At 36.8% G+C, this 72,089-nt stretch overlaps 1 non-coding gene across 1 annotated transcript; it reads right to left on the bottom strand.

Moving 5' to 3' along the window:
* Positions 1–48,767: 48,767 nt before the first annotated feature.
* On the bottom strand, positions 48,768–48,840 carry TRNAW-CCA (transfer RNA tryptophan (anticodon CCA)). Its single transcript has one exon. It is a non-coding gene; the product is annotated as a tRNA-Trp (tRNA).
* Positions 48,841–72,089: the final 23,249 nt, after the last annotated feature.

Here is a 72,089-nt window from a genome sequence, read left to right as displayed (position 1 = left end):
GACATGAAGTAAAACATATATCCAAAAATAACATGTTAGTCTTGTTTTTCTAGGGAAAATGATACCTAAACTTTAGGATTACACTTTCCTGTACCAAAAAAATGTTTTCTTTTACATTGGGGATATCATAATATAGAGATATTAAATGTTTCAAAACAGCATTTAGCTAAACATACTTTTTAACTTAATTTTCTTCTATTAATGTGAAAAAATATATAATTTTAGTAAATGAAAAACTTCCAATTTAGGCAGAAGGGTCTAGCACTTTATGTTCTTTAATTGTATTCAAAAAATAAATATATTCCTAAAAGCAAATGCACAGCATTTCTTACAGTTTATAGCAATTTAATTACAAACTTATTTGTATTGAATGTATTTTTTTTTCTTTAAGGAAATAAGTTGGATTTCAGGAGATAAAAAAATTTTTAAAAAGTACTTCTATTTTTTAAATTAAAAGATAATTCTCTTTATCCTTTACCTAGAATAATAAGAAAGTACATTTATACCTTTTGATTCCAAAGTTTGAAGTTAAAAAAAAAAAACATTTTTGTAGGTGATCTTGAGATATAAAAAGCATAGGTTTCTAATTTAAGCACTACAAGGAGTCTCATTTTCCTGGAGGTAGCCAAAATTATTTAAGGCTTTTTCTACTCATCACTGAAGCCAAAGGAATTCCTGCATGTGAAAGAAAATAGATAAGAAAAGGTATCTGCTCCATGAAAGAAAAGGTAAAAATAGATTTAGTCCATAAAGAAAGTGCATGGGCAAAGTCCCAACATTAAATAGAATAAAACAGATTTCCATGGGAGGTTTAGGAAAAGGAAAACTCAAGGGTTACATACCAACTATTGCATTAACAGTTTTACATAAGGTTTTTGTCCAACTAATCAAAAGAGAAAAATATGAAGTTACAAAGTAAAGATTTTAATCAAGCCCAGATTCTGGGGTATGTGATTTCTGTCATCACATAGAGCACTATACTTAGATGGGCCTCATGTTGGATTTAACACTATAAGCTTAGCATATAGAACTTTTCAATATTTTATGAAAACAGCATTCTTCTAACTTTTCATTTTCTACTATGATGTTTGTAGCTGGTCCTAATTTCTATCCTTTTGTCAATTATATCACTAACTGTAACTCATATTTTTAGTCTTACTCCTGTGAAGAGATATTTATCATAAAATAGCTTGTGTAAATTAAATTGGGATGAGAGTTTTTCACTTTCAGGTTTATAAACTTTACACTAAATATTCTAAAATTGATTTTTTCTTAGTTTTGTGTGTGTGTGTATGTGTGTGTGTGTTGGTGTGTTGGCTTGCATGTTTCTTCTAACTTTGTATTTTCTCAGGGCAGGGAAGCAACTTCCTGGAAGAATACATAAAAGAGAGAAAATCAATCTGAGAGCAAAGACATCAAATGTGACCTTGAAAGTGGGGCATTTGCTTTAAAGAAAGTGGGGACCTGTCTGAGAGAAAAATAAGAATCAAGGGAAAAAAAAAAAAAGAAACTACCCACAGAACTGGAATCCAATAAAATATCTTTGAATCAACCTGACCTTTTGAGCATTTCAGATACTCAGGGTTGAATTGGATCGTGGGGCTGAAAGAAAAATCAGAGATCAAAAGATTATTCCTAACCCAGGAGAAAAGACTTTTTAATTCTTGGAAAGTGGTACAGATTCTCAGGTGGAGATACTCATAAACTATACTCACTGATTCAGTTACTGAGTTGGTTTGAGGTACTAGTGACATTGTCAGTCTTTGTCTAATTCTCAATGACAGACACAAACTAAAAATGTCCCTTGCTTCTTTCATCACAGTACATTTTTAGTAAAAGCTTCTCATATCAGTAGAGACTGCTCTTTTCAAATAGGATATTACACTTCTATGTCACTTAAAAATTATTACTTCGAAGGCAAAATTATCAGGGAAGTGTGTTTCTGTTTATAGTATTCAATTAAAGCAAGGATATTAGTTTCTGCTGTTAATACAAAACAAAACATACAAACTGGAATAGACATAGGTAATAAAGTTTCAAGATGTACTTTTATGTGTGCTATCGTATGTATATGGTTTGCATATCTATCTAATGGTGCCTATATATGTAATTGCATTTTACATTCAAAAGGCCTTCACTGACTTACCTATGACAGAGTAAAAATGTATTCTAACAATGCAATTAATTATGGAATGTGCACATGAAGTATGCATTTCATTGTAATACACTGACCTTGAAATTTATACTTTGTCAATATATTATTTTATGAAAATACTTATTACAAGAAATTTGCTCAAAAGATTCACACAACTGTGGGGATTAAAAGATTTGTATTTCTTAAATTTAATATGAACTCATGTTATGTAAATGGAGACGTGTACGGCAACCCATTCCAGTATTCTTGCCTGGAGAATTCCTTGGACAGAGGAGCCCGGTGGGGTCACACTCCATGGGGTTGCAAAGAGTCAAACACAACTGAATCAAATTAGCAGGACACATTTATGTAAAAGAGTTTTAACAAAGGATTGGCTTTCACCTATTGCACAATCATAATTAGTTTGTACGAAAAGAAGTTCACTTTCTAAACAGACAAGGATTTCGAGTCCTCTTTAATAAATTAAAAGAGCGTACTGCATCCATGGGGTCGCAGAGTTGAACACGACTGAGCGACTGAACTGAAGAGATAGTTGAAACAAACAGACCAAGAAGGACAGGGTTATCTTCTTTCCTAGAAGATACTTAACCACCAAGAACTTCGAGTGCTTAAAAATATTTCTTGGGGGACTTCCTTGTTAATCCCATGGTTAAGGCTTTGTGCTCACAATGCAGGGGGCATGGGTTTGATCCCTGGTTGGGGAGCTAAGATCCCACGTGGCAAAAATAAATAAATAATTTTGTGGTACTGCATTTTGCAATGCTGTGTTAGGATTAGCAGTTATTTTTATTTTCCATGTGCTATTTCAGTGTTATGTTGTACCTTCCCCCTCACCTAATTCAGAAGCTGATCTTAGGTGTAAGCAGGCAGCAAGGTTAAATCTATTTAAGAAAACATATTTAATATACAGAAACATTTACCTAATTAAACATGCAACCATTTTTAACTTAAAAATACAGAATATTTTATTGATTCCAAAAGGAAATCATGATCATTTTTCAATGTATAGGTCACTAGCATGATAGGTTACTTGTTCAGTTCAGTTCAGTTCAGTAGCTCAGTCGTGTCCAACTCTGCGACCCCATGAATCGCAGTCACTAGCATGATCCAAAATGATAAAAAATTGTAAATCAACTTCTCCAGTTTAAAAACTTGATTTGTTACATTTCACATAAAAAAAAAAACTAATACCCAATATAACTCACTCATGTCTAGTCCCAGTGGAGGTATCAGTTTTCCAGCATAGCTGTGTAATCTTCCAAGATAAACAATAAGAGCCTCCCAAAATCATATATACTCCTGGTCACATGATGTAAGTTACTCATTTTGTAATTTACATGATTAGACAGCTTGTAAAAAAAGTGTTACCATACTTGTTGTTTATAATTTGTAGGAAAGCATGAACTCAAGAAAACCTTAGACACTCTTTATGATATCAACATTGCCAAAACAAAGATGAAGAGGAAGTCTTTGACAGCCAGACATTGTCCCATCAATCAGTTTGCAGTCAGGAGAAAAATTGACTTTGTCATGATATGGTTCTTAAAGGAAAACGTAATAAATTCCATACAAATGGCAAGCTGGCAGTGTGGCTAATTTATTCATTCTCCACCCTAGAAAAATAATTAAGTCATGCTTTCTTTCCCAGTACTTCATTACAGTTTAACATGCCCCCTCCCTCACCTTTTTTTGGATCTTTCAGTAAGAATACTTATTAAAATAAATTAGCTGCAAAACTTTTAACTCTGTCTTAAAGAAAAACTAATCCACTTTTCTAGTGGAAGCAACATTGATTAAATAAACCCAGTTCCATGCAGAGCAGAATAATTCCTTTGGCCACAGTTTCTAACTGTAAATGGTGCTGTATCTGTATTAGTTTGAACAGTGTGTAGTAAGCTGTAAATTTATAATTGCTATTAACCTCTTTTAGTATTTCTTTCTTTGTCTCTTATGGGTGACAGTTTGAGTTCCAAAAAAAGAGCAGATCTGAATGCTAGAAATGTGCATATTTGATATTTTAGTCATGTAAATGAGAAATGTTTATTTAATGAACTTATTCTTTGCACAACCTATGTTGATTAAACATGAAGCTAATAGGTGAAAAATATATTGTTCTTACCAAAAAAGAAATTCAGAAATGTACGGCACTCTATGTTGTAGATCATATGTAAACCAAACTGTCTTAGAAAATCTAACAGGTAACATTTGGTAATAAAACTTGTATGAAATGATAAAGGCATTTTCCTGTGAAACTTGAGATTCTTTAGTTATGTATGTTGATTGCATTGATATCTATCAAAAATATTTTTTTTCATTTTCTCATAATTTTAAAGGGGCAATATGACAGATTATTTCCATATATGGCTGCCTTCAATCTCCTCTATACACATAGGAGGCATTTGCCATCAAAAGATAAAATTTTATTTCTCCACCCTTTGAATATGAGATTTCTGTGTAATTTTATAACAATGGATTCTGTGGAAGTGACACTACGTAGTTTCTAGGCCAAGGAAACTTCTGTTTTTATCCTCTTGGGAACTAGACTTCATGTAGAGAATTTCAAGGTATATTACTGAGTGATTGAGTCCAAGTGCCAACCCTGTGGGGAGAAAAGCTTCCACATGGAAGTCCCCAGCCATTCTCTTTGCTACCATCGAGGGTGAAAGCTCACCAGTGGGTGAAGCCACCCATCCTGTTCAGCCTGAGCTGAGTTCCCAAGTGAAGGAGGCACGTGTGATCTCAACCAACATAATGTGGAACAGAAGAACCTAGCTGAGCACAGTCAACCTACAAAATGTCATGTAACATATCTCACTGCTAATTTGAGTGACAGTTTGTTATAAAGCTACATAAATAATAATGGAAAATTTTTGTTTAAAATATTAAAAATGAGAGAAATGCACTGTTTTGCTATTACTGATAGAGCTAAACTATATTAAGACTTCTATCTTCCAGAATTGTTAGTTCTCTCTCTCTCCCTGCCAACCTCCTACTTTGGATATTAACCTCTTGGCCATCATCTTTCAATAATGTCACTAATCTGTTTTGTAATTAATAGCAGGATTTCAGACATTCATAATTTCTGGTCTCAGAATATATATATACATTATGGGTTGCAGTTCAAATGCTCACTGAATTAAGCCCAAAGTGATACTTTGAAGAGAAAATGTGTTTTATCCTAAGAAGTAACTGGCAATGGAAAGTTACATGTTCATTTATGAAGAGATACAAATGGTTCAAAGTTGTACAATGAAAAGATGCACAAAGCCATCCTTTACTCTGACTCCAGAGTGATGCATATAATTTGCAATTTTAATTATTGCACCTCAGTGCTTAAAACTTTTTAATAACTCACTCTGTCTTTGTGAGAAGACTGCCCTCCACAGTATGACACATAAAGTCTTAATCTGTCCCCTACAGATTTCTCTAGCATAATCTCTTTCCACTCCCTACTTTATATTTCATCAGTTCTCTTCTAAGTATCCCAGACATGTGAGTAAGGCTCTTTTGCTATTGTTTAATTTCTTCTCTCTGGAATGTACTTTCTTTTCTTCTTACCTGCCTACCTTCTACTAATGCCTTAAGACTCAATCTGTCCTTGCCTCTTCCCTGACACCAGTGACTTCAATCTGGCCTTTTTCCTCCTTACAATCAGATAGCATTCAGTGCATACCTCTGCCACTGTGTTTACCACAGTGTCAAAATTATGTGCTCACTTACCATTCTCTCCTGTTTGTAGAAGAAAAATAAATGGCACAACATGTGGGAATTCAGGATAAGGTGGTCCTATAACCAAGTGACAGAAGTCAGGTAATATATTTCCAAAAAGAAGATGTTATCTAATAGGTAGTAATAACTTTCTCCAAATTTTCTATTAGATTTTAAGTAATATAACTACAATGTTGATGACATAAACTTGGCAAATTCCAATTCCTTGTTAATATATTAATGGTTTGTTGTAAATACCAGTCAGTGCTGATATAGTTATTTGGAAAAATAAAAGTGCCTTTCTCTTTTTTCAAAATCTTAGGTTGAGATCAGAATAATATTTGACTTCAGAGGTTATTGAAAAACTGATTCCTAAGGATCTACTTACTAATTTTTACAAGTTTAAATAGCTATGCATCTATTGGTGAGATTTGGTTCTACATTTAAGACTTACTTAGGAGAAAATGAAAGATATGAGCAAATAGGCATCACTTATTCAAGTAGTTTTAATACTACTGTCTGGTCAACTGTAGCATACAACTTGCCACCAATGAATCAAAATATGTCAGTTGTGCTTTTATCATTTGAGAAATTTCAATTCTGAAGTTCTGGTTCAAGATGACAGATTGAATATATATATATATACACACACACATATATATATATACACACACATATCTTTAGTTTAGTTTTGATCTGAAATCCCATAAACAGTACTATCAAATGATTGAGTTAAAATTGTGTGTGTGTGTGTGTGTGTGTGTGTGTGTGTATCATTAGACAGGGGAGAAAAGAAAAAATAGCAAATATTTTTCATTCTGCAAAACAGACAGTTGAATAGGGACTGATTTACTACAGCTAAGAAGGTTAAATCCACACCCAGCACAAAAGAACATTTCTACAGAGTAAATATCCACAAAATGATGAGGAATTCACATACTGTGTGCCTCTGGAAATACAAATGGAGTGGATGGGGTTAAAATAAAGACTGGCTGAAAACTGTTTGAGAAATGCTCAAGTCTCCATACCTCTCCCACAGTCATGGCACCAAGTGACTTCCCTCCTTGCTCCTAGTCTAGGCCTTTACCCCTGAGGCTATAAAATACTCTTTTCTAGGAAACTTTGCATAGAGGTTCTTTTCGGTGCTTGATTTGTCTTTATCATGGGTTGATTAATTATCTGCTGGTTTGGTTTCTCCTGAGAGTTGAGGATGACTCAGGAGGAGGTTAGAGGGCAGAAAACAGAAGCTAGATAATTCCCATGGACCAGACTCCAACTGGTCATCTAGCCCATAATCCACTCTGCAGTCCTGACACATAGGTCAACTGTGATGAGCACTCTCTCTCAAGCAGAAAGGACTCTTATAACCATTTAGGAAACATGGAACTAGCTAGAATAACAAAGACTATACGATTAATTATTTCTAGAAGCCTCACAGGTGGCACTGGTGGTAAAGAACCTGCCTTCCAATGCATTCCTCTTGCCTAGAGAGCCCCACTAACAGAGGAGCCTGGCAGACTGCAGTCCATGGGATCACAAAGAGTCAGACACAAGTGAAGTGACTTAGCACAGAAGCCTCCAACCAATACTGACAATATTAAACTTTCTTTGAATAGGGAGGTACATGCTTGGTATTTAGTTTTACAAAACTGAGCTATGTGTTTTGAGGTATACTTGATGATAGAAATTAAAAGAAAGTCAAAGGCAATGATTAACACAAAAGTTAAGATAGTAGAAATTTAATCATAGAAAAAGTTGCAAAGGAGCTAAAAGTTTTCTACTTTTTTAATCTTGAGACTAAGGATGCAGGCACATTTTATGATTATGATTATTATTGTTTATACTATATATAAATGGTATATACTCTTCTGTATGATATATTTCACAATAAAAGCATAACTTCCATTTCTTGCAGAACAAAAGTGCATTTCTCTTAAACATTATATCTAAACATTATATTATTAATAAGTGATATTATGGTTTCATAAATGATTAAAACATTAATGAAACATTAGATTTCTAACACTGGGATCTGAATTGCATAATAAAAATTATAATATCAAAATTTTCCCTCATGCATTTTGTTTTTGGAAGGCTATTGTAGGCTTCGTTAAAGAGTACATTGTTTGTTAGGAGTTACAGAATAAATCATTCTTAATGCTACATGAATGCCACTTTCAAAAGTTGCTGTAGGTAGGAGGTATGTAAATCAAAACTGATTTGCCATTGAAATAGTTCTATGAAAGGATATTGGACTTTTATTTTTATTTTAATGTAGATTTTAAAATAAACTAACTTTAGTACAGCTTTTGATTTACAGGAAATCTGTGGAAAAGATGGTGCAGAGAATTTCCATAAACCAACACACAGCATATCCTGTTACAAACATCATACTTTCGTATGGTACAGTTGTCATAGTTAATAAACCAATGAACCGATATTGCTAGCTTATTGTAAATTAAATTACATGATTTCTTCAGTTTTTCATCGTTTTTGCCTATTGTCTTTTCATTCCAGAAAACATTACACAGTTATCATGTCTCCTCTTAGCTATAACATATTTTCAGAATTTCTCAGTTTTTAGTGACTTTGACGGTTTTGAGGTGTTTTGGTTAAGCATACTGTGCGATGGTCCTCTATTGGAATTTGTCTGATGTTTTTCTCATGATTAGGCAAGGCTTACGGGATTTTATTTTGAGGGAGGGGGGTGGCCGTCCCAGGTGGCGCTAATGGCAAGGACCCCTCTACCAGTGCAGGAGACCTAAGAGACCCAGGTTCAATTCCTGGGTTGGGAAGATCCCCTGGAGGAGGGCATGGCAACCCACTCCAGTATTCTTGCCTAGAGAATCTCATGGACAAAGGGGCCTTGCAGGTTACAGTTCTATACGATTGCAAAGAGTCATACATGATTGAAGCAACTTAGCACTCAGGTATGCATGGGTTTTTTTGGAGGGAGAAAGAGATAAAAAGCCATTCCTATCACTTCACATCAAGGATACGTATTGTCAACATATTTTATCACTGTTGCTGTCAACCCTGAACACTTAGATGAGGTTCTGCAGGACAGTTTTCATACTATAAAGTGTTTGGGGGCTCTTTTGTTATTACCCTTATCTTTGTAGTGTATTTTTGGAAGGAGGCAACTATAAGAGGCACAGACTTAGGAGTACAGAGTTATTCTTCCTTTCCTTGAGGACGGAGTACTTATACATAATAACTTGGGGTTCTTCTGCACAGATTTGCTTATTCTTCATTATTAAATCAACCATTTATTTATATCAGAATGGCTTTATGGTTACTTATTTTATTCCTTGGATTATAAAACAATATTGTATTTTTTATTTTGTCATTCAGATTTTTCAAGCTTTATCTGTTGGGAGTTTTCTCAGTTGAATCTCATGTTTCTTTTATATAACACTATTATATTTTCAATGAGTATTTCTTGACTCTTTTCCCTTGGTACTAAACAATGCTTCAGTCCCATCTTATTTATTTCCTTCCTCAGTCCTAGAATCAACTATTTCTTCAAGAAGTCTTGCTTTCTTGTATTAAAGAATGATATTAGAAACCAAGATCTGAGAGCTAGGTGTACTTACTGCTGCTGGAGTGTTCTTATTTCTAGGGACTCTCATCTGGTAGAGCAAATAAATATATGAGGATATACAAATATATTCATATCTATATGCCTATAAATATTTAGATATAGCTTCCATCTGTATCTATATTAGGCTAAACATGAGTTCATACTAAGTTATCCAACTCTAATCTCAAAACACGTGGAATAGCTTAATCTTTCCTCCATGCTTATCTGTAACCTCTCAATTCAACAGTGATAAACCTGGTTCCCATTGCTCACTGTGCGTTTATTCATTTGTTTAATTTTATATGCATATACAGCTTTTATATATACATATTTACTGCTTTCAAAATTGTTAATCATTGTCCACATGAAAAATAACTTTAATCAACTAGAATACAGTTCATATATGCAGGGTTTTTTTTTTTTTTTTTTTTTGCCATTGGCCTTACAGATTACAGCAGTTTCCAAAAATGGTAGATCTTTGACCAAGAAACTAATATACAATTTTAATTGATGTAATCCTTAATGCAAAATCTAAATCAGATATTGAGTCACCTCTAAATGATCATCATACAGGAAAAAGCTTTACAAGTCTATATCAGGTATACAGAATGCAAAATTTAGTAGGCTTGTCAAACATATGGAGGTCCCCAGAGAGAGAACTTTCTAGATCAGGGGGAAAAAAAAGCACACAGCTTTGTGAAGAGCAGTGCTGCTTTAGAATGAGTGTTGTATTTTGAAGCAAGTAACGTTTTATGGTGACAAATAAAAAACCCAATAATGTCAGTTGCTCAGTCGTGCCCAATTCTTTGAGACCCCATGGACTAAAGCACACCAGGCCTCCTTCCTGTCCATTACCAGATCCAGGAGTATATCCAACTGATCTCCATTGAGTCAGTGATGCCATCCAACCATCTCATCCTCTATTGTCCCCTTCTCCTCCTGCCTTCAATCTTTCCCAGCATCAGGATCTTTTCCAAGTCAGTTCTTTGCATCAAGTGGCCAAAGTTTTGGAGTTTCAGCTTCAGCATCACTCCTTCCAATGAATATTCAGGACTAATTTCCTTTAGGATGGACTGCTTGAATCTCCTAGCAGTCCAAGGGACTCACAAGAGTCTTTTCCAACACCACAGTTCAAAAGCATCCATTCTTCTGTGTTCAGCCCTCTTCATAGTCCAACTCTCACATCCATTCATGATCACTGGAAAAAGCATAGCCTTGACTAGACAGACCTTTGTTAGCAAAGTAATGTCTCTGCTTTTTAATATGCTATGTAGGTTGGCCATAACTTTCCTTCCAAGGCGTAAGCGTCTTTTAATTTCATGGCTGCAGTCACCAGCCACAGTGATTTTGGAGCCCCCAAATATAAACTCTGACACTGTTTCCACTGTTTCCCTATCTATTTTCCATGAAGTGATGGGACCAGATGCCATGATCTTAGTTTTCTGAATGTTGAGCTTTAAGCCAACTTTTTCGCTCTTCTCTTTTACTTTCATCAAGTGGCTCTTTAGTTCTTCAATTTATCCCATAAGGGTGGTATCATCTGCATATCTGAGGTTATTGATATTTCTCCTGCCAATCTTGATGCTAGCTTGTGCTTCATCCAGCCCAGCGTTTCTCATGATGTACTCTTCACATAAGTTAAATAAGCAGGGTGACAATATAGAGCCTTGACGTACTCCTTCCCCTATTTGGAACCAGTCTGCTGTTCCATGTCCAGTTCTAACTATTGCTTCTTGACCTGCATACAGATTTCTCAGCAGGCAGGTCAGGTGGTCTGGTATTACCATCTCTTGAAGAATTTTCCAGCCTGTTGTGATCCACACAGTCAAAAGCTATGGCATAGTCAATAAAGCAGAAGTAAATATTTTTCTGGAACTCTCTTGCTTTTTCTATGATCCAACCGATGTTGGCGATTTGATCTCTGGTTCCACTGCCTTTTCTGAAAGCAACTTAAACATCTGAAATTTCACGGTTCATGTATTGTTGAAGCCTGGCTTAGAGAATTTTGAGCATTAGTTTACTAGTGTGTGAGATCAGTGCAATTATGCAGTAATTTGAGCATTCTTTGGCATTGCCTTTCTTAGGGATTGGAATGAAAACTGATAGTTTCCAGTCCTGTGGCCACTGCTGAGTTTTCCATATTGTTGGCTTACTGAGTGCAGCACTTTCTTAGCATCATCTTTCAGGATCTGAAATAGCTCAACTGGAATTCCATCACCTCCACTAGTTTTCTCTATAGTGATACTTCTTAAGGCCCATTTGACTTTGCATTCCAGGATGTCTGGCTCTAGGTGAGTGATCACACCATCGTGAGTATCTGGGTTGTGAAGACCTTTTTTTGTATAGTTCTTCTTTGTATTCTTGCTATGTCTTCTTAATATCTTCTGCTTCTGTTAGGTCCATACAATTTCTGTCCTTTATTGTACCCATCTTTGCATGAAATAATCCCTTGTTATCTCTAATTTTCTTGAACAGATCTCTAGTTTTTCTTTGCCTATTATTTTCCTCTATTTCTTGCACTGATCAATGAAGAAGGCTTTTTTATCTCTCCTTGCTATTCTTTGGAACCCTGCATTCAATGGGTGTATCTTTCCTATTCTCCTTTGCCATCAGCTTCTCTTCTCAGCTATTTGTAAGTCTTCCTCAGACATCCATTTTGCCTTTCTGCACTTCTTTTTCTTGGGGATGGTATTGTTCATTGCTTCCTGTACAATGTCACAAACCTCCGTCCATAGTTCTTCAGGCACTCTGTCTATCAGATGTAATCCCTTGAATCTATTTGTCACATCTGCTGTATAATCATAAGGGATTTGATTTAGGTCATACCTGAGTGGCCTAGTGGTTTTCCCTAGCTTCTTCAATTTAAGTCTGAATTTGGCAATAAGGTGATCATGGTCTGAGCCACAGTCAGCTCCCTGTTTTGCTTTTGCTGACTGTATAGAGCTTCTCCATCTTTGATTGCAAAGAATATAATCAACCTGATTTCAGTGGTGACCACCTGGTGATGTCCATGTCTAGAGTCTTCTCTTGGGTCACTGAAGAGGGTGTTTGCTATGAGTAGTGCATTGTCTTGGCAAAATTCTGTTAACCTTTTACCTGCTTCATTCTGTACTCGAAGGCCAAATATTTTATGGTGACAAATAAAAACCCCAATAATGTAATCTGGATTTAGTTAGTAAAGTTTTCTAAGGGTTATTTGACATAACTATTATGTGTAGGTAACTAAATTAACATAAATTTATGTTTATAAAACATTCCTTTCTCACTTATCTGAAATTCCCTTCACCAACACAAACAATCCAATAATATATATATATATATGTTTGCCTCTTTATCTTTTTTTTAAATTTAATTTGGCAAAGAAGTCAATTTGTCAGAAAAATAAATTTAGAGTCCCAACAGGGGAAGGGATTATTGTGACTTTTTTTTCCTTCATTCTGCCTCAGCCATCCACCCCCAACCCTAATCACTATCATATCAAGTTTATGTAAAGATAACTAATGCTAAAAAAGTTATCTATGGAGAGACTGGTAAGCTGAAAGGTAGATAAATTTCCTTTATTACTCAAGAACATCATGGAATTATATAAAGTAGCAAACCTGATACTATAATTTGGTCCCAGAGTTTGCTTTTAACATTTGAGGAGAATTCAGAGAGGATGTGTAAAAGCCTCTAAGCATCAAATTAAAATAAATTTTAAAAAATGCCTCATTTAGGTAACATAATTATGAAATTAACTAATCAGAAATAAGCTTCTGAATATGGATACTGATATTTTCAAGGCAAGAAAATTTTTTTGGCTGCTTCTATTCACTGTTGAATATTTCTCTGTTTGAATTCTAAATTTCTATTTTATTATGTTTACTCTCTATATGTCTCTGTTTCAGTCTTTCTCATATAAATGACATCTAACAACATTTAGATATGAAATACTGCACTTAAAGAATATTTCAGTTCAGTTCAGTTCATTCGCTCAGTCGTGTCCGACTCTTTGTGACCCCATGAATCGCAGCACGCCAGGCCTCCCTGTCCATCACTATCTCCCGGAGTTCACTCAGACTCACGTCCATCGAGTCTGTGATGCCATCCAGCCATCTCATCCTCGGTCGTCCCGTTCTCCTCCTGCCCCCAATCCCTCCCAGCATCAAAGTCTTTCCAATGAGTCAACTCTTCGCATGAGGTGGCCAAAGTACTGGAGTTTCAGCTTTAGCATCAGTCCTTCCAAAGAAATCCCAGGGCTGATCTCCTTCAGAATGGACTGGTTAGATCTCCTATAAATAGGAAGACTAGAATGGAACCTGTAGAGCAGGGGTCCATGGAATACCTTTCTTACATGAATCTAAACATTGCACTGGGCCCAGAATACAGATGCTAAATAGATCATTATCTAAAAGCAAAAAATACAACAAAACAACATAAAATTTAAGAAACTCCTTAATAGTGTGATGAAGTAAGAAGTACATGATAATAGGAGAGCATAAAATGGTGGGTACAAGAATGTGAAGTCTGTCTTAAACTGGGTAGTCAGGTAAGGCTGCTATGACAAAGTAACAGTTGAGAGACATGTAAGGAGTTAACTAAGTAAAAGATGGGAAACAAAGAAAAGGGTAACTTCTCCAGGCAGAGAAAACAGTCTATGGAAATGGAAAAAGTAGTCTATAGAAAAGACAAAAAAACACTGTCTGTGGAAATGACTGGAGAAGAAATGAGCTTCCTATCTGAGGGAACTAATTTGATGTTAAGCATATTTGCTGTGATATATAAAGGAGTTTTCTGATCAAAAACAAGTTGAGTCAAAGAGATTCTTGAAATAAAATTCCATTAATAAATCAAGACAGAAAGCTAGTAACTCCAAGTTAGTATGACAGACCTAGTGCCATGTGAGAAGGTTGGTTGTGACCATTTATGTGACTAGAAGGGCAAATGAATCCTAATATCCTAGCACTCTGGTTATACTTTGAGAAAAGTATTGTTGTGGATTGTAAATAATGTTGAATCTCTAAGTAATTATTTGACAGCAACATCGCATGGCTGGCCGGGACCTAAAACATTCATAATGTCTGCTATGATGTGCAGGACCAATTTCAAAAGAGTGTGAAAGTGCAGTGGTTAAATTTTATGTGTCTATTGGGCCAGACTAAATGCCCAGTTGTTTGGTTAGGTGTTGGTAGGAGGGTATTGTGTAGATGAGATTTTGGAAGCATACAAGAGAACCTAAATTGGCTTGAAAAGATTGTTCCGGACTTGAGAACCCTGTTGATGAGGGCCAAAAGGAAATGAGGAATATTTCATGCAATTACATTGGAATCTATCTAGATTGCACTTTGAATTCATGTTTTAAGTACACATAATTTAATAACATTAAGCATTGATTACCTGGAAAATTATTGGTACACTGAGCTATACAAATCTTTGAAATGCTGATGCATTTCAATTATGATATCAAAAAAATCATAGTTGTTAATGTCATTGATTTCATCAGAAAAATTATTCAAATATCAGAAAGCTGTCAACCTAACTGCGGTAGATATACTTTTTCTAAAATTCAAATTGTTGCTTGAAAGTGAATTTCATTATTGACATCAAGTTTCCTCAATGGTTTTCTTTAAAACCATACGCTCATTTTTTTTTTAATAAGTTCAAATGACTGGTTAATCATTATTTGTTTGTCAGTAACTGTTGCAAGAAAAAATGATGTTTTGTAACAAACGTGGCTAGTTCAGCTCACCAATATAAGAACTGAATAATGGCTTTGCATAGTGGAAACAAATGTGCTTTGAAATATAGAAGAGATATTGGACTATGTCACACTTCATTACACAATTTTTTTTTTTTAAAGAGCATGTGCCTAAAGACCAAGATTTAACAAAATCAATGTTGTTTTTACTGTTTTATCAAGATGTTCATAAGTGAAACTGGCATTTCGTTTACTGCAAAGGTATGGCAGTGAAGAGTACCAATATTATCAGTACAAATTTTGCCCCGACTCAATTTGTGCTAAGATGCCAAAAGTTTAGCCCAAGATTGCTTTTGTATTGTCATACAAATGTCAACACAATGAAATGAGCAAATAACGTATTTTGACTTTATGAATGCCCTGAGTCCCAGGGATTCCCAGTGGCCTGAGGACCACACCTTGGGAACTGCCATTGTATACCACAGAGGCAGATTCATGGCCTTTCTCTACACCTTACTAGTTCTATGTCAACTTATGTTGCCAAGAGTAAAGTTCAAGGATGATTAGCTGATGCAGCAGAGTCCTACAAAGATAAAAGTCCTAAATCAGGTAATTGATATTAAGAGGGCAGACATCAGGGGGATGTGTTGTGCTATTTACCCTCTAGACACCTATCAATGCAGCTAAGTTCAGTGAAACTAAAAAGTAGAAGAGATAAGGAAATGCTGAGTGTCTTATTCCAGTTTATTTATGCTATTGGTGGGCTTGCCAGAGGAAAAATTACATGCCTCGTATACAATAATCTCTTAGTTTTTACATATTTTTATAAAATCAAAATCCCTTCCTCTCTCGCTTTCCATAAGTTCCATAAGTTCTATCCATGGAGGTTTCTTCTGCACTTTCATAGTACACCCATCATAGGTATATACATTAATTTCTGGCTGCTATTTCTTTCTATTATCATATCTTTAAAATATTAAATGACTAGATGTTTCATCTCTCTCATATATTGTTGACAACAATTTGTATTAAGGTAATCTATTTTCCAATGTCCTTTTAAAATGTTGTACTTTTTAATATTTATCTATTATTTAAACACATTAAACCAAGACAAACATTTATATTTTATTTTATCCCCCATAAAACAGTAACTTATTTTTCTAGAGTCACTTTTATCTAGGCCATGCCATAGGCAAATAGACCCTTAAATTCCTCGACCTAAATTTTTTCTTAACAATTCAACCCAGATCTTGTCATTTTCTGTGGGTATTTCAATAATATTTAGCAAGCCAAACACACTATGTGCCAGACACAGCAAATTAGAACTAAATGTGTCCTTGAGGAATTAAAGCACAGTAGACACAGAAAAACAGAAATGTATAAGGCATATTACATTAAAAATTATAATGTTTACAATGTTTAATAATGGGAAATTAGTTCATATTTAAAAACAATAAATGCTTAATTTAATGCTTCTGCATGACTATATCATTAATATTGAGAGATACTTTTGGTATATATTTTAGATAAGGCTTATCTTATCAAAACAAGATGTCAGAAGAGGGAACCTACTTTAGCCCACATGTATGAGACAGGAGTCACTTCATAATGGTAAGAAAATAAGTATTTCTATAAAAAGCAATGAAATTTAAGATTATAAAGTGTCTGGTTGTTAAAATAAATTGCATATGTTGGGAATCAAGAAACATAAGAGAGACAAAAAAAAGAAACATAACAGAATGATGACTTTACAAATAGATCTAACAATATACTGACTAAAGGATAGTATTATGTAGTCTGTAACACTGAGCTGGGCTCCAGAACTTACAATGCCCAATTTGGAAAGGTGGCTCTTTGAAAGAAAAATTAAAGATCTTATACTAGATGGAAAAACAAATACTTATATCAAAAGTAACAAGATGTTATTTACCATACTATTTACTTGTCTATTTATTATTATTATTTTTTAATAGACTGTGATAATGGGACAGTGATTCCCAGGTGGTGTTTATGGCTTTGGGATTTGATTAGGAGGAAACACTTAGTCCAAGGGACTACATGGCTTTGGGATTTGACTAGGAGAAAACACTTAGTCCAAGGGACTCTCAAGGTCTTTTTTAAATGTGTCGATCAGATATAGTTTCACATTAAAAGAGTAGATCAGATATAGCTTCACATTAAAAAGTGGTATTGAAATAGAGACCAATGTGCATATTTGGAGAACATAATTCTAGTCAAAGGGAACATTCTGTGCAGAAGTTCTGAGGTAGAAATAAACTTATCTACTGTAGGTACAATAAAGAAGTCAGTGTTACGAAAAAAGAGTAAACAAAGGGAAGAGTGATAGGAGATGAAGATTCATCTGTATCCCATGTGTGGGATTCTGTATCCTCTCAGGCTACTGAAAGAACTTGGAACTTTTTCCTAAAATGAAAAACTAGTGAAAGTTTTCATCACAGGTGATATCTTTTTCTAATCACAAAAGTGCTGTACAGGATAATGGCAACCGTAACAGGATCAAAGACAGAAGGAAGTACCCAGTTAGAAAGCTATTGCAGTTCAGTTCAGTCAGTCAGCCATGTCTGACTCTTTGCGACCCCATGGACTGCAGCACATCAGGCTTCCCTGTCCATCAACCAACTCCTGGAGCCTGCTCAAACTCATGTCCATCGAGTCTGTGATGCCTTCCAACCATCTCATTCTCTTATCATCGTCTTCTCCTGCCTTCAATCTTTCCCAACATCAGGGTCTTTTCCAACAAGTCAGTTCTTTGCATCAGGTTGCTAAAGTATTAGAGTTTCAGCTTCAGCATCAGTCCTTCCAATGAATATTCAGAAGTGATTTCCTTTAGGATTAACTGGTTTGATCTCTTTGCAGTCCAACAGACTCTTAAGAGTCTTCTCCAACACTACAGTTCAAAAGCACCAATTCTTCAGCACTCAGCACTCTTTATAGTTCAACTCTCACATCTGTACATGACTACAGGAAAAAACCACAGCTTTGACTAGAAGCACCCTTGTTGGCAAAGCAATGTCTCTGCTTCTTTTTTTTTTTTTTTTTTTTTAATAGGCTGTCTAAGTTGGTCATAGCTTTTCTTCCAAGGATCAAGTGTCTTTTAATTTCATGGCTGCAGTGACTTTGGACCCCAAGAAAATAAAGTCTGTCACTGTTTCTCCACCTATTTGCCATGATCTTAGTTTTTTGAATGCTAAGTGTTAAGCCAGCTTTTTCCCTCTCCTCTTTCACTTTCATTAAGAGGCTCTTTAGTTGCTCTTCACTTTCTGCCATAACAGTGATATCATATGTGTATCTGAGGTTATTGTTATTTCTCCCAGCAATCTTGATTTCAGCTTGTGCTTCATCCAGCCCAGCGTTTATGATGTACTCTGCATGTAAGTTAAATAAGCAAGGTGACAATATACAGCCTTGACATAATCAAGGCCATAAAAGTGGAAATATTATGGATATATTTTGAAGGTAAAACTAGAATTTGCTGACAAATTAAATGCAGCGAATGAGAGAAAGAGATGGGTTAGAATGACTCCAAGATTTTGTCTGAGCAGCTGGAAGCAAAGCACTACCATTAATTGTGAAGAATTGCCAATAATGATGAGGAATTAAAACTAATTGAGAAGACAACTGCATGCCAAGAGGTGGAAGGTCACACTTTGGATTCTAGTCATGGGAGAGTAATTGGTATGAGACTCATACTTCTAAAGCAAACTATATAAAAATGAACAAAATATGTGAACCTGTTTTCAAGCATTGGACAATATGTATCACAGAGCTGTGATCCATAATGAAATAATAACTCTTATGAACCCTAAGTTCAACCCATTTTTCTGCCTGTGGGTATGTTCTGTATGCCTAAAGAAATGACAGACTTGCTGAGCTAAGAAGGCAAAATCGGCTGAAGTGGTTAAAATTTGTGGAACAAATTACCAAAGAGTAGAGAGGTGCACAGGAGGGAGACACAGAACTATGCAAATATTCCCTGGGTTTCTTTGTCTGATGGCTGGGTTGTGCATATATAGGGCAAGGTTCCGATGAGATCTAAGAGAGAGCAGTTGCTAGGAAGCTGAGATCAGAACAAAGACTCCAGAGGTCAAGACATATGGAAAGATAATAGAATTCTTAACTTTCCAATGAGAATTAGACTGGCTAGGAAGTTCACCTCTCACTTGAGATTCCAAAGATCCATACCAACCTGAAGTTAGGACTCAGTCCTTGACTGAAGACAAAGCACAGTATTCGAAAAAAAGAATGGAAACAAATAGGCATGCTGAAGCAAAGAAGAAACCAAATCTGATTTGATCAAGAAGCTTGACAACAAAATAATTCTTGAGGAAAAACAACACACTCCAGACATCCTACAAAGTATAATTCTCAATGTCAAGCATAAAATACTTTATACGAAAAGAAGCTGAAAAATATGACCCATTATAAACTAATAACAAGTCCCTAAAAATGAAATTTGAAATGACCGCATGTAAGGACAAGTAAGGACTTTTTGACAGTCATTATAAATATGGCTAATTACTTGAATAAAAAATAGACATAAAATAAATACATGAAGACCCAAAAGATAAAGACAGATAAATAAAATAAGATTTAATTTGATGAGAAGAAAGGAACATCTCTGACTCTTTATGACCCCTTCGATTGTCACCTGCCTGGCTCCTCTGTCCATAGGATTTCCAGGTAAGAACACTGGAGTGGGTTGCCATTTACTACTCCAGGGGATCTTCCCGACCCAGGGTTCCAATCCACATCTTCTGCATCTCCTGCGTTGGCAGGCAGATTCTTTACCACTGCACCACCTGGGGTTCCCATCTAGATATATGGCAACCCACTCCAGTGTTCTTGCCTGGAGAATCCTGTGGACAGAACACAATGGAGTGCTATGGTTTATAGGGTCACAAAGAGTCAGACACAACTGAAGCAACTTAGCAGCCACATATCAGTTCAGTTCAGTTCAGTTGCTCAGTCGTGTCCGACTCTGCAACCTCATGAATCACAGCACACCAGGCCTCCCTGTGCATCACCAACTCCCGGAGTTCACTCAGACTCATGTCCATCCAGTTGGTAATGCCATCCAGCCATCTCATCCTCTGTCGTCCCCTTCTCCTCCTGCCCCCAATTCCTCCCAGCATCAGAGTATTTTCCAATGAGTCAACTCTTCACATGAGTATTGGAGTTTCAGCTTTAGCATCAGTCTTTGCAATGAACACCCAGGACTGATCTCCTTTAGGATGTACTGGTTGGATTTCCTTGCAGTCTAAGGGACTCTCAAGAGTCTTTTTGAACACCACAGTTCAAAAGCATCACTTCTTCGGCATTCACCTTTTTCACAATCCAACTCTCACATCCATACATGACCACTAGAAAAATCATAGCTGTGACTAGATGGACCTTTTTTGGCAAAGTAATATCTCTGCTTTTGAATATGCTATCTAGGTTGGTCATAACTTTTCTTCCAAGGAGTAAGCGTCTTTTAATTTCACGGCTGGAATCACCATCTGCAGTGATTTTGGAGCCCAGAAAAATAAAGTCTGACACCGTTTCCACTGTTTCTCCATCTATTTCCAATGAAGTGATGGGACCAGATGCCACGATCTTCATTTCCTGGATGTTGAGCTTTAAGCCAACTTTTTCACTCTCCTCTTTCACTTTCATCAACAGGATCTTTAATTACTCTTTGTTTTCTGCCATAAGGGTGGTGTCATCTGCATATCTGAGGTTATTGATATTTCTCCCAGCAATCTTGATTCCAGCTTGTGTTTCTTCCAGCTCAGCGTTTCTCGTGATGCACTCTGCATATAAGTTAAATAAGCAGGGTGACAATATACAACCCTGACATACTCCTATTTCCTATTTGGAACCAGTCTGTTGTTCCATGTCCAGTCTAACCGTTGCTTCCTGACCTGAATATAGGTTTCTCAAGAGGCAGGTCAGGTGGTCTGGTGTTCCCATCTCTTGAAGAATTATCCACAGTTTATTGTGATCCACACAGTCAAAGGCTTTGGCATAGTCAATAAACAAAAAATAGATGTTTTTCTGGAACTCTCTTGTTTTGTTGATGATACAGCGGATGTTGGCAATTTGATCTCTAGTTCCTCTGCCTTTTCTAAAACCAGCTTGAACATCTGGAAGTTATGGTTCACATATTGCTGAAACCTGGCTTGGAGAACTTTGAGCATTACTTTACTAGCGTGTGAGATGAGTGCAATTGTGCGGTAGTTTGAGCATTCTTTGGCATTGCCTTTCTTTGGCATTGGAGTGAAAACTGACCTTTTCCAGTCCTGTGGCTACTGCTGAGTTTTCCAAATTTGCTGGCATGTTGAGTGCAACACTTTCACAGCATCATCTTTCAGGATAGCTCAACTCAAATTCCATCACCTCCACTAACTTTGTTTGTAGTGATGCTAAGGCCCATTTAACTTCACATTCCAGGATGTCTGGCTCTAGGTGAGTGATCACACCATCATGATTATCTTGGTCGTGAAGATCTTTTTTGTACACTTCTTCTGTGTTTTTTTTTTTCCACTTCTTCTTAATATCTTCTGCTCCTATTAGGTCCATACCATTTCTGTCCTTTATCAAGCCCATCTTTGCATGAAGTCTTCCCTTGGTATCTCTGATTTTCTTGAAGAGATCTCTAGTCTTTCCCATTCTGTTGTTATCCTCTATTTTTTGCATTGATCACAGAGGAAGTCTTCCTCATCTCTCCTTGCTATTCTTTGGAACTCTGCATTCAGATGCTTATATCTTTCCTTTTGTCCTTTGCTTTTCGCTTCTCTTCTTTACACAGCTATTTGTTAAGGCCTCCGCAGGCAGCCATTTTGCTTTTTTGCATTTCTTTTCCATGGGGATGGTCTTGATCCCTGTCTCCTGTACAATGTCACGAACCTCCGTCCATAGTTCATCAGGTACTCTGTCTACCAGATCTAGTCCCTTAAATCTATTTCTCACTTTCACTGCATAATCATAAGGGATTTGACTTAGGTCATACCTAAATGATCTAGTGGTTTTCCCTACTTTCTTCAATTTAAGTCTGAATTTGCCAATAAGGAGTTCATGATCTGAGCCACAGTCAACTTCTGGTCTTGTTTTTGCTGACTGTATAGAGTTTCTCCATCTTTGTCTTCAAATAGTATAATCAATCTGATTTCGGTGTTGACCATCTAGTGATGTGTAGAGTCTTCTCTGGTGCTGTTGTAAGAGGGTGTTTGCTATGACCAGTGCATTCTTTCAGCAAAACTCTTAGTTTTTGCCCTGCTTCATTCCGTACTCCAAGGCCAAATTTGCTGGTTACTCCTGGTGTTTCTTGACTTCCTACTTTTGCATTCCAAACCCCTACAGTGAAAAGGACATCTTTTTTCCAGTGTTAGTTCTAGAAGGTCTTGTAGATCTTCATAGAACTGTACTTCAGCTTCTTCAGCGTTATTGGTTGGGGCATAGGTTTGGATTACTGCGATATTGAATGGTTTGCCTTAGAAACGAACAGAGATCATTCTGTCGTTTTTGAGATTACATCCAAGTACTGCATTTCACTCTTTTGTTGACCATGATGGCTACTCCATTTCTTCTAAGGGATTCCTGCCCACAGCAGTAGATACAATGGTCATCTGAGTTAAATTCACCCATTCCAGTCCATTTTAGTTCACTGATTCCTACAATGTCAACCTTATACAGATATAGATAAAACAGCCACATATAGATATGGATGAAACAAAAAAACAGTGAGAGTTTTAATGAAACCAGCTATTGTTTTTAGCGTTTTAAATTTTATATAAGTTGGTTTAATATTAAATATGAATACAAGGTATATTTAAGGTTGTACATTATAATCTCTAAAAGGAATAATCAGTTCAGTTCAGTTCAGTCTCTCAGTTGTGTCTGAGTCTTTGCAACCTCGTGGACTGCAGCACATCATGCTTTCCTGTCCATCACCAATTCCCAGAGCTTACTCAAACTCATGATATAATGATATAAACATTGTAATAATGGCAAATGTACTACCTACTCTAATAAAATGGTAGATAATTGAACCTGTAGGATGTAACCCACTTAAGAGAAAAATAGGAAATAAGAATGATTTTGAAAAAGGGACTGAGAAAAGAGGACTAGCAAGATAGCAGTAGTGAGGGCCATATAGGCATATTAAGTATACATTTCCAAGAAAAAGCTTGTTATCAACTGTCAAATGCTTCAGATCCGTCAATCAGATAAAGACTGAGATATTGCCAGTAGGTTTATTTAACTGAAGGGTTACTGGTAACTTTAACAAGAGCTATCTGGGTGGAATGATGTGAATGGAAGTCTGATTGTAATTGTTCCAAGAGACAATCATGGAAGAGGAACTGGGAATATGAGTATGGGTCACATTTTAAAGCATTTTGTTCTAGAAAAAGATGGAGGAAGAACACTTGACTTCCATAAAATAAAATTTTAAAGTAACAGAAGTTAGCTGGAGGAAGTTGATAAAAAAAATTCCATATCTCTGTCTCAAGCTTAGATTTCTTTTTAAAATGAGAGACATATCACAGTGCTTAGGCGTACATCAGCGGTTGAAGGAGATATACTGAGAATAAAATTCCCATTTTCTCTGCATTCTTATGTTTTGATGTCTGTCTATTTGTGTCACTGCTGAATTATTTTTTTCTCTTTTTCATTCTTTTTTCTCAGTTTTTTTTACTATTTTCTCTTCCCTTTACAAAAATAATTTTCATTATAATTGCATCTATACTACAAACTTTATTTTATACCTTTTGTTCAGAATGTTAAACTGAATTCAATGGAAGTCCTCAAAACAAAATTTTAGTTAACAAATAAGAATAACAATAGGTACAACAAACATTTTTGAATAGAGAGGGCTCTAAAAATCTAAGAAACATTTCAAAATTTAAGTCAGACAAATTTACTAAGAGTAACAAAATATATCAAAAGCTCATGGTCTATTCTGCCAAAATTACAGTCTAAATATACATATGAATATATATATAAGTACATTATTTTTTAATCATTTAAAATTGGGTGTTATTTAAATGCAAATTTTGGAGAAAAATAACATCATGGGTACTCTAAAGTACCACTGATCATTTTTACATGATATAATTTGCTATTTATGTATCCTTGGTTCCCTTTCTCTAAAAACTACTTATGCTCAAACACAAACTTGATGTGTTCTATATGCCATCCCAGCTGCTCCTGCCAATATGAGGCTTGTGGCCTCAGAGGTAAGAAGGAGCAGGTCAATGTGGGTGTCAATGTTTTTCAATTAGCTAAGCTGCTCAACTGAACTTATCTCCCTAGGATTCAGCTATTTACACCCATACAAATTGGGTAAGAGGAGCTTTTCTGAATTTATTCACTGCCTGAATTAAAGTAAAAATAAAGCCAAAAGGACATTTTTAAAAGTCTAAAGACTTTGCCCTCTACTTCAACTTGTCGGCCCCCTAATCTCATGAGTCTAATTTAAAGATTAAAAATATTGTCTAGAGTGTGTGCTTCTCTCAAACGACTACCCTCTGCTTGAAAGTTCTATAGCACAGGTTATTTATCACACAATTGATGGGATTTGATTCCCTTTGCTCTTCTTCTGCTAAGGATTACAAACAGCTAAACAGTTTTTCTGCTGACAAAAGTTTATTTTTAACCCAGCTAGTTTCTTAAAGGAAATGACTTCTTGGGGAAGTTTATATTCTAAAGCTTATTTGGACCTACACTCTAAAACAAAGCAATAATGTTTAAATAGACAAAATGTGCAGTTTCCCTATAATAACATTTAACTAGACTGCTTTGCAATCTATTCCTTTATCACTGATGAATTTCTTATCTATAAAAAGTCTCCCACTGTGAAAAATTTGCTAGGGAACACCCAATAATCATGTAAATGATTGCCATCTAAGAAAACAGCTGGTTTTCTCCTAGCTGTGAAAATGACTGGGAAAGTTCACTGAGTTAGGTGCTTTACTTATAAGACATAAACTGAGATCTGCATTTGATTTCATCTATAACTCTGGCTTGCATATGTCTAACTATAAATACAAGAAGAAGGCATCAGGTGGTTCGGACGTAACACAGAAAAATACCACTCTATGACTATTCATAAACAGTGAGAGAAATATTATCGTAATTGACACGGAATCATTAGTGGTCTGGTTGAGTGGACATTTTGCACAGCAGTAATATTGAAATGTCTACAACTTTCATCTTCTGTATAGCAACATTTTCCCATGAGGTTGTGGTTTTTCTAATCATTTGAAAAGTGTTACATTTGTTTTCTTGATTATTTTTACTTATGTATGAAGGTTATAGTGTCCATTCAAAATTGAATTACAGTTGTTCAAATCAGCCATTTGCAGTATTTTCCAATAGTGGATGAAGGAGTAGTAGCTTTTTAGATTTTAAAATCCAAAGAATTCCTCCTAATATGCCACAAAGATAGACTGCTGTCTTCACACAAGTAGCACTTTATATTTCCTTGTATCTGTCTATCTAAGCCAAATCAGGCCCAGGAGGAATTTCTTCTACAACTCTGTCTCCACTGCTTTACCACCAGTTAGGTCATGTCTCTGCACTCCAGGGTCAGTAGTTTTGTTAACGCTGTCTGAAATTGACCATTTACTTTGATGGTGAATTTTATTTAATATTGACTATTATCTGAAATATGTATTATTATTATTTTTTTTTTTTGCTTAGGGGCTTTTCTCTCCCCTCAATCATAGCAGATCTAGGACTCTATTTTCATTGTTGATTTTGTGTAAAAGTTCCTAGCAAGAGAGAATGATTCTTCTATGGCTCTGCTATAGTTACTCAGAAAGTCAGGGCATTTTTGAAATTGAAATTTTAGGAAGACATAAAATGATGAGTTAAATATGATTGACTTATAAAATTGGCTTGTAAATCTATCATAGGAAAATTATATTTTTATGCAACCTGTCAATATTAGAATAATTGCACAGATATGGACAATGACATTGTATTGGGGTTATAGTATGCATTTCCAGTATTTTCTTAATAATAAAATAATCTGCTTTGTTGAAACTCTGCTTTTCTGTTTCCACTGATCAGAATTATGGTGGTATTCTATGCTAATATTATTTTCTTGCTACAGGGATTTTATTTGTAGTGAAGTTTTTTAAACTTAATTTTATTGCTCTGCCAAAATATTTCCACCTATATTTATTTATTTTACTGGATATAGTTCCATTTTCCAAAATGAACCATAATTTAGAGTAGGCAAAAATGAAATTTGAATTTCATATCTTTCACTTTATGCTTAAGTCACTTTACAAAAGACACTCAGTTATTTGCAGCTTGATGAGAAAAATATGGAATTCTTAGAGCTATTTGTTATTCAGTCACTAAGTTGTATCTGACTCTTTGTGATCCATGGACTGCAGTGTGCCAGGCTTCCCTGTCCTTCACTCTCTTTTGGAGTTTACTCAAACTCATGTCCATTGAGTCGGCGATGCCATCCAACCATCTCATCCTGTGTCACCCCTTCTCTTCCCTCAATCTTTCCCAGCATCAGGGGCTTTTCCAGTGAGTCAGCTCTTCATGTTAGATGGGCAGTTTTGGAGCTTCAGCTTCCTCATCAGTCCTTCCAATGAATATTCAGGTTGACTTCTTTTAGGACTGACTGGTTTGATCTCCCTGCTATCCAACAGACTCACAAGAGGTAGAATTTTTATACAGACAAAACCTGTCATAGGATTTAGTGCCAATTTTTGGAATATCAGGTATTTTTAATTGCTATTTTTATCATTAGTATAAATTATTGTTTCAATCATAACCTTAAGTAAAATGCCAATATACAAAACAGATAAAACAGGCTATAAATGCTGATGTGATAGCCAAGAGTTATGTTGCCCAATTTTGCTCAAACTACAGTATTCTGAGGAACCTCCATAGAGTCCTAGAAATCCTTGAATAGCTTCTGTAATTTATCAGTAGCTTTAATGGAAGAATAATTTAATAAACTTTGTAAAAAGTTGGAGTAGTTTAAAATGCATTAAACTTGTACTGAAGTCTTTCACTGTTTCTTAGAAAAGACCTTGAGAATAAATAAATAGAATATTTCAACTGTTCTTCTGAAGGGGTCTACATTTTATATAAATTTACACATCTCAGTATAATATGTAAAGATTTCAGAATACTGTTTGAAATGTATATTTGCAAGGATATCATAATCAGATGAAACAACTGTCTAGTGATTTAATTATCTCACAAAAATTCATAAAAATAAGCCTCCAAAATTAAACACATACTAAGAAAAGAAACTGAAATATTTTAAGGACATTTTGAAGGTATTTGCCATAGTTGTTGTAGTCAGATCAGAGAAGCAAACTATCTTCCTAAATATTAGTATGATTTTCTACTTGTTATCTTGATAAAATTCCTCTTCTTGGGGAAAATTATACCAAATATTGCTTTTATTTAAAAAATATACATTGTATATTTCTGAGCAATCTTCGCTCAATGGGCATTTACATTCATATAAACTTATACTGAGCAGAATTAAAATTTCACTCATAAATATAATCAAAGCAAAGGAATATGTCTAATACACAGTAACTATGAAATCATTTCCGATTTCAAAGTAAAATGACCATATTAAATAAAAAATACATTGAGATAGCATGTTTTTGGTTTTCAAGCCATTTTTATAAAATACAAAATTCTAAGTCAAATAGATGATTTTACCAAAATTCTGGTTTCCAAATTTTTTACTTCCTCTGTCCCTGTGATCTCATCTTTCTTGCTAACTTATTAGCATGGCATGACATGTGACCTCATCATTACAGTTTTAAGTGCCAATACTCTGTATTTAAAATTTTGATTTTCTAACCATCATGTCCTTGCCTTTTATCTCACTGCTTCTCACATGTTAAGTTTTAAGAAACTTCAGAAGCTTCCATTGTTTTAGCACCCTTTCACTATTACTTTGTTCATATCCTCACATACAACTTAATGTAGATTAAGTTCTATATTTAATCATTAAATTTATTTGCCTACACATATATTCAGTTGTGGGGTTTCCCCAGTGACTCAGTAATAAAGAATCTGCCTATTATGCAGGAGATGTGGGTTAGATTGCTGGGTCAGAAAATATCTCTGGAGGAGGGCATGGCAACCCACTCCAGGATTCTTGCCTGGAGAATTCCATGGACAGAAGAGCCTGGAAGGCTACAGTCTATCGGGTTGAAAAGAGTCGAACAGAACTGAAGTGAATCTCTTCAGATTTAGTTATAGCACAGAGATTTAGTTATCTAACCAGTCTCTCACTTTATCTTATTCACTAGACTAAACAATAAACCGGGTTACATCCACTTTTCTTGCTTCCATACTGGAATAATTAAATATGGTTGGAAAATGTATGTTCACACTGTCACACATGTGTCTGTACACACATGCACAGTTCAACTTACTTTGAATTCTTGATGGTAAAATCGTATAGTCCTAATATTCTTACAATATTTCCCCAATAAGTTAATCTCCATCTCTCCTAACATTATATTTTTACCTTTTCTCTTATTAAATAATCAATATTTTCCCCTTTCCTAACTTTAACCTGATTTAATCATGATTCAGATTTCATGTGGAATATAAAAGCGATCAATATAGAAATTTGAAAGCTCTCACCACAGCAAGAATCCACTATCATATTTGTACTTGTATCTATGCATTGTCACTTTCTCCAGACACAATGGATGATTTACCCATGCTGCTATCAATGGCCAAACTGCTCTGTACTACTTTCGTCTCCTCTCATCTGTTAAAGGATATTGCTATAATTATGTTTTTTCTCTCTAGTGAAAAATGTATATGTCCATTTTCCCCTCTCTACTGTGGTTTCTTCCAACATCAGTAGATGGAGGGAGATATGAGATCAACAGAGATAGCTTATGTAAATTTTGTATTTGAAATATGGCATAAATACAGAAGAGTCCACAAATCCTAAGTGTGTAAATTGATGGTTTTTCAAAAAGTGAACACTGTGATATAATCAGTATTTAGTTCAGGAGAAAGAACAGGATCAGCACCTCAGAAGTCCTATTGTGCCACCTGCCAGTCTCAGCCACTATTTTGAATCCTCACACTTTTCAACATATTGTGAGAAAAGCTAGTTTTGGAAGTCTGAGAACAATGTCTATTAGATCTGTGAAATAAGACAATTAATTTAATGTTTATGTACATCAATTCCTCTTCTGTAAAATGATAATAAGAAATATTTTTATTTTATTTTATTGTTAACTAAGCATTTACTTCACAGCAAGTACTATGTTTAGTGAGGGTGTGGTACTATAGTTACAAAATAATTATTATAAACTTGAAAAAAATGATTATATAAGCCAAACATGTGAGAGAGGAGTTCAAATTCTAAAACAAAATGAATATGGTAGCTACTTTTTTCTATTTTTATTTGGAAGTTGAATTATTTTCCTTCCTTGAAGAGGACATTTATGAAATAATACTGAAACTTGAAGCTAAGGTATGATGGCAACATTATTAATTTCATATACAAAAAGGAGCTTTAATGTTTATAGTAAGAGCATTATATTAAAAAGGGGAAAATACAAGATTAAAATTTTATAACCATACATTAATACTAGATTACTACATTTTTACTTACCTATTTAATTAATGCTTGTTAGTAACCATAAAAAGACAGTAGGCTTATAACTATGAAAGACTGAAAGAAGAATAAAATTGAATTATATAATGGTGGCTATCATTTATTAATGGCACAGTGATAAATACTTTCAAGCAGTTATCTCATATAATTTCTCTCAACAGCCCAGTAAGGTTGGCTATCAGTGAATCTATCATAATGGGCATGAATTTTGGAAGAGAAATTTCTAGATTCAGGCTCTGTCATTTGTGCAAGCTAAAAAGGTTATTTAAATGTAGGCATGGTTGATTAACATATATATATATATACCTCATTAGTAAATGCAGGAAAATTACAAGTTCCATTTTGTATACATGAGGCAATAGATACAAGGACATTCACCTACTTACTTTTTCACACAGTGCTAAATAAATGTTATTTTAGTAAGGATTTAATCAATGATGTCTATTACATAAGGTAAGGTTTTCAGCCCCATTTACAGATAAAGAAAACAGATCCCAGAGAAAGTAAATAAATATGGTCAAGGTCCCCTAGCGGACAAGTAACAGAATTTGGATCTGAATCAAAGCACATCTGGCTCTGTTTCTATGCTACTAACCAGCTCTCCATGTTGCCTTCATTCTTGACTTTAAGAAGTTTTACTGTACTTGGCAAGAAAGATATATTTTCAATACAATATTGAAATGAGATTCTTTCTCCTGTGAGCTTTGAGCAAAGGCCGAGAACAATACTCGTAAAGGAAACTGTCAGATTACTTGAAAGGAACATGTTGAAAGATGATGAACATAGTTCTAACAACATTAGCTCTTCATCTGCCTTCAAGTTTGAAAATAAAGTGGAAATGATTGGAACACAGTGTTCTTTGGAGAATGTTGTTAGTAGACTATACCTTCCCTCATAAAAGAAAGGGGAGTACTTTTTCTCCAACATAATTTTGAGGGGCTTCAACACAAATTCTTAGAGAACTTGACTTCAACCTTGGACTTCAGGGGGCCACAAAGATAGGGTCTAACTTTACTGAGACTATTCTTAGGGGAAATTGCAGAGGCCAGATGGCTTGAAGATGGATTAGGTATGATGTAGAGGTTTGCACTGGGAGAACTAACTTGATCAGAACCATGCTGCCTATTGTGTCTCTAAAAAGTAATCTCACACAAGATGATTAATCACATGTAAGGGCAAAGATACCCTTCTGTGGCTTTGGGGATAGTGGAGAATCAATAGCAGGCACAGCCAGTAGAGTCACATTGTTTATATCAAATCATTTTCTGTTGAAGTTTCCTAGTAGAAGTTTCTATGAGGAGTCTTTAAAAATGCCCTACAAGTTAATGAGCCTGAAATTGTACATCTGTTATCAGAAGCAACCTGAATCATACTGTAACTGTACCAGTCAAGGGTAATCCTTTTCACTCTCCTCCTTCTATCCCAGCTTCACTTGAAGAGGCCAGAAATTATGGCTAGTTTAGTGAGAAAGACATGGATAAGAACTAGTAAAGATATGGACCCTAAACCTCCCTATTCCTAAAATAACCACTTGAGGATTCCAAGCAGGGCTGGAGAAACTTTTCAATGGGAAGAGTACAGAATTGTGATATAATTTGAGCTGGAGCTTAGTTAGTAACATGAGTCTGCTACTATGACTAAAAGTAATCAGAATATGTGGGACTTGTCACAAATACCTTCACCTAAAAGGAAAATGCAACAGGTCAGGAAATATATGAAGATCTATAAAGGCACATAGCTCTGAAAAGGAGTGGTGGCCATACACTTTTGGATATACATGCAGTAAGATATGATAAAACTTATGATACAGGAGATGAAGGAGGAAAAAAAATTCATGATGATTCTCAAATTAAAGATGGAGACGCTCTATACAGTCAACAAAAACAAGACCAGGAGCTGACTGTGGCTCAGATCATGAACTCCTTACTACCAAATTCAGACTCAAATTGAAGAAAGTAGAGAAAACCACTAGACTGTTCAGGTATGACCTAAATCAAATCCCTTATGATTATGCAGTGGAAGTGAGAAATAGATTTAAGGGCCTAGATCTGATAGATAGAGTGCCTGAAGAACTATGGAATGAGGTTCATGACATTGTACCACAGACAGGGATCAAGACCATCCCCATGGAAAAGAAATACAAAAAAGCAAAATGGCTGTCTGGGGAGGCCTTACAAATAGCTGTGAAAAGAAGAGAAGTGAAAAGCAAAGGAGAAAAGGAAAGATATAAGCATCTGAATGCAGAGTTCCAAAGAATAGCAAGGAGAGATAAGAAAGCCTTTCTCACCGATCAGTGCAAAGAAATAGAGGAAAAGAACAGAATGGGAGAGATTACAGATCTCTTCAAGAAAATTAGATATACCAAGGGAACATTTCATGCAAAGATGGGCTCAATAAAGGACAAAAATGGTATGGACCTAACAGAAGCAGAAGATATTAAGAAGAGGTGGCAAGAATACACAGAAGAACTGTACAAAAAAGATCTTCATGACCTGGATAATGACGATGGTGTGATCACTCAACTAGAGCCAGACATCCTGGAATGTGAAGTCAAGTGGGCCTTAGAAAGCATCACTATGAACAAAGCTAGTGGAGGTGATGGAATTCCAGTGGAGCTGTTTCAAATCCTGAAAGATGATGCTGTGAAAGTGCTGCACTCAATATGCTAGCAAATTTGGAAAACTCAGCAGTGGCCACAGGACTGGAAAAGGTCAGTTTTCATTCCAATCCCAAAGAAAGGCAATGCCAAAGAATGCTCAAACTACCACACAATGGCACTCATCTCACATACTAGTAGAGTCATGCTCAAAATTCTCCAAGCCAGGCTTCAGCAATACGTGAACCGTGAACTTCCTGATGTTCAAGCTGGTTTTAGAAAAGGCAGAGGAACCAGAGATCAAATTGCCAACATCCACTGGATCATGGAAAAAGCAAGAGCGTTCCAGAAAAAATATCTATTTCTGTTTTATTGACTATGCCAAAGCTTTTGACTGTGTGGATAACAATAAACTATGGAAAGTTCTAAAAGAGATGGGAATACCAGACCACCTGACCTGCCTCTTGAGAAACCTATATGCAGGTCAGGAAGCAACAGTTAGAACTAGACATGGAACAACAGACTGGTTCCAAATAGGAAAATGAGTACATCAAGGCTGTATATTGTCACCCTGCTTATTTAGCTTATATGCAGATTGCATCATGAGAAACGCTGGACTGGAAGAAACACAAGCTGGAATCAAGATTGCTGGGAGAAATATCAATAACCTCAGAAATGCAGATGGCACCACCCTTATGGCAGAAAGTGAAGAGCAACTCAAAAGCCTCTTGATGAAAGTGAAAGAGGAGAGTGAAAAAGTTGACTTAAAGCTCAACATTCAGAAAATGAAGATTATGGCATCCGGTCCCATCACTTCATGGGAAATAGATGGGGAAACAGTGGAAACAGTGACAGACTTTATTTGTGTTTTGGGCTCCAAAATCACTGCAGATGGTGACTGCAGCCATGAAATTAAAAGACGCTTACTCCTTGGAGGAAAAGTTATGACCAACCTAGATAGTATATTCAAAAGCAGAGACATTACTTTGCCGACTAAGGTCCATCTAATCAAGGCTATGGTTTTTCCAGTAGTCATGTATGGATGTGAGAGTTGGACTGTGAAGAAGCCTGAGCACCAAAGAATTGATGCTTTTGAACTGTGGTGTTGAGAAGACGCTTGAGAGTCCCTTGGACTGCAAGGAGATCCCACCAGTCCATTCTCAAGGAGATCAGCCCTCGTATTTCTTTGCAAGTAATGATGCTAAAGCTGAAACTCCAGTACTTTGGCCACCTCATGCAAAGAGCTGACTCACTGGAAAAGACTTTGATGCTGGGAGGAATTGGGGGCAGGAGGAGAAGAGGACGACAGAGGATGAGATGGCTGGATGGCATCACTGACACAGTGCACATGAATCTGAGTGAACTCCGGGAGTTGGTGATGGACAGGGAGGCCTGGTGTGCTACGATTCATGGGGTCACAAAGAGTTGGACACGACTAAGTGACTGAACTGAACTGAACTGAACTGATGACTAGAACAGAGATATCAATTATATTAAATCATTCACTGTAACCCGCCAGGCTCATCTGTCCATGGAATTCTCCAGGCAAGAACACTGGAGTGGATGGCCATTCCCTTCTCCATGGGATCTTCCCTACCCAGGGATTGAACCCAGGTCTGTAATTGCAGGCAAATTATTTACCTTCTGAGGCACCAGGGAAGCCCATTCAAAAAAAAAGGAAACAAAAGAAGGAATCATGCTAAAACATGTCTAATATTTAATAGTAGATAGTTTATTATTCAGTTCAGATATTACATGTAAAATTCTCTCTTTTGGTCAGATAATACATATTTTAAAAACTTATGTACTTGGTTATTTGAAAGGACAGTCATAACCCCTTTAGCCAGGATAAAATTTTTTTCTCTTACTGACTTCTACAACAGAAAGAATTTGTATTTATATCTACAAATGTACAAATGGAATTTAAGTTTCTTCTCATGAGATCACTGTCATAATTTGCTTGGCATTTTATACCCTCATCTTACTGTTCCCAAAGCAGTTTGATACTTCATCCCATATGTATAGAGTTACACCTACTTCATATTCAAAGACCATATCTAAATTTAGGATTATTTTTGGAACTTTATCCTGATATTTTAAGATTCAGACAATAAGTTGCTAACCTATCAAGACATATTATATCCCATTCTTATTAACTAAGCTCCTGCATCATTCTGAACCTAGTATTTTGTCCTTAAGTTTGGGATATTTAGCACCTTTTTCTCTCCCTGGAATTGCATCTCATTTCTGACTCTACAGTCTCCACCTCATTTGATGTGTCAGTTTGGTTATTGTCACTTTCTTGTATATTACAATAACCTAACATATACAAAGCTGTTGCCCTCAGTACAGTGTCATGTTGTCAGAATTACTTATATAACCAGGAGTGATAGTTAAAATATTTAACACTGAGGAGTCGTTGGCATGTACTGCTCAGAAAAGTTGCTGCCTGGGGCTTTGGAACAAAATCTTGAAATTTCCTTGCTGAGTATGATATTAACATTGTGGTTGTTCATTTATCAGCAGGAAGGAGGCCCCAGGAGAAAAAATGGGATAACAGAGACGTTATGGGTGGAGAGAGGCATTCAAGGACCTAACATGGTAACTACTTACGGTTTCCTGGTCCAGTCATTCTTTTGCGTATATGCTGCATGCTTGGCTGAATAGAAAGTCACACTGTTTGAAAGATCATGCAGGTTTGCAAGGGGAGTAAGGGAATTCCTGGACTAAATAACTTGATTTGACAGCATCTACTTTTTCAATCAGTGTCTGACAAATGTTCTTAGCCCACTCTCACATCTCATTGCTAGAATAATGAATTCACAAATCTGATACATTACAAATCTGTTTATAAGTCCCTGTGGCCCACTGCTGCTTATGGAACACAATGCAAATTCATGGTATTGTAATGTAATACTGTAAACAAAGACGCAAAATATGTGTATTTTTTCTCTTCCATATTCCAAAAGTATTTCTGAGTGCCTGTGTTTTTGATATGTTTTGACAAAAAAGATTAATAAGAGTCTTTGTCTCACAGTCTGTTGAGTTTGACATGTGATTCAATAATTACAGGGCTATGTGATGAGTGTTGATAGTAATATGTCCCAAGTTCTGTGGGACCAGATTTGGGAGTGACTCACTAAGCTTGGCAAAGCAGGCAGAAACAATGGAGTCAGGAAAGGCTTTTCTAAAGAGATGACATATGAGTTTAGTCTGGATGAATGAGTAGGAGTTGGGCTTCACTGATTCTTGCAGAAGAGAAGAAAGTAACAGAGCAGGACAGACAGTTTACACAAACACATTAAAACAAGAAAAATAATTCCCTGCATGGGAAAGAATACACAGCTGGGGAAATGTGAATGGGAGATGAGGGAACAGATCATAAATGACAATTACAATATGCTAAGGAGTTTTAAATCTATTTAGTAGGCAATGGGTGCCATGTTCCATAATTATAATCACATCCTTGTAAACATCTTCAAATGCTCCCCATTGCCTTCAAAACTAAGTAGCCTGCTAAGATTTAAATTCAGCAAAGTGTATTCTAAAAATAGTACAGATTAACACATTGTGATTATTGGTTTATTTGCCTTCTGTATAATTCTATGATTCCTTGAAAAGAAAGGAACGTGACATTTTATATTATAGTCTCTGAAACTATGTCATTGCTCAATATTTTGGGTAAGTGAATGATGTCTTAAAATCGTCAACCAAAATAAATGTCAAAATAAGAACTTTATGCCTTGTTTCTCCATTCTGTGGCCTTATGCATTTCACAGCAAATGTAAATATAATTCCATGATGAATTAATCCTGACTTAAATGACAAATGTGACTTAAACATTTAAGGAAATAAAATGACTTCAACGTGTTCGCCCTGGTGTTAAGTCCCAGTACTTGACTAGTTTTACTAACTATTTAAAGATTTACTGTAATAAGAGCCCACTCTCAAAATCCAATCTAATCCAATTTAATCCCAAAGGGCACATCTTATGAACACTTGTTTTATATTTGCCGTAATTGGTTTCAGTTCTATTTGTCAAGTCTTAGCTCTAGGTCCAGTTTTATGCATCTACACAAAAATCTATAGAGTTTGTGGAAAACTATCTTTTGAGTTTCAAAAACTTACCTGTGGGGTGACACAAGAAGAAAAGACAAGACAAATGTAAATAGATAGAACTACACTTTAGAAGTAGTTGGGCATTTGTTGGTTATTGGCAGACCATGTCAATGATAAAGAATTTCAGGTGCAAATACTACCAGTTTTATAAATATATCGCTTAAGAAAAGTAGTTAAGTCCTTTTCTTTCCTATTTCAGGCTATAGTTTCTCTCATAATGCCAGAAGAAAAAAAAAGATTTAAATTTATATTCCACCAAATCCATAGAAGTAGTTATAAGGCAAAGTGTGTGCCTTTTGTTTCTAATTATAAATTTTTAAACAGAAATACAACCAATATGTAACTTTATATTAGTTTCAGGTGTACAAATAATAATTTGATATTATCATATTTTGCAAAATGATCGCATGATAAGTCTAGTTTATATCTATCACTGTACATAATTAATTTTCCCTTATAATGAAAGCTTTTAAGATCTATTATTTTAGCAACTTTCAAATATACAATATTGTTAACTATCATCACCATGTAATACATAACATTCCCATGATGTCTTTATTTCATGTACGTTTGAATCCTTCTCACTCCTTTCACCCACCTCCAACCTCCTTCCTCTGTTCTCCATATTCCACAACCACCAATCTGTTCTCCATATTTATGAGCTCATTTTTCTTGATATATCAATTATCAGTCATATGCTCTTGACTTACTTGCAATGATCAGTGATGCTTGCTGTCTTAACCACCTCCCTTTCCCATTTATTAATGCTGCTTCCAGACTCACTGTTCTCACTTCAACGATTGGTTATCTCATCTTCCTCAGACATACTATTTTTAAAGTTGAGCTATAATTCCCATCTTATTAACTGTATCATCCAGTAATTTTAGTATATTCACAAAGTTGTTTCAGGTTCCAAATCTTTGTTCCCATCTTCTAAAGTACTTTTATTTCTTACTTAGGCTTTCAACACACACTACAGAGATAGCCTGAATTAGGAAATAGAAGTTTAACCTCTATATCCAAACATGACCAATCACTGTGTATAGGCTACTGCAGGGAGGGGCCAAAAGTTTGGGTGGCCTTCCTCTTTAGAGGGTCCTTCATTGTACATAGGTCAGCATACAGCCTCCAAAAGAACACCCATAATATCCTAATCTGTGTGGTCAGGACACATCCTGAGCTGAGCTCAGGAGAGTCAATCAGTGATCCTTACTTTTCAGTAAGATAAAGATCCAAGGAGGCCTTGCAATATTTCTGTGCTGACTCTTCTTCCTTTAAGTCCAATACAATTTCTGATCTCTAAGCCTCTCTTATTATTTCACACTGATGCCCTACCCTAGACTCTTTCAAAAATCATTTTTCCCTCTCAGGGCAGGACTGATAGCAGGTGAACTATTAGCTTAGTATCCATAACACATGAGGCCTGGGTTGACTTAGATCATCCCCTTTTTTAATCACGTTTCTGATCACTTCCTAATTAGAGCTGGATATTTAACATTGGAAATGCCACTTTCACAGTAGAATCCTGTCCCAGATGCCCACACAGACCAGCAGATAAACTATCCTGGGTAGTTACCTCAAATAATTTAAGAATCTCTGCCAAGGTGAAAGTCCAGAGAAGAGAAAATCACACATTTCTGATTATTTTTCTCTCTTCTTGCCTCTTCCTCTATCTCTCTATATTGTGTCCTCCTACCATAGAAATGATTTACTTATAAACATACATAGGCATCATCTTCTGTATTTTTCAGAAAAAGCCACACAGTAATTAATCCAGGTTGGACCATGACATGCTCAGTGTGTATTAAAAAAAATATATGCTTTGTCTCTTGATAGAATAATCTGAGGTTCAAGCTTATTTTCTAGCATAAAAAATCATTATTTTGATGTTCCAGAAGCTGAATGTTAACTTGGCATTGATCTTTGATGATTCCTATATGATAAGCCCTATTTTATGACCATACATCACCATCACAACTACCACCACTATCTCCAAAAGCAGATGCATGCCCTGGTTGAGGAAGAGAAAAAAAAAAAAATCTTTCAGACAAAAAAAAGGAAGATAATTTTATATGGATATGAGGATATGAAACTAAAAACTGTATTATGCATATATAAATGCATGAAATGCTCAAAGAAGCAAAGTTAAACATATTTTCATAAAATGTTAAAAATAATAATGCAAAATGTATATTTCTACTGGGAAGAACACTAAATAACATTTTTCTATATTCATTTGATCAGATGTGGACCAATGTTATATGTGACATGTAATATAAAACTCAATTGAATAATCTTTAAGATTTCTTTATAGAACACAATGCCAATTACTCTAGCAATCACCTAATATAAATTGCCTTTGTTGTCTGAAAAACACCTTCAGTATTCTTGGTCATATTTATCATCATATTGAATATTTTGAAAGAAATGTTTAAAACTGAACTGGCAGTAAAATGGAAACAGCTTAATTTCTAAGACGTAGAATGTTAGATTTCAGTTATATAACTAATGTACATTAACATTTCTTTTTTTGTCATATTTGTTTGACCAAGTATAATTTCGGAAATAAGGTGTTCAAAATATTTTAATTTTCTTTTTAAAAATGGCTGTTACCTTGTGAGCCCCATTTGGTTATTTTAAAAAAATAAAAGATGAGACTTTTCTTTGGATAAGCTAAAATAACAAGAAATGTTACAATTACGAGCTGATTTTCCTTTTTTTTAATTTTCTTTCATAAAGCAATGAGTGATTTGTAACAGGTGAAAAATGTTAATATGATATTTCAGCATTCTAAAGTAAATTAACATCCAAATGTTTTACATGGTCACAGAATGGAAATTATCTTAATAATTATTAAAATTCTGTGTAATTATTTACTAAGTCTAAACAGTGATGTTTTATATTCCTTATTGGATATTGTGTGCTATGAAGAGCCTTAGTGTAATGGATTAAACAAAATGTCATTTTAGACAGGTAATTTTGGAGAGTCATGGATTGAATGTGAAATTGTTGATGAACTAGAACTAAAATATTATTATTCATTTGGTATGTTTTATAAAATAAAATCTATATTTAATAAAGTTATTATCTGATCAGTATGTACTTGAAAATTAAACGGAAACTGACTACTTGTGGGCAAGATATTAAGATATTCCATCACCTATTTCTAAATTAGAAAATGTTTTCAACTAATCTCTAGAGTAAACTTAAAATTCTTTACTCTTACAGAACCACAAATTTTCCTGAAATGACTGACTGGCTGCAGTGAAAAGAGTTTATGAAGCACTTGTATTTTTTTGGTGGTTTGATAAAGTGTAAAACAGCTTTTGTAATAATTTTGAAATGCCTTTATTTGGCAGCAGAAATAAATTTATGATAATTCAAAAATTTGTCAAACAACAGTTCATAAAATTTTCATAAGCTTCTTATTCTGCATCCTTAGGACGTTGCAAATATGTCTTTATCAAAAATAAAATATTTATGACTTTAGAGTAGTAAACCATTCTCCATATTAAAAAAATGATTTATACTAGTTTTATGAGTTTAATATCAGCTTAACATTTCTACTAAGTCATTACAGAAAGGAAGTTACTTACTGTCTCGCTGTTCCTGACTGTGTACACTGTTCCTTGAACCCATTGAAGACAGAGCGCGAGCAGGGAAGCTAGAAGAAAACTCAAGGAGGCATAGGAACTGCAAACGCATTAATTCTCTCGTGTCTGGCACAGCAGCTCTAGTAGCAGACACATTGTATTCCCTTCTCCCATGGTTGACCCAGCGAGCACAGTCAGAATACGGCCTCACCGCCATAACACAACGTAACGTGCGGAACAAACGTGGCCTGTTGCCAAGTGCGTGCATCGCGATGCACATGCTCAGTGCTGTCAGTGCTCTCAGCTGTTGTATAACCATGTATTTGCAAAACCTGGGGCGAGAGTAAGAGGACGTTGGGTGAGAGAACCTGACCACACCATCTTGGCTAATTTGCTCTTTCCCAGCGTTCTACCACTTCGGGGTCTCTTGCCTCACAATCTACGCACAAGCCATCTTTCACAATCTTCCCTTGGTGATTAACGCTGACCCTTGGCTTTATGTCTTGCAATAGCAGTTGCTACAGACATTTACATCCCCAATGCATAATAAAACCTAATGTCAGGTATCAGTTGGAACTCATGTTGCAGTCTTGCCCTCATGGAGCAAAAACAGCCACTCACCACATGTGGAGTGACTTTATCTTCCATGGCCAAGTCCAGTCCATTATCACTTCTTGTGAAATTGCAGGAGAGCCTCCACAGGGGCAGTTCCACCCCTGCAGGTTTTTATTGCTTGTGTGTTAAGTCACATCAGTCGTGTCTGCCTCTTTGCAACCCTATGGACTGTACCCTGCCAGGCTCCTCTGTCCATGGTTGGCTGGTAGATTCTTTACCACTAGTGCCACCTGGGAAACCCCGCAAAACCCTTCACAGTTCCCAGGCCCACACCTTTGAGGAGCGAATTTTTGCAGCGTTCACAGCCCACCCACAAGATTCCAAATGCTTTCACGATGTTTTAGATCTACAGCATAGGACACAGACTAAATCTACATCATAGGAGCCAAATTTTACAGCACACTGTTCTAAATCTAGGCCACAGCCTAAATCTTAACCATTCGGCCACTGTAGCCAACAATGTATGCACTCGGAGCTGGAAACTGCTACCACCTGCTGTGAACAAGGCTGCATTTGGCACCGGTGTCAACCAGGGCCATTACTCTCTGTGCATTAGCTAGAGACCAGTGAATTTCAAGTTCTACATGGGGTCTCTGGTCCCTGCTTGGGTTATTCAGGTGCGCACCTTAGTCTGAGCCCTATTCAAAGTGGAAAAGGACTTCTAAAGGAATATCCTGGGGCATCATGTAATCTTCTGGCTGAACTGCCCTTATCTCTTGCTGTGGGTGCTTCACAAACTTGCTAAACTGCTTCTCCCATCTCAGTTGCCTCTATAGCTCTAGGAGCAGAGCGCTGGGGGGGTCTGACTATTTTATTTCTGTCACTCCCACTGCCAGCAAATTAGCCCACATTTACTTTCTCATCACCTGGATGGGGCCTTTCCCAGCCTGGCCCATTTTGTATCCTCACACTCCTGACACCTTTCGCCTGCTGCTACTGCTCTATTTCTCCCAAGTTAGCCAGCATTGAGGTCACTTCATAGAATGGGGCACCCCACATAGAGTGCAAGAATAGCATTCAGGGATCGAGAAGGGGTGGATGGGGCATTGTTCAAAATGATGTAACATGCCACCCATAAAATGCTTGTCATCTGGGCCTCAGGTATTTGGATTAAATATTGACTGTTTCATGCCCAGTTCTCTCACAACCGGGGCCCACTCAGCATAGGTATGCCATTTACTCATAGTATCCAGGAGCTATCCTACATTCACCCACATGGTGCAGACGGAAGCGTTAATACATTCCATGGGGGTGTATGTTTGGTTAAGTGTGCCCTCCATGAGTTGCCTAGCATTCTGCAAACTTTGTCTCGATGAGGGGTGAGTGGTTATAGATACCAACCATTCTGTTTCATCACTGGAACAAATGATACCATCCACCCCTGTGTCCCAGAGTCTCAAAAGTCCTGTTGCCAAGGGTTCCCTTTGCTTACCCAAGTTGACCAACTCTGCCTGAATATATTGTGAATAGTTTGTGAACTCAGTCACATTGGGGGCCCCTTAAGGATGCCACCGCTGGGCCTTAGGCTGCTCTTGCTTTGGATAATGGAATCCTTTCTGTTGTATAATGGACGTCGCTGCCCAGCAGGGACCCAGTCTCATAACATTCATCATCCTTATTCTCATAATATTCATCATCATCATCGCTTAACGCCTTGCCATCAGAGATGCTGGTTCTTCAAGGCCACAGAGTTCTTGCTCTAACACCAATGTATGTTGCTCTAGTTCTTCCAAGCATCTCTGCACATAGCTCACCTGCACTGCATTGGGCAGGACACTATCTGTATTCAGCTTCAGAGGAGTCAGGAAAATTCACCCCAGGATGCCAGCAACAGTCCATGCCACCTTGTTTGGGAAACAGGAACTTCCCACCTGTAACAGCTTTTCATTGCTATCCAGTGACCTGTCCACTGTCTCCCAGTCTTCCATGGGGGCTCACACCAAGAGGACTTGCAGCCACCTGGTACCGTATGCTATATGGTGGCCACTGGCTTCCTCCATCCATTGGAGCCTCAGGCTCCTCTGTGCTGTTCTGTGCTGTGCTTAGTCGACTAACTCAGTCATGTCTGACTCTTTGTGACCCCATGAACTGCAGCCCTCCAGGTTCCTCTATCCATGGGGATTCTCCAGACAAGAATACTGGAGTGGGTTGCCATGCCCTCCTCCAGGGGACCTTCCCAACCCAGGGATCGAACCCAGGTCTCCCTCATTGCAGGCAGATTCTTTACTGTCTGAGCCACCAGGAAAGCACTCAGCTCCTCTACCTGCCGGGTATCCAGGTGACTATGCCAGTTGTTTCACTGTTTCTTATTGTGCACATTGTACCTTGAATCCATGGTAGGCAAGGCATGAGCAGGGTGGTTGGAAGAAACCTCAAGGAATCATAGGAACTTAAAACAAGTTTATTCACTCCTGACTGGCACAGCAGTCACAGCAGCAGTCATGCTGTAGCCTCTCCTCTCATGGTTGACCCAGGAGACAAAGTCATAACACAGCCTCACAAGCACAATCCAGCCTCATTAGCCATAATGTAGCCTCAAGGGCTCTTTGAGGTGGAGTTTGTATATGCTTCCAGAACAGAAGTAGCCCTGTGGCCAAGTGGGTACATCGTGATGTGTATATACAGTGCTATAAACAATCTCAGCTGTTACATAACCATGTATTTACAAAACATGGGGCGAGAGCAAGAGGACGTGGGTTGAGAGAGTCTGACCACACTATCTAGGCTAGTCCCTTACACTTACAAAGGACATTCCTTTCAACCATAGATCAAACCAAACTTTAAAAAAAATGTCAATACAAAAATCACAAAATAAAAAATTATTTTGAGACAGCTCTAAAGGGTCCAATAAAGAAGTGATGAATCTGTGTGAAAATAGCAGTCATTCTACACATCATATTTTATAAAATTATTATATCAATTATTTTTAAATATTTTAAATTTTTACAACATGATATAATTTCACTATGGAACAAATGTTTGCTACCTCAAATTCATAGATAATAAAACTGTGATCTTTATATTGGCATAAAGATTATAAAAACATCTTGTCACCATTAACATTTGAAAGTGTGAATCCAGAATTTATATTTTCTTATGTCAAAATCAGTGTTAATACAGATCTACAGTAATAACATTTTTTAAAATACAGAAAATTTAGACGAGCTACTATATAACACAGATGAGCCAAATCAATTTCACAATATTGTAGAGTTTCATTTAATTTTGTGTGTGTATGTGATATTTTTCTTTTTTTGAATGGCATCTTGGCAACTCTCAATAAACATGCAGGGTGAAGCTTTGGCTAATAGGTGGTGACTTAAGAAATTCTGAGACACAGAAATAAACTGGGGCACAAGGATAGAATCGCCATCGACTCCTACAGTTCAGAGGCTTAGATCAAATAACTTCCCAGTTATATTTCCTAATATTGTCAATAAAACATTTAACTGAACTTACTAAAAATTAATTAAATAACTGTTGGGATTCTCTGGTGGCTCAGGTGGTAAAGAATCTGCCTGCAATGCAGGAAACCTGGGTTCAGCCCCTGGGTTGGGAAGATCCCTTGGAAAAGGGAGTGGCTACGCATTCCAATATTCTTGCCTGGAGAATTCTGTGGAATTCTCAGAGGAATTCTCAGAGTCTATGGGATCACAAAGAGTCAGACACAACTGAGTGACTTACACTTTCACTTTTTCACAAACAGTTGTTATGTGGCATGGAGTTTGGAGGCATAAAATTTATAAAATATTGCTATTGTATGTATTCCTGCCTTGGTGAAATCTATAACTTGTTTCACAGGAACTTTTTTTTTAATTGAAGGATAATTGCTTTACAGAATTTTGTTGTTTTCTGTCAAACCTGAACATGAATCTGCCATCAGTTCAGTTCAGTTCAGTCGCTCAGTCGTGTCCAACTCTGCAACCCCATGAATCATAGCACGCCAGGCCTCCCTGCCCATCACCAACTCCCGGAGTTCACTCAAACTCGTGTCCATCTAGTCAGTGATGCCATCCAGCCATCTCATCCTCTGTTGTCCCCTTCTCCTCCTGCCCCCAATCCCTCCCAGCATCAGAGTCTTTTCCAATGAGTCAAGTCTTCACATGAGGTGGCCAAAGTATTGGAGTTTCAGCTTCAGCATCAGTCCTTCCAATGAACACCCAGGACTGATCTCCTTTAGAATGGACTGGTTAGATTTCCTTGCAGTCCAAGGGACTCTCAAGAGTCTTCTCCAACACCACAGTTCAAAAGCATCAATTCTTTGGTGCTCAGCTTTCTTCACAGTCCAACTCTCACATCCATATATGACCACTGGAAAAACCATAGCCTTGACTAGATGGACCTTTGTTGCCAAAGAAATGTCTCTGCTTTTGAATATGCTATCTATCTAGGTTGGTCATAACTTTCCTTTCAAGGGGTAAGTGTCTTTTAATTTCATGGCTGCAATCACCATCTTCAGTGATTTTGAAGCCCAAAAAATAAAGTCTGATACTGTTTCCATAGTTTCCCCATCTATTTCCCATGTAGTGATGGGACCAGATGCCATGATCTTAGTTTTCTGAATCAGCCATAGGTATACATATATCCCCTCCCTTTTGAACCTCCCTCCCATCTGCCTCCCTATCCTACCCCTCTAGGTTGATACGGAGCCCCTGTCTGAGTTTCCTGATCTATACAGCAAATTCCCATTGGCTATCTATTTTACTTATCGTAATGTAAGTTTCCATATTACTCTTTCCATACATCTCACCCTTTTCTCTCCCTCCCCATGTCCATAAGTCTGTTCTCTATGTCTCTTTCTCCTTTGCTGTCCTGTAAATAAAATCTTCAGAAATATTTTTCTAGATTTCATATATGTGCATTAGAATATGGTATTTATTTTTTCTTTCTGTCTCACTTCATTCTGTATAATAGGTTCTAGGTTCATCCACCTCGTCAGAAGTGACTCAAATGCATTCCTTTTTATGGCTGAGTAATATTCCTTTGTGTGTATGTGCCATAATGTCTTTATCCATTCACCTGTCAGTGGACATCTAGGTTGCTTCCATGTTCTAGCTATTGTAAATAGTGCTGCAATGAACAATTGTATACCTGTGTCCTTTTCAATTTTGGTTTCCTCAGGGTATGTGCCTAGAAGTAGGATTGCTGGGTCTTGCTGCTGCTGCTGCTAAGTCGCTTCAGTAGTGTCCGACTCTGTGCTACACCATAGACGGCAGCCCACCAGGCTCCGCCATCCCTGGGATTCTCCAGGCAAGAACACTGGAGTGGGTTGCCATTGCCTTCTCCAATGCATGAAAGTGAAAAGTGAAAGTGAAGTCACTCAGTCATGCTGGGTCTTATGGTGGTTTTATTCCTAGCTTTTAAAGGAATCTCCATACCATCTTCCATAGTGACTGTATCAATTTATATTCCCAGCAACAGTACAAGAGCATTCCCTTTTCTCCACACCCTCTCCAGAATTTACTGTTTGTAGACTTTATGATGATGGCCATTCTGACCTGTGTGAGGTGATATCTCATTGTGGTTTTGATTTGCATTTCTCTAATAATGAGCGATGTTGAGCATCTTTTCATGTGTTTGTTGGCCATCTGTATGTCCTCTTTGGAGAAATGTCTGTTTAGGTCTTTTTCCCACTTTTTGATTGGGTTGTTTGTTTTCCTGTTATTGAGTTGTATGAGCTGCTTGTATATTTTGGAAATTAATCCTTTGTCAGTTGTTTCACTCATTATTATTTTCTCCCATTTTGAAGGTTGTCTTTTCACCTTGCTTATAGTGTCCTTTGTTATGCAAAATCTTTTAAGTTTAATCAGGTCCCACTTGTTTACTTTTGATTTTATTTCCATTACTCTAGGAGCTGGAACCTCCATTACTCATAGAGAATCTTGCTTTGACTTATGTCATCGAGTGTTCTGCCTATGTTTTCCCATAATAGTTTTAGAGTTTCTGGTCTTACATTTAGGTATTTAATACATTTTGAGTTTATCTGTGTGTGGTGTTAGAAAGTGTTCTAATTTCATTCTCTTACATGTAGCTGTCCAGTTTTCTTGGCACCATTTATTGAAGAGGCTGTCTTTGCCCCACTGAATATTTTTATCTCCTTTATAAAAATTAAGTTATCTATAGGTGCACGCGACCTGCACACTAAGCACAGGCAGCTGTGACCAGCACACTAGGTGCAGCCGAGAGGAGCTACCCCACGTCCAAGGTCAGGGGCAGAAGCCGGGAGGACCCCATGTCCTAAGGGCGGCAGCCAAGAGGAGTTACCCCACGTCCGAGGTCAGGGGCAGCGGCCAAGAGTGCCAGGCTGCAACAGCGCAGTAATGGCCGGGAGGAGCCACCCCGTGCCCGAGGCCAGGGGCGGTGGCCGGGAGGAGCAACCACACATTCAAGGAGTGGTGGATGCGCCAGCACAGGAGGGCCTAGAGGAGCCATCACACATTGAGGGTCAGGAAGGGTGGTGGTGAGAAGATACCCCTTATCCAAGGTAAGGAGCAGCGGCTGCACTTTCCTGGAACAGCCATGAAGAGATACCCCATGCCCAAGGTAAAAGAAACCTAAGTAAGATGGTAGGTGTTGCAAGAGGGATTCAGAGAGCAGACACACTGAAACCATAATCACAGAAAACTAGTCAATCTAATCACACTAGGACCACAGCCTTGTCTAACTCAATGAAACTAAACCATGCCCGTGGGGCAACCCAAGACAGGTGGGTCATGGTGGAGATGTCTGACAGAATGTGGTCCACTAGAGAAAGGAATGGCAAACTACTTCAGTATTTTTGCCTTGAGAACCCCATGAACAGTATGAAAAGGCAAAATGATAGGATACTGAAAGAGGAACTCCCCAGGTCAGTAGGTACCCAACACGCTACTGGAGATTAGTAGAGAAATAACTCCAGAAAGAATGAAGGGATGGAGCCAAACCAAAAACAATACTCAGCTGTGGATGTGACTGGTGATAGAAGCAAGGTCTGATGCTGTAAAGAGCAATATTGCATTCCATGAATCAAGGCAATTTGGAAATGGTCAAACAAGAGATGGCAAGAATGAATGTCGACATGAGGAATCAGTGAACTAAAATGGACTGGAATGGGTGAATTTAACTCAGATGACCATTACATCTACTACTGTGGGCAGGAATCCCTCAGAAGAAATAGAGTAGCCATCATGGTCAACAAAACAGTCTGAAATGCAATATTGGATGCAATCTCAAAAACGACAGAATGATCTCTGTTCATCTCCAAGGCAACCCATTGAATATCACGGTAATCCAAGTCTATGCCCCAACCAGTAACGCTGAAGAAACTGAAGATGAATGGTTCTATGAAGACCTACAAGACCTTTTAGAACTAACACCCTAAAAAGATGTCCTTTTTATTATAGGGGACTGGAATGCAAAAGAAGGAAGTCAAGAAACACCTCGAGTAACAGGCAAATTTGGCCTTGGAATATGGAATGAAGCAGGGCAAAGACTAATAGAGTTTTGCCAAGAAAATGCATTGGTCATAGCAAACACTCTCTTCCAACAACACAAGAGAAGACTCTACACATGGACATCACCAGATGGTCAACACCAAAATCAGATTGATTATATTCTTTGCAGCCAGAGATAGAGAAGCTCTACACAGTCAACAAAAACAAGACCGGGAGCTGACTGTGGCTCAGATCATGAACTCCTTATTACCAAATTCAGACTTAAATTGAAGAAAGTAGGGAAAACCGCTAGACCATTCAGGTATGACCTAAATCAAATCCCTAATGATTATACAGTGGAAGTGAGAAATTGATTTAAGGGACTAGATGTGCTAGATAGAGTGCCTGATGAACTATGGATGGAAGTTCATAACATTGTACAGGAGACAGGGATCAAGACCATCACCATGGAAAGGAAATGCAAAAAAAGCAAAATGGCTGTCTGGGGAGGCCTTACATATAGCTGTGAAGAAAAAGTGAAGTTGCTCAGTCATGTCCGACTCTTTGCGACCCCATGGACTATAGCCTACCAGGCTTCTCCGTCCGTGGGATTCTCCAGGCAAGAAGAATACTGGAGTGGGTTACCATTTCCTTCTCCAGGGGATCTCCCTGACCCAGGGATCGAACCTGGGTCTCCTGCATTGGAGGCAGACGCTTTAACCTCTGAGCCACCAGGGAAACCAGAAGAGAAGCAAAAAGCAAAGGAGAAAAGGAAAGATATAAGCATCTGAATGCAGAGTTCCAAAGAATAGCAAGGAGAGATAAGAAAGCCTTCTTTAGCGATCAATACAAAGAAATAGAGGAAAAGAACAGAATGGGAAAGACTAGAGATCTCTTCAAGAAAATTAGAGATACCAAGGGAACATTTCATTTAAAGATGGGCTCAATAAAGGACAGAAATGGTATAGAACTAACAGAAGCAGAATATATTAAGAAGAGGTAGCAAAATACACAGAAGAACCGTACAAAAAGATCTTCATGACCTGGATAATGACGATAGTGTGATCATTAATCTAGAGCCAGACATCCTGGAATGTGAAGTCAAGTGGGCCTTAGAAAGCATCACTATGAACAAAGCTAGTGGAGGTGATGGAATTCCAGTGGAGCTATTTCAAATCCTGAAAGATGATGCTGTGAAAGTGCTGCACTCAATATGCCAGCAAATTTGGAAAACTCAGCAGTGGCCACAGGACTGGAAAAGGTCAGTTTTCATTCCAATCCCAAAGAAAGGCAATGCCAAAGAATGCTCAAACTACCACACAATGGCACTCATCTCACATGCTAGTAAAGTCATGCTCACAATTCTCCAAGCCAGTCTTCAGCAATACGTGAATCATGAACTTCCTGATGTTCAAGCTGGTTTTAGAAAAGGGAGAGGAACCAGAGATCAAATTGCCAACATCCGCTGGATCATCAGTAAAACAAGAGAGTTCCAGATAAACATCTCTTTCTGCTTTATTGACTATGCCAAAGCCTTTGAGTGTGTGGATCACAATAAACTGTGGAAAATTCTGAAAGAGATGGGAATACCAGACCACCTGATCTGCCTCTTGAGAAATCTGTATGCAGGTCAGGAAGCCACAGTTAGAACTGGACATGGAACAACAGACTGGTTCCAAATAGGAAAATGAGTACATCAAGGCTGTATATTGTCACCCTGCTTATTTAACTTCTATGCAGTGTATATCATGAGAAACTCTGGACTGGAAGAAACACAAGCTGGAATCAAGATTGCCGGGAGAAATATCAATAACCTCAGATATGCAGATGACACCACCCTTATGGCAGAAAGTGAAAAGCAACTCAAAAGCCTCTTGATGAAAGTGAAAGAAGAGAGTGAAAAATTTGGCCTAAAGCTCAACATTCAGAAAACGAAGATCATGGCATCCGGTCCCATCACTTCATGGGAAATAGATGGGGAAACAGTGTCAGACTTTATTTTGGGGGGCTCCAAAATCACTGCAGATGGTGACTGCAGCCATGAAATTAAAAGACGCTTACTCCTTGGAAGAAAAGTTATGACCAACCTAGATAGCATATTCAAAAGCAGAGACATTACTTTTCTGACTAATGTCCATCTAGTCAAGGCTATGGTTTTTCCTGTGGTCATGTATGGATGTGAGAGTTGGACTGTGAAGAAGGCTGAGCACCGAAGAATTGATGTGTTTGAACTGTGGTGTTGGAGAAGACTCTTGAGAGTCCCTTGGACAGCAAGGAGATCCAACCAGTCCTTTTGAAGCATATCAGCCCTGGGATTTCTTTAGAAGGACTAATGCTAAAGCTGAAACTCCAGTACTTTGGCCACCTCATGTGAAGAGTTGACTCATTGGAAAAGACTCTGATGCTGGGAGGGATTGGGGGCAGGAGAAGGGGACAACAGAGGATGAGATGGCTGGATGGCGTCACTGACTCGATAGACTTGAGTCTGAGTGACTCTGGGAGTCGATGATGGACAGGGAGGCCTGGAGTGCTGTGATTCATGGAGTTGCAAAGACTCGGACATGATTGAGTGACTGAACTGAACTGATAGGTGCATAGGTTTATTTCTAGGCTTTCTATCTTGTTCTCTTGGTTTATATTACTGTTTTTGCGCCAGTACCATACTGTCTTGATGACTGTAGCTTTGTAGTATAATCAGAAGTCAGGAATGTTGATTCCTCCAGCTCCATTCTTTTTTCTCAAGACTGCTTTGGCTATTTGGGGTCTTTTGTGTTTCCATATTAATTGTGAATATTTTTGTTCTAGTTCTGTGAAAAATGCCATTGGTAATTTGATAGGGATTTCTTTGAATCTGTAGATTGCATTTGGTAGTATAGTCATTTTTACAATGTTGATTCTTCCTACCCAGGAACATGGAATAATATCTCTCCATCTGATTATGTCATCTTTGCTTTTCTTTTATCAGTGTCTTATGATTTTCTGTGCATAGTTATTTTTTCTCCTTAGGTATGTTTATTTTGAGATATTTAATTCTTTTTGTTGCAAAGGTGAATGGGATTGATTCTGTAATTTCTCTTTCTGATTTTTCATTGTTAGTATATAGAAAAGCAAGTAACTTCTGTGTATTGATTTTGTATCCTGCAACTTTGCTAAATTCACTGATTCAGTTCAGTCACTCAGTCATGTCTGACTCTTTGCAACCCCACAGACTGTAGCACACCAGGCCTCCTGTCCATCACCAACACTTAGAGTTCACTCAAACTCATGTCCATTGAGTTAGTGATGCCCTCCAGCCATCTCATCCTCTGTCATCCCCTTTTCCGCCTGTCTTCAAGCTTTCCCAGCATCAGGGTCTTTTCAAATGAGTCAGTTATTCTCATCAGGTAGCCAAAGTATTGGAGTTCTAGTTTCAGCATCAGTCCTTCCGAAGAACATTCAACACTGATTTCCTTTAGGATGGACTGGCTGGATTTTCTTGTATTCCAAGGGATGCAAAAGAGTCTTCTCCAACACCGCAGTTCAAAGGCATCAATTCTTCAGAGCTCAACTTTCTTTATAGAAAGAAATTTCACATACATACACGACTACTGGGGAAATCATAGCTTTGAGTAGATGTACTTTTGTTGGCAAAGTAATTAATATCTGCTTTTTAATGTGCCATCTAGGTAGTTCATAGCTTTTTTCCAAGGAGTTCAGTTCAGTTCAGTCTCAGTTGTGTCTGACTCTTTGTGACCCATTGAACCAAGTACACCAGGGCTCCCTGTCCATCACCAACTCCTGGAGACCACCCAAACTCATGTTCATTGAGTTGGTGATGCCATCCAATCATCTCATCCTCTGTAGTCCACTTCTCTGCCTGCCCTCAATCATTCTCAGCATCAGGGTCTTTTCAAATGAATCACTCTTCACATCAGGTGGCCAAAGTATTGGAGTTTCAGCTTCAACATCAGTCCTACAAAAGAACACCCAGGACTGATCTCCTTTAGGATGGACTGGTTGGATCTCCTTGCAGTCCAAGAGAATCTCAAGAGTTTTATAACACCACAGTTCAAAAACATCAGTTCTTCAGTGCTCAGCTTTTTTTATAGTCCAAATCTTGCATCCATCCTTGATCACTGAAAAAACAATAACCTTGGCTAGATGGACCTTTCTTGACAAAGCAATGTCTCTGCTTTTTAATATGCTGTCTAGATTGGTCATAACTTTCCTTCCAAGGAGCAAGCATTTTTTAATTTCATGGTTGCAATCACCATCTGCAGTGATTTTGGAGCCCAGAAAAATAAAGTCAGCCATTTCCACTGTTTTTCCATCTATTTGCATGAAGTGATGGGACTGGACACATGGACATCACCAGATGGTCAACACTGAAACCAAATTGATTATATTCTTTGCAGTCAAATGGAGAAGCTCTATACAGTAAGCAAAAACAAGACCAGGAGCTGACTGTGGCTCAGATCATGAACTCCTTACTACCAAATTCAGACTCAAATTGAAGAAAGTAGGGGAAACCACTAGACCATTCAGGTATGACCTAAATTAAATGCCTTATGATTATACAGTGGAAGTGAGAAATAGATTTAGGGACTAGATCTCATAGATAGAGTGCTTGATGAACTATGGATGGAGGTTCATGACATTGTAGAGGAGACAGGGTTCAAGATAATCCCCATGGAAAAGAAATGCAAAAAAAGCAAAGTGGCTGTCTGGGGAGGCCTTACAAATAGCTGTGAAAAGAAGAGAAGTGAAAAGCAAAGAGGAAAAGAAAAGATAAGAGTATCTGAATGCAGAGTTCCAAAGAAAAGCAAAGAGAGATAAGAAAGCTTTCCTCAGTAATCAATGCAGAGAAATAGAGGAAAACAACAGAATGGGAAACACTAGAGATCTCTTCAAGAAAATTAGAGATACCAAGGGAACATCTCATGCAAATGGACTTGATAAAGGACGGAAATGATATGGACCTAACAGAAGCAGAAGATATTAAGAGAAGGTGGCAAGAATACACAGAACTGTACAAAAAAGATCTTCACAACCAAGATAATCACGATGGTGTGATCACTCATCTAGAGCCAGAAACCCTGGAATGTGAAGTCAAATGGGCCTTAGAAAGCATCACTACAAACAAAGCTAGTGGAGGTGATGATATTCCAGTTGAGCTGTTTCAAATCCTGAAAGATGATGCTGTGAAAGTACTGCACTCAATATGCCAGCAACTTTGGAAAACTCCGCAGTGGCCACAGGACTGGAAAAGGTCAGTTTTCATTCCAATGCCAAAGAATGCGCAAACTACTGCACAATTCCACTCATCTTACACGCTATTAAAGAAATGCTCACAATTCTCCAAGCCAGGCTTCAGCAATATGTGAACTGTGAACTTCCTGATGTTCAAGCTGGTCTTAGAAAAGGCAGAGGAACCAGAGGTCAAATAGCCAACATTCGCTGGATCATCAAAAAAGCAAGAGAGTTCCAGAAACACATCCATTTCTGCTTTATTGACTGTGTCAAGCTTTTGACTATGTGGATAACAATAAACTGTGGAAAATTCTGAAAGATGGGGATACCAGACCACCCGACCTACCTCTTGAGAAACCTATATGCAGGTCAGGAAGCAACAGTTAGAACTGGACATGAAACAACAGACTGGTTCCAAATAGGAAAAGGAGTATGTCAAGGCTGTATATTGTCACCCTGCTTATTTAACTTTTATGCAGAGTACATCATGAGAAACCTTGGGCTGGAAGAAGCACAAGCGGGAATCAAGATTGCTGGGAGAAATATCAATCACCTCAGATATGCAGATGACACCACCCTTATGGCAGAAAGTGAAGAGCAACTCAAAAGCCTCTTGATGAAAGTGAAAGAGGAGAGTGAAAAAGTTGGCTTAAATCTCAACATTCAGAAAACAAAGATCATGGCATGTGTTCCCATCATTTCATAGGAAATAGATGGGGAAACAGTGGAAACAGTGTCAGACTTTATTTGTGTTTTGGGCTCCAAAATCACTGCAGATGGTGATTGCAGCCATGAAAGTAAGACACTTACTCTTTGGAAGGTAAGTTATGACCAACCTAGATAGCATATTCAAATGCAGAGACATTACTTTGGCACAAAGGTCTGTCTAGTCAAGGCCTTGGTTTTTCCAGTGGTCATGTATGGATGTGAAAGTTGGACTGTGAAGAAAGCTGAGCACCGCAGAATTGATGCTTTTGACCTGTGGTGTTGGAGAAGACTCTTGAGAGTCCCTTGGACTGCAAGGAGATCCAACCAGCCCATTCTGAAGAAGATCAGTCCTGGGTGTTCATTGGAAGGACTGATGCTGAAGCTGAAACTCCAATACTTTGGCCACCTCATGCGAAGACTTGACTCATTTGAAAAGACCCTGAGCCTGGGAGGGATTGGGGGCAGGAGGAGAAGGGGACAACAGAGGATGAGATGGCTGGATGACATCACTGACTAGATGAACATGAGTTTGAGTGAACTCCAGGAGTTGGTGATGGACAAAGAGGCCTGGTGTGCTACAATTCATGGAGTTGCAAAGAGTAAGACATGACTGAGTCACTGAACTGAACTGAACTAATGGGTCCAGATGCCATGATCTTAGTTTTCTGAATGTTGAGCTTTCAGCCAACTTTTTCACTCTCCTCTTTCACTTTTGTCAAGAGGCTCTTTAGTTCTTCTTCATTGTCTGCCATAAGAGTGGTGTCGTCTACATATCTGAGGTTATTGATATTTCTCACAGCAACCTTGATTCCAGCTTATGCTTCCTCCAGCCCAGCATCTCTCATGATGTACCCTGAACATAAATTAAATAAGCAGGGTGACAATATACAGCCTTGACGCACTCCTTTCCCTAATTTGAACCAGTCTGTTGTTCCATGTCCGGTTCTAACTGCTGCTTCCTGACCTGCATACAGATTTCTCAAGAGGCAGGTCAGGTGGTCTGATATTCCTATCTCTTTAAGAATTTTCCACAGTTTCTTGTGGTCCACACAGACAAAGGCTTTGGCATAGTCAATAAAGCAGAAACAGATGTTTTTCTGAAACTCTCTTGCTTTTTCGTTGATCCAGTAGATGTTGGCAGTTTGATTTCTGGTTGCTCTGCTTTTTCTATATCCACCTTGAATGTTAGATTAGCTCTAGTAATTTTCTGATTATATATTTAGGGTTTCCTATGTACAGTATCATGTCATCTGCAGTGAGAGCTTTACTTCTTCTTTTCTGATCTGGATTCTTTTTTTTCTTTTTCTTCTGTGATTGCTATAGCTAGGACTTCCAGAACTATGTCGAATAATAGAGGTGAAAATGGACACCCTTGTCTTGCTCCTGATCTTAGGGGGAATTCTTTCAGTTTCTCACCATTGAGAATAATGTTTGCTGTAGGCTTATCATGTATGGCCTTTACTATGTTGAGGTAGGTTCGTTCTATGCCCATTGTTTGAAGAGTTTTAATCATAAATGGGTGCTGAATTTTGTCAAAGGCTTTTTCTACATCTATTGAGATGATCATATGGTTTTTATCTTTCAATTTGTTAATATGGTGTGTTACATTGATTGATTTGCATATATTGAAGAATCCTTGCATTCCTGGAGTAAACCCAACCTGATAATGGTGTATGAGCTTTTTGATGTGCTGCTGAATTCTGTTTGCTAAAATTTTGTTGAGGACTTTTGTATCTATGTTCATCAGTGATATTGGCCTGTGATTTCTTTTTTGTGTGTTGCCTTTGTCTGGTTTTGGTATCAGGGTGATGGTGGCCTCATAGAGTGAGTTAAGAAGTGTTCCTTCCTTTGCAAGTTTTGAAAGCATTTTAGAAGGATAGGCATTAGCTCTTCTCTAAATGTTTGATAGAATTCCCCTGTGAAGCCATCTGGTCCTGGGTTTTTGTTTCTTGGGGGAGATTTTTTTATCACAGCTTAAATTTCAATGCTTGTCTTTGGGTTGTTCATAATTTCTATTTCTTCCTGGCTCAGTTTTGGAAGGTTGAACTTTTCTAAGAACCTGTCCATTTCTTCCAGGTTATCCATTTTATTGCCATATAGTTGTTCATAAGTCTCTTATAATCCTTTGTTTTTCTGCATTGTCTGTTGTAAACTCTCCTTTTTCATTTATAATTTTGTTGATTTGATTCGTCTCTCATTTTTTCCTTGATGAGTCTGGCTAAAGGTTTGTCAATTTTGTTTATCTTCTCAAAGAACCAGATTTTACTTTTATTCATCTTTACTATTGTTTCTTTCATTTCTTTTTCATTTCTTTCTGCTCAGATCTTTATAATTTCTTCTACTAATTTGGTTTTTTTTGTTGTTGTTCTTCTTCTTCTTTTCCCAGTTGTTTTAGATATAAAGTTACACTGTCTATTTGATGTTTTTCTTGTTTCTTGAGTTATACTTTGCTATAAACTTCCTTCTTAGACCTGCTTTTGCTGCATCCCATAGGCTTTGAATTGTTGTGTTTTCATTGCCATTTGTTTCTAGAAATTTTTTAACACAGAAATATTTTTAAATGAGTTCAGATCTCTGTACAACTTGAGATAGCAAGATAAAATGAGTTAGAGAAAACTTTTTCTATGCTCTTTTTGTAGGTTTAAAAAATAGGTCTAGTCTTTTTTCAGTAAAATAAATTTCAAAATGGATAATTTTAAATTAAAAACATCTATACCAAATATAAAAATGAAAATATAGTTTAGTCTTTTCTCCTATATATTTAATATATATTTATTACATAATAAATTATATTGGAGAGTAATACTTCCTAGGAAAGTAATTTTATAACACACCTTCATCATATTATTTCTTAATAGTGATGTAGTATTTTATTTTTCATGTGTGAATTTTATTCTGAAGTTGGAAAATCACTGAGGATTATTTCATATATTTCTCTTCTTTTCTCCAAAAGAAAGCATGTTTAAAAACTACTGGAATATTATATGTGAAAAGATTCAGTTACTTAAGTTGGATTCATCTTAAATAACAAGTTCTTATATATATTTTGCAAATCTCACAAATGCTGTAGAAACAGAATTACAATATAAATATAAATATTTTCCAAATTTGCTTAAAGGAGACCAATCATCCAAATAAAAATTTGAACACTGAAAATGAGAACCTATCTTATACCAAAAGTATATTACCCTTTCTTTTTCAGAAGTTACTTCGTTTACATAAGTATGGTACTTGGTAATAAGAATGATTAGAATAATGTAAAAAGTGCCAAGAATAAATTGAAATTTGTCCAAATATCATTTATAAATAATTACCATTTACTTTCTAATGAATGTACCTGCAGACATATCCCCCAAGGTATCAGAGTAAATATATATTTTTATATTACTGTGAAATATAATGTAGGTACAAGTGCATAAATATATTTTATAAGTAATTATAAGGCAAACAATTGTGTAACCATTATCTAGGAAAAAGAAAAGGAAATTTGATAGTCACATTGAGGTTATACTTATGTGTCCCTCATTGGTCACCAAAACATCCCACTCCATAAGAAATAGTATTTGTTTTGCACTTATATCTGTGTGTGTATATATTTCTTTGATTAAATATTATTTTTAAGATTCATTCATGCCACTGTAAGGGGTTCATTTTTACTGAAATTCAGGATGTACTCCATTGTGTGACCCTACTATGAATTACAAATTACTTCTTCAGTTGCATTGATTACTGAAGAAAAAATGTATAAAACATCTTATATGTGGACCCTGGTACAAAAGTACATGGATACCTCTCTGGGCTACATTTTGCTCCATAGATGGTAAATTTACCTTCAAGTTTGCTAGAAAATATTAAGCTCCTTTTAGCTGAGCATATAAATTTACACTCCTAATGGCAGCAAGCAAGCTTACCTGTTTCCTCAGTTATCACCTATACATTTTAGTTCTCGCTAGTTTTATGGGCTTAAAGAGTGTATCACAAATTTATACTTCCTTGATTAATAATATGAATGATCTTTTATTTCAACTTATTGATCACTAGGATTTTTCTTTTGTGATGTGCCTGTACAAGTCTTTGAAACTTTGATCTGTTGGGCTGTCTTGTTTTGTAGATGTTACTTTTATATTCTGAATGCTGGGTCTAAAGCAGTTATTACACATGCAAGACAAACATATTCTCTTGCCCTCTAGCTTCTTTGTTCTCTCTCTTCTTGGGTTAAAAGTTCTTATTTTTAATTTAGAAAAAAAAATAAAGCTACAATATTTCCTTCAGTGATTTTGTTTTTATTGTCTTATTAAAGACATACCTCCTTATGTAACATTTACAAATAGATCTTTCTATCAGTTTGATTCTTAACTCACCTGAAATTGATTTTTGCTTTCAACAAGATGTTAAAGGTAAATTTCTGTTTCTGTTTTCATTTTTTTAATGAGAAAACCAATTGTTCCAATGTCATTTATAGAAGTCTTTATGTCCCACTCTTCTAAAGGGCCATCTTTGTCATATATTGAGTTACCATATATTAACACATTTGCTTTAAGACTCTATACATTGGATGCTATTTTAAGTGGCATTTTATTTTCTGATTAGTTTTGTAGATGTTTAGCAATATAATTCAGAGAAGGCAATGGCAACCCACTCCAGTACTCTTGCCTGGCAAATCCCATGGGCGGAGGAGTCTGGTAGGCTGCAGTCCAGGGGTTTTTTCAAGAGTCAGACATGACTGAAGTGACATAGCAGTAGCAGCAGCAACAGCAGCAGCAGCAGCAGCAGCAACAGCAATATAACTTGTTTTTCTACATTGCCCTTCTACCTAGCAACCTTACAGAGTTCACTGATTAATTATAATTATTTACCTATAGAAATGTTAAAATTGCAACATGTATAGTACTATAATCTATAAATAATAAAATTATGATATTATTTTTCTTTCTAACCACATTGCATTTTTTTTTGTTAACTCATTTCATTGGCAAAGACATTCAATTCAAAGTTGAATAGATATGGCGAAAGTGACCCGTCTTATTTGTACCCAAACCCAGAAAGAAGGGTCAGCATTTTGCTAATAAGTACATAACTCCTCTAGGTATTTGTAATCACTTAAAAATAATCAAATTAAAGAAATTTGATGTCATTATTATTGTTGTTATAAATGTATAATACTTTAATAGTATTTTATTGCATCTGCAGAGATGATAATATATTTTTCTTCTTATTTAGTTACATATGAATATGAACACATATTTATTGTAAATTAACAGCACATGTACATATAGTCATATGTACATACAGAAACACACACACATATTCCTGTTATAAAGTATTTATCAAATCCTCTTTTATTGCTTTTTATAATCATAAATGAGTATCGAATATTTTACAAGATCTTTTCAGCATCTATGAAAGTAATAACATGTGCATATATGAGTATTTTTCTTTTCATCTAATGATATGCTGCATGTTGCTGCTGCTGCTGCTATGTTGCTTCAGTCATGTCTGACTCTGTGTGACCCCATAGACAGCAGCCCACCAGGCTCTGCCATCCATGGGATTTTCCAGGCAAGAGTACTTGAGCGGTTGCCATTGCCTTCTCAGATGCTGCATGTTAATAAGTTATAAATATAAAGCTATACCTGAATTTCTAAACAAATATTCATAAATTAATATTTGCTATTATTTCATTTAATATTTGAGGGCTTCCCCGATGGCTCTAGAGGTAAAAAAACACACCTGCCAGTGCAGGAGACAAAGACACATGGGTTCAATCCTTGGGTTGAGAAGATCCCATGTAGGAGGGCACAGCAACCCACTCCAGTATTCTTTCCTGGAGCCTTCCATGGACAGAGGGGCTTGGCAGCCTATGGTCTATAGGGTCATAAAGGGCTAGACCTGAATGAAGCAACTTAGCAAGCATGCATTTAGTATTTATCTTATTTATATTGGTATGAGCATTTAAGACTATGAATTAACCTCTGATTATTGTTTTGTCTATTGCTATGTCTCATATTTTACATTGTGTTAATTTAAAATCATTATTATTATATTTTTAGTGACTTTTTTTGCTTTGCATTTCCTCTTTCACCAAGAAATTATTTAACAGAATGCATTAAAAAAATCTTTGTGTAGAATTAAGCTGTTTCCAGATTTATTGATTTCTATTTTTATCACATTAGAATCATAGAATGTTATTTGGATTATTACTATTTTAAGGAAGTTGAGATTTTCTTTGTGATCCAATATAGGATAAGTTTTTTTTTTTTTCTTTTGCAAAATCTCTATGTGCACCTGAGGAAAATATACATTCTATAACAATAGGAATTAGACTTTATGTATTAATATATTAATGTATGGATGTGAGAGTTGGACTGTGAAGAAGGCTGAGCGCCAAACAATTGATGCTTTTGAACTGTGGTGTTGGAGAAGACTCTTGAGAGTCCCTTGGACTGCAAGGAGATCCAACCAATCCATTCTGAAGGAGATCAGCCCTGGGATTTCTTTGGAAGGAATGATGCTAAAGGTGAAACTCCAGTACTTTGGCCACCTCATGTGAAGACTTGACCCATTGGAAAAGACTCTGATCCTGGGAGGGATTGAGGGCAGGAGGAGAAGGGGACAACAGAGGATGAGATGGCTGGATGGCATCACTGACTCAATGGACATGAGTCTGAGTGAACTCCAGGAGTTGGTGATGGAGAGGGAGGCCTGACGTGCTATGATTCATGGGGTTGCAAAGAGTCGGACACGACTGAGCGACTGAACTGAACTGAACTGAACTGAAGACCTACCTTATTGATTTTGTTGTTTAGACATACTATATCTTTATATATTTTTGCCCACTTCATCTGTCTTTGGTTAATAACAAAATGTGTGTATCTCTTACTGTTATTTTTCTATTGTCTGCTTTTATTTTTGTTTTTTTTTCAGTCATTTTTTGTCTGCATACTTAATATTTTAGTTAAATGTCATATATTTTGTGGGAAAAAGAAAGTAAATGTAATATGAAGGCTAGTCTATTTTTCTCTATAGAAGATTGCTTCTGGTCCTCACAGGCAGATCAGTTAACAGACCTAAACAGGGAATGAATTCTTTCTAAAATGGAATTCAGTGTTTGCAAGCACTTGTCTATGCATGAATTGTAAGTTCAGTCACTCAATCATGTCTGACTTTTTGTGACCCCATGTACTACAGCACACCAGGCCTCCCTGTCCATCACCAAGTCCCAGAGTTTACTCAAACTGATGTCCATTGAGTTGGAGATGTCATCCAACCATCTCATACTCTGTTGTCTCCTTCTCCTCCTGCCTTCAATCTTTCCCAGCATCAGAGTCTTTTCCAATGAGTCAGTTCTTTGGATCAAGTGGCCAAAGTATTGGAGTTTCAGCTTCAAAATCAGTCCTTCCAAAGAACATTCAGGACTGATTTCCTTTAGGATCTCCTTTCATTCTAAGGGACCCTCCAGTCTTCTCCAACACCACAGTTCAAAACCATCGGTTCTTCGGTGCTCAGCTTTCTTTATAGTGCAACTCTCACATCCATACATAACTACTGGAAAAACCATAGCTTTGACTATATGGACCTTTGTTGGCGAAGTAATGTCTCTGCTTTTTAATATACTGTCTACACTGTCTGTGTTGGTCATAACTTTTCTTCCAAGGAGCAAGTCTCTTTTAATTTCATGGCTGCAATCACCATCTGCAATGATTTTGGAGCCCCCAGAACTAAAGTCGGCCACTGTTTCCACTGTTTTGCCATCTATTTGCCATGAAGTGATGGGACCGGATGCCATGATCTTAGTTTTCTGAATATTGAGCTTTAAGCCAACTTTTTCACTCTCCTTTTCCACTTTCATCAAAAGGCTTTTTAGTTCTTCTTCACTTTCTACCATAAGAGTGGTATCATCTGCATATCTGAGGTTATTGATATTTCTCCTGGCAATATTGATTCCACCTTGTGCTTCCTCCAGCTCAGCATTTATCATGATGTACCCTGCATATAAGCTAAAACAGCAGGGTAACAATATACAGCCTTGATGTATTCCTTTCTCTACTTGGAACCAGTTTATTGTTCCATATCCAGTTCTAAAAGTTGCTTCCTGGCCTGTATACAGATTTCTCAAGAGGCAGCAGGTCAGGTGGTCTGGTATTCCCATATCTTTAATAATTTTCCACAGTTTGTACTGATCCATACAGTCTACAGCTTTGGCATAGTCTATAAAGCAGAAATAGATGTTTTTCTGGAACTCTCTTGCTTTTTCGATGATCCAATGGGTGTTGGCAATTTAACAATGTAGGCTTTCCCTTCTCCAGGGGATTTTCCCCTTGTCCAGGGGATCATCCCAGCCCAGGGATCGAACCCAGGTCTCCTGCATTGCAGATGGATTCTTTACCAGATAAGCCACAAGGAAAGTCCTATCTATGTATAATTCTCCCTCATTTGAAGAATGTAGCCGAAAGGTGCTAAGAGGAAGCCGGAAATGTTCACAGAATTCTTTCATCTTACCGGCCCCGAACTCCCATTTCTATCTTCTCAGTGTTTGGGATCTTCTAAGTCTTCTGCCACTGTCCCACTTGTTACTCCTTGCTTCTGCTCAGATTCTTAGCTTCTTGGATTTTACCTTTGAATTAGAAATTACCTCAGGAGAAAAGATAGTTTAAAGATTCAGATTCCACACTTTGGTTTTCTGTTTTATTCAGAATGTTGGCCTCATGAATCCTTGGGTCTTTAGTGGATTTCTGATCATTTCAAGCAAGCATATTAAACATTTGTGTATTTTGCTTTTTGTTAACTGAGAGTTGGTCTGAAATAAACAGGCCAGTCATTGCAACACATTCAGCACCTGCTCCATTTTGAAATAAAGCATTCCGCATTTGAATAAGAATTTTCTTGTTTATCTTCTCACTTAATTCTAGAAATGAAATATTCACTTACAATGTGTTTTGTATAAACACCAATATGTCTGGAAAGATTGCTGCCTTGACAACTCAACATCTTTACATGAAAATCTTAACTATAACGAAGAGGTAGAGTACAATTTTCATTATCAGTTTCCTTTACCCTCAAATTGTTTTCAACAAAATGCAAAATATTAAATGCATGTTATACTGGTAAGCTTGTTTTCTCAAAATTTTTAATCTAAATAGTGTGTACTCTACTTACCATTGATAGGTCCTAATCCCTGTGGCTTTAAATTATTAATACCATAGACTTGGGAAGAAAAACTTTTCTTTTAAGCTATATCTTATGGAAGATATTTATTACAACTAATCCTGAACAAAAAACAAAACACATAACCAACAAATAATAAGCAAGAAAATATGTAAATAAGATAATATGAATAAATTAGAAGGCCAAATGTTTGGTCAAGACCTTAAGCAACTTTTAATGCTAAAGATAAATATTACTACTAATTGAAATAGAATAAAAAAAATTTGTGTCATAGATAGAGTGATGTTACTCTAAGGATAAGTTAAATTTTAAGATAATGGGTATAGTTATAATTCAACAGTAAATTTTTATGGCCTTGAAAAATTGCACATTTCTCAGTTCAGGTGGGAGAAATAATTGGGTGCTTATGAAATCATTAATAATAATGATATAAAATTAGAACTATTATAACCAAGAAAACATTTATTCAGCCCTTGCTGACAACAACTGTATTTTTTGATACTTTATTGTAGAGTTTTATATAATGCATAAAGACAATATATTGTGCAAGAAACTTATATAAACTTATGTTGCACAAGATATTGCACATTATTAGCTAAGTGTCTATTATGCATATGGTAAGAACATTACTCATAAAACCTAGCTTAAATTTTATCTGCACTCATTTATAATAGATAGAATAAACATTTCAGATGTAAACTTGATTATGAAGCTAGAGTCTTGATTTAAAAGAGACATAAAGTGGGCATAGATAAAGGTGAGGCATGATGGAAACACAATATTAGGGCATGATATCTTATCTATTCTGTTTCATATCCCTATGTGAATATTCACTCAGAATATTACCAGAGGTCTCACAGTACATGAAGATTAATATTAAAAGGAAAAAAAAATCAATGAACCACTTCTCCAGAAGTATTACCAAAAAACTCACACACTAACTTTTTAAAAACTGCCTTGTTATTTAAGTCAGCTAATGGTAAACATTCTTTGTCTCAGTCTGATTTTTAAATTTTTGATAGGATATTTTGGAATTTATGAGGCAAAGTCTTGAAGAATGAGGACCACACATACACACACACACACACACACAAAATTGTGGAGAGTATCACATATTTAAGTGAGTGCATTCATATTTCTTCTTAGAATGTAAAAGAAATTCAAATAGATCACATTTTTCCTTTGCATTACATTTTTTTGGTCTACCCATGAATACATGCAAACACACACACACATACACACACACACCCTGACACATAACTTTCAGCATTCTTTATTTGTAAATTAGGATCCATAAGTAACTCACATAAAAGCATGTTCCTAACAGCTTAAAATGTAAGCATCTGAACTACTATAGGCAAAATTAATGCTTAACATAATTCCATGAATGTGTAGGTATCATTTTATCTATGTTCTTATTTTCAAGAATATTCTGAAATTTATCCATCTCACTAAGAAAAGATGGTTTAAATTCTCCTTTCATTGCTCTAGCACAAGCAAAGTTCTTTCATTCTACTTGGTAGATGGGCAAAACTTCAGGAAACTGCACAGAGAAGACAAAACATTCAACAGAAAGAAACACACAAAGAGCAAACATAGCGAGATGTCAACTCTAGGGAAACGACTATGTCCTATGTATCTTGTAAAGCATGTTGAATCATAAAAAAATGATTTAAATGATATCTGTGCATGCTAAGTTGCTTCAGTTGTGTCTGACTCTTTGTGACCCCATGGATTGTAGCCCACTAGGTTCCTCTGTCTATGGGATTCTCCTTTAAGCAAGCATTATAGAAGAGTGAGAACTTTCTGAAAATATTAATAAGGCAATCCACTTGCAGTGCAAGAGATTCAGGAGACATGGGTTTGATCCCTGGGTCAGGAAGATCCCCTGGAGGAGGAAATGGCTTCCCGCTTCAGTATTCTTGCCTGGAAAATCCCATGGACAAAGAAGTCTGAGGGGCTACAGTCCATACAGTTGAAAAGAGTCTGACATGACTGAGCACATTCCTTAATACAAGAAATTGTAGAAAAACAAGCAATGAAATTGTTTGGCCACATAGAAAACTGTCAGGAAAAATGAACCACATGATCAAGAAGAACTATGGAGGCCTAACCAGAGAAAAGAGATAGTTCAAAGCCAAAATTATATTTGAGATTTCTCTCATTCCTAGATATGTATTCCTAGCTTTATATATCAAAACATTAAAATTATTAAAATAATGTGTGTTTGCAGTCCATGGGGTCACAAAGAGTCGAACATGACTGAGCGACTGAACTGAGGACTGACTGTGTGTATTCAATTGATTATTATTATATACTTATTATAATATTTACATAATATTATTATTAATCATTTATTCTTAAAGCTTACTTGTTGCTTATGAAATAGTTGATGAGATGTCTTACAAGCAGTCTGGGTGGGCATGGATATGGATACTTGTTGGCCCCTTTGACACTACTGCCATAGTGCTCTGCCCCTTAGACGCCAGCACTCCCAGACCCTAGCAGAAACACTGCTTTCTTAGTAGTCAGGAAGTAAACGATGATGCAGAACAGGTTGTCACACCCTAAATCACCCTCAGAGTGTCAGAGGCCAGGCACCTCTCCACACTCTTCCACAAAGAATGACTGTAATCAAAATTCCCTTTTCATCCTGTTGTCTGATCTCCCACTGGATAAAGTTGTAATTCTCTCACTCCTCATACATTCCAAATGCCATCACAGACATAGACCTCAAATTCATCAGTAAGAGTCAAAGATTGATGTCATGCACTTGCAAAGCATTAAACTTAAAAATAGCGAACAGGATACTATCTCTGATCTCGCGAATCTTTAAAAACTTTTGAGAAATGCTTATAAGCAGATGAGCAAAAGTGGATGAGAATCATTGGAGGCTATTACAGTGGGTCAGCCAACCTGGATTTGAATCCTAGTTCTGTCTACTTTTTAGTCCCATGACCTTAGGCAATTTACTTTCCCTTTCCAAGCCTTATTTTCCAAGTCTGTAAACTGAAAATATTAATAGTTTAGATGCTTTTAAGTTTACTAAGAGTAGTAAATGGGAAATTCATATAAAAGAGCATCATGATGGTATATAGTAACATATCAATGCAAGAAATTATTCCAATTATAATTAGTGAGGATTGAAGTAGGCGATATATGTGCTGTGTGAAATACAAGAAAGATATAGGATTCTTACATTAGGAGCAGTTTTTGAAAGAACTGATTAGGTGAAGGCAAATATAAGTTCTTGAAATGGAGGAATAGGGGAGGGTTAGGGTACCTGATAATACAGAATCTCAGCAGAGCTTTGCATGTTCAAAACATGTTGAAACCTTATAGAACTATTTATTATGGAGCTGAAAGTTGTTCAATATGGCTAAATGTAAAGGTTTAACCTTGGGAAGAGGTGAAATTAAACATTGAAATGGGGCTTGAAATCTACATTATTTATTTTTGTAAGTCTAATTAAGGAAACCATATAGTTAATTGTAAACAGTTATCACTATATATTGTGTAATTAGTAATTTCCTAGTAATACTTTTCATTGTTTCATGAGATTATGAAAGAACCCTTGGTTTTATGTTGTCGTTTGCCCTTTCATTCACAATAGAATATATCAGTACATGCATAGACTCTACCAGCCGTGAGCACCATTACAAAAAAAGCACTTCTCAGGTAGTTCAGTTACATGTGCTAAGTTGCTTCAGGCGTGTCCAACTCTTCATGATCCCATGGACTCTAGCTCACCAGGCTCCTCTATCCATGGAATTTTCTAGGCAAGAATAGTGGAGTGGGTTGCTATTTCGATCTTCAGTGGATCTTCCCAACCCAGGGATCAAACCCACATCTCCTGCATTGGCAGGTGGGTTTTTTTATCACTAGCACCACCTGGGAAGCCCTCAGCTATGTGTAAGTGTGTGTTATTAATATTTATCACATTCACATGTCCATGTGTGTAGATACAGTTCGAGAGGCAAATTTCACTAGCATCATAATTCCAATTTTAAAAGCAAAAAATCTGGAATTCAAGAAGTTCACTTGCCCAAGGTAATTTAGTTCATAAATGATAGATTGAGGATTTTAATCCAGTGTTCTATTACCCAATTCAAAATTCCAGCTGAAAGATATCTACATTTTTCCAATTTATTTTATGTTTTTTAGCCATATTAATATTTGAATAGGCAATACATGCTATAGGACAAATTTCAAAATACTGAAGATTTTATCTATTGTCTGAAATATATCTCCCTCCTAATTTTGCAATCTACTTCCTCAATTCTCCTTCCTAGAGCAAATCCCTTTTCTGTAGAGATTGCTTCTTGTGTGATTCATCTACTCTGGCTCTATTACCTTAACCAAAATTATTAAAGAAAGTCTACTATTTCCAGTAATTTCTATTTGTTGCTATCAGAAGGTTTTTTCATTTAATATCTTATGTTTCATTTCTGACTGTCTTATCCCTAATGCTTTCCTCTACTCTAGATTGCCTTTCATACAAGTAACACAAAGTCTGTGACTCAACAAGCCTGTTCACTAGTCCTGTTTATACAGTAGTTGCAGGAGTCTGGGTCAGTATTTTACTATTAAAAAATACTATAAAACATATCCTGGTTCAGTTCAGTCACTCAGTTGTGTCCAACACTTTGCGACCCTATGGACTGCAGCATGCCAGGCTTCCCTGTCCATCACCAACTCCCAGAGTTTACTCAAACTCATGTCCATTGAATTAGTGATGACATCCAACCATCTCATCCTCTGTCGTCCCCTTCTCCTCCCACCTTCAATCATTCCCAGCAGCAGAGTCTTTTCAAATGAATTAGTTCTTTGCATCAGGTAGCCAAAGTATTGGAGTTTCAGCTTCAGCATTAGTCCTTCCAAAGCACTGATTTCCTTTAGGATGGACTGGTTGGATCTCCTTGCAGTACAAGGGACTCTTAAGAGTCTTCTCCAACACCACAGTTCAAAACCATCAATTCTTTGGTGCTCAGTTTTCTTTATATAGTCCAACTCTCACATCCATACATGACTACTGGAAAAACCATAGCTTTGATTAGATGGAACTTTGTTGGCAAAGTAATGTCTCTGCTTTTTAACATGCTGTCTAGGTTGGTCAGAACTTTTCTTTTAAGGAGTAAGCATGTTTTAGTTTTCATGGCTGCAGTCACCATCTGCAGTGATTTTGGAGCCCAAGAAAATAAATTCTGTCACTGTTTCCACTATTTGCCATGAAGTGATGGGACCAGATTCCATAATCTTAGATGTTGAGTTTTAAGCAAACTTTTTCACTCTCCTCTTTCATTTTCATCAAGAGGCCTTTTAGTTCTTCTTTACTTTCTGCCATAAGGGTGGTATCATCTGCATATCTGAGGTTATTGATATTTCTCCCAGCAACCTTGATTCCAGCTTGTGCTTCATCCAGCCCAGTGTTTCTCATGATGTACTCTGCATATAAGTTAAATAAGCAGAGTGACAATATACAGCCTTGACATACTCCTTTTCCTATTTGGAACCAGTCTGCTGTTCCATGTCTAATTCTAACTGTTTCTTCTTGACCTGCATACAGATTTCTCAAGAGGTAGGTCAGGTGGTCTGGTATTCCCATCTCTTTAAGAATTTTCCAAGAGTATTGTGATCCACACAGTCAAAGGCTTTGGCACAATCAATAAAGCAGAAATAGATGTTTTTCTGGAACTCTTTTACTTTTTTGATATCCAACAAATGTTGGCAATTTGATTTCTGGTTCCTCTGCCTTTTATAAATCCAGCTTGAACATCTGGAAGTTCACAGTTCATGTACTGTTGGAGTCTGGCTTGGAGAATTTTGAGCATTACTTTACTAGCATGTGAGATGAGTACAATTGTGCAGTAGTCTGAGCATTCTTTGGCATTGACTTCCTTTGGGATTAGAATGAAAACTGACCTTTTCCAGTTCTGTGGCCACTGCTGAGTTTTCCAAATTTGCTGGCATATTGAGAACAGCACTTTCCCAGCATCATCTTCTAGGATTTGAAATAGCTCAAGTGGAATTTCATCACCTCCACTAGATTGCTTCATAATGAAGAAATATAGTGGCCCACTTAACTTCTCATTTCAGGATGTTTGGTTCTAGCTGAGTGTTCATACCATCGTGATTATCCGGGTCATGAAGATCTTTTTTGTATAGTTCTTCTGTGTGTTCTTGCCAAGATCACATATATTATAATCCTTCTCGCTCTTGTGTTCCATAATTCTTTCCAAGCATCATCCACAAACAGTTTTTTTTTAAATTACTTTTATTTCTCATTAATCCCTCTCATATCCCCTTCATTTAAACCAAACAAATTAAGTTTCAATCCACTATCATTTAAGGCCATTTTTATCTCCTATTATGCCCTGCTAGTTTCCCAAAGGTAAACCAATTTCTCTTTGCCAGTACATGTCAGTCATTTTCATGAATATAAAAAAGTGATTTAGTTTTGCACAGAAAATATATTACTGTTTCCTCACTCAGCATTTACTACAGTACTTTCCCCATCTAAAACAACGCAATATATTGCTTACATCAGTAAATTTGACTAAATTAATTTTTGTTTACACTTCCAACATTCTAAGTGTGTACAAAGAAATGTATCAGCTAAAATGCAGATTCCAGAAGACTAAAGACCATATGGTTCAATTATTTGTTTCAAGTATGTAGAGCAGAGCATGAGAATCAGGATACATTTAGTAAATATTCGATGAATGAATGAAACAGTCTTTTCTGTCTTTCTTTCTTCTCTCCTCTCTCTCTTTTCTTCATTGCTTAATGGCAGTATAATACTATACAGTATTCTATTTAGCATATTGAATTTTTCCACTAAACAGAATCTTGGAGATCTCTCTACACAGATCAATAGAGCATTATTTTAATCCTGTTACAAATACATTCCACTGTTTCAACTGCCATATTACATCATAAATTTTATGTAAATAGCTATTACAATCAATGTTAATGTCTTATGTAAGTGAACAAATTCTCAAAGTATATTGCTATGAATGAAGTTCACAGGACCAAGTATATATATTGGGTTGGTCAAAAAGTTCATTGAAGTTTTTACTGAATGAACTTTTTGCGCCCCTCAATATGTTCTGAATTTTGGCGAATATTGATAACTTTGGTGAAAATTTGGTGAATATTCAGTAGAGGCCATTTCAGGTCACACTTTTACCAGCAATGTATAGGAGTTCTATCTAAAGTCTCTCTTCATCCTACACTGTTATCAAACTCTTAGACTTTTGCTAATCTGAGTAGTTACAAAAAAAGTTTTTAAATTTTAATTTTAGGCTTTATTCTTTTATCATCAGTGAAGCTGATATACACCACATGGTTAAAAGCTATCTGTAGTGTCTTTTACGTTCTCTGCTTATTTGAACCATATGTCTATGTTTTCTACTGAATGTATGTTTTATTATTGATTTTAGTTCCTCTTTATGGCTGGATGGCATCACGGATTCGATGGACGTGAGTCTGAGTGAATTCCGGGAGTTGGTGATGGACAGGGAGGCCTGGCATGCTGCAATTCACGGGGTCGCAAAGAGTCGGACACGACTGACTGACTGAACTGAGTTCCTCTTTATATACTAAGAAAATTAGTCCTTTGCTTGTGATTTCAGTTATAAGTCATTTTTTTTCTCACTTTGTCCTTGATGTTTGACATATTTATGTTTTTTCCTCAGGGTATTATTTTATGCAGGTTATGTGACCTTATTTATGTCATCATCATCCATTTCCCCTTTATTAAAAATGTGTTTTCGTTTTAATGCTTGTAGTCTTTTAAAATTTTAAGTTTACAGCCTGTAAATTCTTTTTATATTGGGTGTGCTATCCAATTTGGGTCTTCCCAGCTGCTGCTAGCGGTAAAGAAACTGCCTGCCAAAGCAGGAGACATAATAGATGTGAGTTTGATCCACGAATCAGAGATCCCCTGGAGGAGGGCGTGGCAACCCACTCGAGTATTCTTGCCTGGAGAACCACATGGGCAGAGGAGGCTGGCGAGTTTTAGTCCATAAGGTCACAGAGTCAGACAAGACTGAAGCGACTTAGCACACATTCATTCACTTTGCTTTTGTTCCCAAGAAAGCCATTCAAATGTATCAGCATCATTTATCAGTACTGATTTAAATGTCACCTGTATAGTGCCTCTATATTTATTTTTGCTTCCTAATTGATTTTTCAGTTTTTCCATTTGTTTTTAATGCCTATTTATACTTCAAACCCATCAGTTCAGCTCAGTTCAGTCGCTCAGCAGTGTCCGACTCTTTGCAACCCCACGAATCGCAGCACGCCAGGCTTCCCTGTCCATCACCAACTCCCAGAGTTCACTCAGACTCGTGTCCATCGAGTCAGTGATGCCATCCAGCCATCTCATCCTCTGTCGTCCCCTTCTCCTCCTGCCCCCAATCCCTCCCAGCATCAGAGTCTTTTCAATGAGTCAACTCAAACCCATAGTGCTTCATTAATAAAACTGTACATTTCAATATTGGAGTATTGGGTTTAGTCTATCATATTATTTTCTTTTAATTTAGGCTTACCATGTGTATTCTCACTTGCTGCTTCTTCATTTCAAGTAAATTTTAGAATACTACTACTGTAGTTTATTAAAAAAAAAAAAAAACAACAACAACCAAACACTTGTTTTTGTTGAAATCGATCTACTTTTAGAGATTTCTTCTGGGAGAATGCACCTTTATAGTACTGCGTCTTTTCATCCAAAATATGTTAAGCTTTCTAAATCTTTTACATATTTTATTTTTATTGTTGTTGTTTTTACTAATGTTATTTTAAATTTTGTATCTGATGACATTCCATAGTTTCATCCATGAAGCTTTTATATTTATTGATAAGGTTATCCTTAAGATCTGCAT

This window comes from Budorcas taxicolor, chromosome 3 (assembly GCF_023091745.1).
Source record: "Budorcas taxicolor isolate Tak-1 chromosome 3, Takin1.1, whole genome shotgun sequence".
Classification (NCBI taxonomy): domain Eukaryota; kingdom Metazoa; phylum Chordata; class Mammalia; order Artiodactyla; family Bovidae; genus Budorcas; species Budorcas taxicolor.
Note: the sequence above shows the minus strand (reverse complement) of the source record. Positions and strands in the feature narration are given on the sequence as shown.